A 72,089-nucleotide genomic window follows, 5' to 3' on the forward strand; every position below is an offset into this window, starting at 1 on the left:
CTTGTGTTAATTTCTGCTTTTTTAAATTTTAAAAAAAAAATGAAAGAAAAATATAAATTTTATTAAAGGTTTGCATTTTAAATTGTTCACTTGAAAATAAATGATTTGTACCTTATTTAATTTGACAATTACTCCAATGAGCAGATAAATGGAAATATTCCTTCTCTTTGTCCCCTACTCTTTCATTTCATTAGGTGACACTGATGACAAGCTTTTCACCTAGACTGCAGCTAGCAGGCTGGTGCATCACCTGCCAGAAGTGATTAATACCAATCAAAGGAGTTTGTTCAGTTGGAAAGACTGGCAGAAAACATTTATCATCTTCTCAAGGAATTAGAGTTCCCATTTGGCTCTGTGCTTGCGATAAACAGGATATAAAAGCATTTGTTCCAGTGTTCACCTTGTTATCACCTTTACTGAGCCAATTTCCCCCAAGCAATGAAAGTAACTGTGTCCACACTTTCCAATGGCCTTCATGCTTAAATTGCAAACATTTAAAATCTTTCAGTAATAATTCTAATGCCCAAATCTTAAAATCAGGGAAAAATCTAGTAACACCCAGTAGGACAAAAAATCTCCTTCAAACTCTTCCTGAGATCTTTTCTCAGATAATGAAATATAAATTAGATGCTACCAACCTCACACATTGAGTCATTCATTTATGCTTCCCTAGTGTGGCAGCTTTACTACTGTTTTTATCTGTCCCAGGGGAAGATGCTAGGAGAGTTCCTGCCAAAGCTACCACGGCTTTTGTTTCAGGGGGTGAACCTGGGTAGTGAGATAGACCCCAACAGGACAGAATGGGGGCAGTGAGAGCAGGAATGAAACACTTGGTATCTCCTAAGGCTGCCTCTTATCTCCCCAATGCCCCCTGAGGCAGGAAAGTTAGAAGGAAACAAAGGCCTCACGCTCTACCCCTCCCCTTTTCCTCCTGGCTGGAACAGTGGAGATTTGACTTTTACTGATCACTGCCCCCCCACTTCACCCTCCCCAATTTCCTGTAGTTGAGACAAATGGAAACCAGTCTCAACCATATCCAGCAGCCATATTAACCTTAAATGTGACCAATAGGACCATTATACTATCTTTATAATAAATTAGAATTGTGGCTCAGCTGGTGTGGCTCAGTGGTTGAGCATCGACCTAGGATCCAGGAGGTTGAGGTTCGATTCCTGGTCAGGGCACACACCGGGGTTGCAGGCTTGATCCGAGCAGGGGACGTGCAGGAGGCAGCTGCTCAATGACTCTCTCATCATTGATGTTTCTCTCTCTCCCTCTCCTTTCCTCTCTCTGAAGTCAATAAAGATATATATATATATATATATATATATATATATATATATATATATATATATATATATATATATATAAAATTAGAGTTGTGGTTTCAGGGCCACTCCATGCCCCCCACCCGCACTCCCAGAATTTCCCTGACATTTCTGAGACCAAAAAAGAAATTGCTATCTGGAGAAGAGGGATGAAGATGAGCCACATGTGCAGTCCCAGCAGCATCAGAAGCTGAGACCACCTTGTCCCCTTCTCTATTTTAACAAAAACCTCCACCCAGAGCCCACTGGGGGTCTCATTCTGCAAAGTTCCCTGCTCTCTCTTCTTGACTGCAGACTTTCACTCCAATAAAGTCACTGGGCTTTGCTAAATCTTTCCATCTGGGTCTCGAATCCTTTCTTGTGCAATGACAAGAAACGTGGGTCAGGGTATTGGGTTGAGGTCTCCCTTTGCCTTTCAGGGTGCCCCCTAGCCTCACCCCCACTGACCTATTCCAAGCCAGGCATTCTCAGTTTTACAGGCTACGTTTCAATTAAAATAAGCATTTCTGATGTCATGATTTTACATCCCCTCAAGGCAATGTGGTGGCTTCTCACTGACTAGGGAAATTCATAGACAAGAAAAGCACTTGGAAGAACAAAAACCATCATCCCATGGCTCCTCTGTTCCTTCGGGTTGCCAGCATTTATCCAGCATTTGCTCTACACCCGGAGGCCCTCTAGAGGCTCACTGGCTAATGGGCTGGACAGAGCAAAACTTCAATCCTCACAAAGCCTTACACCAAAATAAGCGTGTTTACACAGCGTATGTGTAAGAGGCCCATGCAGGGTATTTGGAAGGCTACTGGATCTGACAGCTAGAGAAGAACAAAAGTTAAGGACGTTCCATCTAGACTGATAACACAGTGGGAGCAAAGAAGAGGCATGCACCAGCAGGGTAAATCTGGGGAATGAAAAGGGGTCCAGTTTGCCCACCGATGGCAGAAAGCAAGGGGAAGAGAGAGTAGAGTTCAGATCTGGAAGGGTCTTATTTGTCATGAAAACCACTTTGAACATTAACCAAAGGCAATGAAGACATTACCAAATCTGGGAAAGATTTTAAACAGGGAGCGATACAATTAAATTTACATAGCACAAGGTTAATCACCGTAGGTTTAAAAAAAGATGAGAGATGACAGTATGGAAATTTCCAGAGGGAAAGGGGATGGGGGGGTAGAAGAGAGTAAAGGGGAATAAATGGTCATGGAAGGAGACTGGACTTGGGTTGGTGAAGACACAATACAATATACAGAGGATGTGTTATAGAATTGTACACCTGACACCTATATAATTGTATTAACCAATGTCATGTCAATAAATTCAATAAAAATTTTTAAAAATTAAAAAAAAAAGATGATTTGGATGGAAAGAAACAGAAGACAGGTTACTGGAATTTTCTAAGAGAAATTATAAGAGCCTTAAGGCAATGGAAGCAGACATTCTCAATTCAGGTTTTCAATACAGAAACCCAATCGAGCCTGGCCGGGCGTGGCTCAGTGGTTGGGCATCGATCTAGGATCCAGGCGATTGGGGTTCGATTCCCGGTCAGGGCACATGCCCAGGTTGCGGGCTTGATCCCCAGTTGGGGGCGTGCAGGAGGCAGCCGATCAATGGCTCTCTCATCATTGATGTTTCTCTCTCTCTCTCTCCCTCTCCTTTCCTCTCTCTGAAATCAATAAAGATATATTTGTTAAAAAAAGAAAAGAAACCCTATCGACCAATATTTACACATAATGTGGCTTCTTTTCTAACTAGCTACTGCCCAGATTTATGCAAAGTAGTCATCACCAAGTGCCGTTGGTCTTTGGTTGCAATTTTGGGGAAATACTGTCTTTCCCATGGCAGACGCGATGGTCATGTCCTGACAAGTCCCCCGGGAGCAAATGGCAATTAGTTAATAAGTTCAAGTCAAATCTTATTTTCCCCTTTCATGGCATTAAAATACAAAAATGCCTAAACATTAGTTTTGCCTAAAAATTCTGCTTTTGTCTTGATCAATATGGCTTTAAAAAATAGACTGAAAAGTAGTTTTAAAATGTAATGTAATGTAGTTCTTCAAACTAGACACAAAATAATCTTAAGACCCAGTTTATGCCCTTTCAATAAGCTTGGGATTCCTGCTTGTGACAGAAGCTATAAACACTTTCTTACTAACAAGATTTTAGAAAAAGTCACAAGAAGGAAACTGCAGGTGGAAGGTCAGAGCTAGTAGTGTAGGTACTTACTGAAAAGCAAGTGTTGCCCGAAACTGTTTACTCAAGTCAGAACCTTCATTAACCGCATTCTTTTCTTCTGGAAGATAGCATTCAACTATAAATTAGTTGAATGGGCTACAATCGCCACATTCATTTACCCAGGCTTTCATCCTCCTGCACTAAAGTGTGTTTCTTAATACAGCTCAAAACACATCAAGTACCTCATCCAACCTATTCCCCAACTCTAAGTGGGATTTGACATTACAAGGTCAGCACTGCTTTTCCTCATAGATGACTAACAAATTTACGGAGACATAAGTTCACTGTTCTCACATGGATCACTGCGCCACAGACCAGTGGTTTTTGATTGTAACATTTAGGTTTCAGTTATTAAATGAAAGTGGCAACTCAGGCTGTTACAAATTGCTTAGCCCCTAAACAGTGATCCAGAGACATACCCAGAAGGAAAGCAAACGTCTGTAGGTTTCAAGAGGGAAACTTGGCCAATAATGATGAAATTAAATCATTTTATGAAATTCAAAAATTAGAATAAATTAAAATATGATTTACAGTCTTAGCATTTCATTGGTTTATGTGAAATCCTTCTTTGAAATTACAATGCATTTCAATTTTTTTCTGAAAATTTCCACAAAGCTAATATTTATAATATAAAAGTAAATATTTATACAATTATAGTTTTTGTCATATACTAGACTCTTAGTTAAATTATACAACTTGAGAGCAAGGGAAACAAATGGCCTTATTCCTGGAGAAACCAAGCAAGTGGAGAGAAAATCCATGTGAATTGAGAAGGTGATTCATAGTTTAATGACTGTCTACATTAAGTCACATATTCTAATGAAGCTACTCATGTATCTCAATGTGCCCCAATGCAGGCACGCTTTAACTTGGGACAACGGATTTAGAAATAGCTTGCTCACAGGAAAAATCAATAGTGGCATATTGTGTCATGAGCCACAATTTCAACTTTTGCTTTCTAATTCAGAGCAACTAGCCAGTGGCTGGTCTGAATAGATGCCTTTCCTTACTTCTGAACCCACTGTAATAACTGCACTGGCTTTCTTCACTTGGACAGCAAGTTTCCCATGCCTGAAAATAGTAACCTCATCTCTGCCTCACCCCTCACTTCGGCTTTATTGCTCTGCCTTCATCGCCACAGTTGGAAACATGTGTTTCCAATATATTTGTTTATAAATTTGAAAGCATTTCGCCATTGGAATTACAGATACCCATGCCTGTAGTATGTTATAATGCTTGTTCAGTAGAGGTGGAAAGCACTAAGAAACCCCTTTCCCAGTGCATAATTCACATATCAACTTAATAAAAATGTGTTAAGAACATAGTATATTCAAGATTCTAGGAAAAAGAGAAACAAGAAACAAAACAAAACTTCCAGAAATGTCCTTTCTCATAGGGGACAAAACAACTAAATAATTACAATACAGATGATGAAACTATAGATCACTGGCCCAATATCTACTCTTCCCTTCCTCTTCTAAATACAGCTATAATTTTCTTAAACTATGCATATCTCTTCTATGAGGCCAGCAATCCAGAGTATGTCTTCATGAACCTAAGCCCAGTGATTTTCAGTGGGGTGTGGGTTTGCCCGACAGGAGACTTCTGGCAATGTCTGGGGGCATTGTTCATTGTTACAATTTGGGGGATGACATCTAGTGGGTAGAGGCCATGGATGTTGTTAATATCCTACAATGCACAGAATAAAACTTTATCTGGTCCAATATGACAATACTGTCACCACTGAGAAACCCTGGTGTAAGTGGAGGTTCATAACATTGTCCCTTCCTGACTCTGGAATTCAGGCATGACGTTCCAGTTTTCTTCGAGCAACTGCCATTGGTCCAGTTGGTCTACTGAGAATAATGGGGAAAAGGCTTTCTCTTTCCTTCTTTAGACAAGAATAAAGAGATATTTTACTCTGTTATTTCTTGCAAATACCTTGAGTTCCTTGGACACTCAAGCAGAAAACAAAATCAACACAAAGGAGCATGCAAAAACCCATTGTTTTGCCAAGAGAGAGGCAGAGCCTCAGTAATAGCATACTTCGGTGGGGGTGGAGGTGGGGGTTAATGTGAAATAATACAAAATAATACATTTCCTCATTGTTTAAGTTAGTTTGTGTAAGTTTTTCTGTTACTTAAGGGAAAAGTCTTCTAAGCAAAGGTAATATTAAGATATACTTATATCTTTGGACCTAAGGAATTATGAAGCAGAAACAACCAGTAAAGTCTAGAAAGTCTGAAGGGTCTCTCCAAGGAGGTGTCTGAGTTAATTCCCCATCAGCCAGACTGAGATGTGGTACAGGAAGGATATTACAGATAAAGTGAGCAGCCTGTACAAAATCCTTAAAATAAACGAGAACATGGTACATTGAACAAACTATTAGAAATTCAGTGTAGATGGAATGGGAACTGCGTGGGTTATGGGTGAGGGAGAGTGACAAGTGAATGACCCTGAAGATTTGGCTGGAGACTGATTCTGAAGGACCCTGTGTGCTGAGCCAACTACCTCAAACATTTTATTGAAGCCACAGGGAACCACTGCAACATTATAAGCCTTATAGTGATAGGATCATATTTGTGTTGTTGAAATATCACTGTAACTATTCTTTGAAAACTAGATTGGAGAGAGAAAAATAGCCAAAGGAATAACTCTATAAGGGGCTTTTATAGTAACCTAATAAGGTGTTGAAAGCTGGACCTAAAATGGTGACAGGAGTAGAGACAAGAGGAAATATAACATTAATATCATGAAGGAGATTAGATTTGACAGGATTTACTAGTTTACTGGAGGTAAGGAAAAGAGGGAGGGAAAGATAAACAGTGATAATGAGAATCATGATTCAAGAAACTTAATAGAAGTGTTGCAACCGTTCACTGTGGAGTTCAAGAGTACCAAGATATGGGGAAGGGGATGGGTTAAGCTGTTGATCTACTGAGGCTGAGGCTGAGGCAGAGGGAAAAGCTGTCTATGGCAAGACCCTAGAGATTTGTAGTGAAAGTCTCATAGTGAACACAGGATGACAAAGAACTGCTTTCATGTCTTAAAATCAGAAGTGTTGTGGTGGAAAGAATAATGCCCCCCACCCCCCCAACCTCAAAATGTTTATATCTTAATCCTGGGATCTGTGAAAGTTACTTATCAGTCAGAGTTTCCTACTAAAACAGAACCAGTGGGGTTTGTGTGTTTGTGTGTGGGGAGGGGGTTATGAGAGAGAGAGAGAGAGGAGAGAAAGAGAGAGATTATAAGAAATGGGCTCATACAATAGTGGAGGTTGACAAGTCCCAACATCCGCACAGTGAGTTAGCAAGCTCAATGCCTAGCAGAGCCAATGGTTTAGTTCCGGCCTGAGCTGAAGCCCTGACAACCAGAAGAACAGATGGTGTGGTGCCAGGTCAAAGGCAGGGTTGCTCGAGGACCAAGAAGAGCTCATGCTTCAGTTCAAGTCTGAAGGCAGGAGAAAAAGCTGATACTCCCGTTTGAAAACAACCAGGAGGAGTTCTCCCTTAGTCAGTGGAGGGTCAGACTTTTTCTGCTCTGTTCAGGCCTTCAACTGATTGGATGAGGCCTACTCACAACTGGGAGGGTGACTGCTTTACTCGCTCTATGAATAACTTAGTGCAAAAAAACCTCAGGGACACCCCGAGTAATGTTTGACCAGATATTTGGGCCCCCAGTGGCCCAGTCCAGTTAACCCGTAAAATGAACCATCGTAGTAGCCTTACGTGGCAAAAGGAGCTTTGCAAGCATAATTAGGTTAGAATCTTGAGATAGCAAGATTATCCCGGATTGTGATGATAAACCCAATATAATCACAGGGGTTTTCGTAAGAGGGAACCACAAGTGTCAAAGTCAGAGTAGAGATGTGACAAAAGAAGCATACTTTGGAGTTATGTGCTTTGAAGGTAGAGGTTGTGGCCATAAACCAAGGAAAGCAGCCAGGCTCTCAAAGTTAGAGAGGCAAGGACCTTCAGAACCCAGGACCCAGAGAAGGAAATAAGAAAGAGAACCCTCCTGACACCTTAATTTTATGACTTCTGACTTCCCAAACTGTAAGAAAATAAATTTGTGTTGTTTTAAATTTAGTTGTAACTTATGACACCAGCAATAAGAAATGAATATATGTAACAAACAACTTTGGATGGAGTAGTCGGCAGGAAAAATATGCACCACAATATTAATAGTTCTATAACTACAACTAATTTAATCACAGTTCCGAGTACCTGTGTTGAACTTGAGGGAAGGAGAGTTTATAAACACCTTGCCTATATTCTTTCACTTAATACAACAATCTCTTGAGTTAGGACCTGAATTTTTTCTATTTTGTGGGTGTTTGATAGAAATGAGGAGCTTAAGTTGTGGAGACAATGTCACAAGGTTGGCAGAAGTGGAATCTTTAAGAAGAGAATGGAAAACTATTTGTCTTATGGATTTTAGAGTATTGAGATGGGAATAATTTCACATATTCCTTTTAGTTTATAATCGTGGCCTTCTTCTAGCATACTATATTACAACTGTGAGATGAAGGCGAAGGCAGCACCCAAGGGATCTTAGTGCATAGTCTAGGGTTTGCAAGGCTTAAGGGCAAGTCATACAGTATTAGACAAATTGCATTCTTCCAAAGTTGCCTGACTTTTTGCTCTTGTAAAATTTGATTCCAATGTTCTATCTTTTTAAAAAATTTCTTCCTACTCATACATGCTTTACTATGAGTATAATAAAAATATGTGACTTTAAGTTACAAGTTCTAGATAATTAAATTTTAATAAATTTATGTTGCTGGATTTTTAAGTGAAATGTCAATTACTCTTGCATTTACTTACTATGTTTATACACAGAGTTCTAAAATAAACAACTTTGTGTGAGATCCTGGTTGTAATAAGGTTACTGCTGCATTTGGACTACTTACATTTATTTCTGTTATAATACATACAGCCATCAGTCACTGATGCATATCCATAAAATTTCTGAATATGGAAGAGCTCTAACCATAAAATAATGCATGCATTTTCTGTTTTACATAATCTACAGAATGCTTAAAATTTTCTGTCTTGTTCAATAAGCTCTACACATGAAATGCCTTCCACCCCAGGATCTCTGCCTTTAAAATGTGAATAATTTTTATACTTTATGCTACATATTTTTAAAATCAAGTCTGTTTAAATAATATAATTTGTGAGAATTATGTCCAAATGTGATCATCAATAACCTAACAGGAGATAGAAAACCTTTTATCTAAAAGGCTACATAGTAAATATTTTTGGCTTTGCCGGATTTAGGGTCTTTATCACAACTATTCAACTCTGCCTGAAAGCAGCCATTGTCGGACAATGTATAAACCAGTGGGTGAGTTACAATAAAATTTTATTTACAAAAATGGGCTGCAGGAAGCATTTGTTCTGCTGACCATAGTCAGTCAACCTGCGTCTCAGAAGCTCAGATAAAGGAGAAAGGGTGAATATTGTGGTTAATTCTTTGTGTGTGTGTAATAGGGGGTGGAGAGGGTAAGAATATTTTGCCCTGATAGTTGCCTAGTTGTCTCCTTAGAGGCAGTTTTGTTTCTGAGTTCTTTATCTCCATAATCCAGTAGGAGGCAATGAAAATGAATCAATGAATAGATAGAGAGAAATAATTTTAAAAATATATATGTATATATATTTGAGAACTCTCAATAATAAGTAGACTACTAAGACTTTAGAAGCTCCAAATTTAGAATAAAGAGATCACTTTTCCCCCTCCACTTTCATGCAATCTTACCTGAATGGTTCTGTTTTACATTCCAAAATGCAAATTACATTTTTACTGCAATAACAAGGACTTGAGAAAAAAACGTAAGTTTACCTTTCCTTTAGGATTGATGACTGACTACTACCGTGTGGCTTTGTGCACTGAGGAATGCGAGAGACACCCCCCCTTCACTCACTGGGACCACAGCTAACCGTCCTGCTGACTCTGCAGCAGAATCTCAGCTAAACCGAGTGAGAAAATGCTGTTGGGACTCAGGAGCAAACAATCGAAAGAAAGGTCAGAAAGTAAAGGAGCAACTGAACCACTATTACAGTGTATCATTCTTCCAGTCCTCCCAGGCTACCTTCTTGATGATGAAACATGTATGATTAAGCAGGACCAAAGAAACAATCACTAAAAGAAGATGCAAAAATATTCAGTCTCAGCATTACCACTTGCAACTGATTTCAGAAAAATAATTTTGTTCTCCATTTGTGCATTTTTTTTACTAGAAAGTTGCAGCATTAGCAGCCTTTCTAACTCTGATTGAGAAATATCATATCAAGTATAATTGTAAATATAATTGAGGCTTATAGAATTACAAAATAAAACCGTAAAGCCTATAAAAGAAAACCCAATGTAGAATGGACCTACTGATTAAAAAGAAAGAAGGGGGAAAAGGAAAGATTAATAGATATGTGCTCCCATGGAACGAGGGCTCTCATGCATTTAGCGTGAAATTGGTATTCTGCCATTAAAAAAGGGAGACATTTTAGAGACCTTTTCAGTTGTAAGAGGAGGTGCAGAAAAAAAAATTGAGGGGAGTGAAGGAGAAGATAACTGTAACAAAGAGTTATTGGATATCTTGCTATTCTCACCTGATCTAAAAAACACAATATCCGTCAATGAGTGTGTTATAGAAATTTTAATAGAGGCACCTCTCCTATGCTTACTAGTATTACCTCGGAGGGCTAGCTCTCTCTTGTTAACACAACCTTGTTAGCAACTTCCCATTAAATAAAATCTGGGGAGAAAATTGTTTATTGAATCATATTTTTATAGAGTTAAAATTAAAGGCTTCAAACATCTGTCCTTTTATATAGTAGAAAATGTTTAATGTAGTACCAAGTACTAGGTACATAGTCTAAAATCCTGAGCTTCCAGTAGCGAGACAGTCTATTTAGTGAGCATTTGTTTGGGCTGGGAGTCAGGACACATGCTACCCCCGCCATGGTGGCAACTTATTAAAATCTCTAGATCTAAGATCTTCATTTTCTCTTCAAAAACACGGTTTTCACTAGATGATCTTGTTTCTAGATATTTTCATTCTATTTCTCTGTCATCCTGGATTCCCTACACTTTTAGGATGCTATGGATTGAATCATCTCTTCCAAAAATTCATATGTTGAACCCATAACCCCCATGTGATGATATTTAGATATGGGACCTTTGGGAGGGAATTAGGTTTAGACAAAGTCATGAGAGTGGGGTCCTCATGATGGAATTAGCGCCATTATTAGAAGGCACCAAACCCCTTGTCTCTCTCCTTCCTTGCCTTCTGAGGACACAGCAAGAAGATGGCCATCTGCAAGCCAGGAAGAGGGTCCTCACCAGAAACCAAGTCAGCTGTCACCTTGATCTTAGATGTACAGCTTCTAGGACTGTGAGAAATAAATGTCTGTTGTCTCAGCCACCCATTTGTGGTATTTCGCTATAACAGCCTGAGCTGAATAGAAGGAGGGAAGTTACCCTCCCCATCCTCAGGACAGGCTGGAAATGTGGGCTTCAGCCCCAGGTCTCGGAGTGTGCACTCAGTTCTAAGCCCGTCAGTACATATATTGTTCCAGTGTAACCTCAGTGACTCTCGGGAATTCAATGACATTTCTCATGCTTTTCAACTTGGAAGAATGTAGCCTCAAAAACAGAGAAAGCCACCTGGAAGCCATGATGGGAAAGCTTGTTTAAAAACAGCATCAACGCTGCAGAAGAATTTCACAGATTTGTGGGGAGGACAGAGAGAGGCAAAGAGAAAGGGAAAGGAGGGAAGGGGGGAGGGGGGGATATCATGTGCACCCAGGTTTTAAACTAAGTCAAAAATATCCCAGAATATTTTGTTTCATTCATTTTTTTTTCAATCAGTCAGTTCATAATGTAGCATGTTATTATGCCTAAAGGACTCTTAAATATTTTAACTTCTCAAGATTGAGTTCTAAGAGTCTATCATATTAGTTTAATCCACAATGACGTTATACTTTATAACTAAATTATATATGGAACTTCGTACTGAAAGTGCTATTTAGCTGGTAAGTATGACAGAATCCCTTTCACATTATTTGAGCCCCAGTTTGCTCACATGTGAATGGTACACTCATCTCTGCCTTTAACTAATGAAGACACTCTGTCCCAGTGTGGCCACTCCAACTTTCAAATTTAATCCCTTGAGAATCCATTCCCTGTATCCCCTAACCTGTTATGTACACTCACCCCTCATATCATTGAACTTTTTTTTTCTCATGACCTACTTTCTTTTCTATATCTGACAAAGAGCATTTTATTTCTTCCAGACTTTGCTTAATTGTCAATTGTCTGTGAAACCTTGTCTGATCCCTCCTGGAAATTATTACATTACCTCTATACTAATCTATTCATGCCCCTAGTATTCCTCTCTCTCTCTTTTTTTTTTTTTTTGAAATTTGGTAGTTTCCTTTTCATGAATGTAATTGTTAGAAATACAGGGGAGTATAGTATTTTCTTGGTGTACTTATCACTTGTGAACAGGCATAAACACACACAAATGCTTTTGAACATGGTCTTTAGGGTAATTCACCCATTGCAAAAGTATTAATAGGTTGTCTATGAAATAGTAGAAATATAGAGAGAAGTTTGAAAATTATTCAGAACCTGTTGATTAAGGTTTTAATCTTGTAGCTTCAGCTTTGTGACATACAGTTAGTATTGAACAGATGTTTGTGGTTTGTAAAGAATAATTATTGAATGGGACGCTCAGTTCAGGAAACCAAGAATAATGCTGTATATCCCTGATGAAATATCTCATTTATCAATTACTGCTTAACAAACTAGCCCAAGACTTAAAACAACCACCATTTTATTGGCTTATTATTCTGTGTGCCAGCAACTTGTACTATAGTCAGGTGGATGGAATTCTGCAGTCATCTGGAATTTGACTTGGAGGCTGGTGGTCTAAGGGACCCCTACTGGAATGGTTCTTCTACTCCAGGTGATCATATATTCCAGCAGGCTAGTTGTATTAGTTTACTAGGGCTGCCATAACAAGAACAATAGACTGGGTAGTTTAAACAACAGAAATGTTTGTTCTTACAGTTCCAAAAGCTAGAAGTCCAAAATCAAGGTGCTGGCAGGTGGTGTTTCTTCTGAGGTCTCTCTCTCTGGCTTGCAGACAGCCGCCTTCCCCCTGAATCCTTACATGGCCTTTCCTCTGAGCATACGCAGCCTCGGTGTCTATTTTTACATGTCCAAATTCCTCTTCTTAGAAGGATACCAGTCAGATTGGATGAGGGCCCACCCATATGACCTCACTGAGCCTGAATTACCTTTTTTAAAGTCCTTACCTCCAAATACAGTCATTACCTGATCTGAGGTACTGTAGGCTGGGATTTCAGCATATGAAGTAGGATGGGAGGGAGTGAAGCCATTCAGCACATAGCATTTGGCAACTCTCCCTCAGTGTTGATACTACTTTTTAAGAGGGCAAGCTGTGCCTCTTCTTTAGGCCTTGTCTTAGAATCCATGCAATCCTGTCACACTCTACTGTTCAAAGCAAAACACAAGATGAGTCTAGATTCAAAGATGGAGAAATGCAAGTAATGCTAAAGGATGTACATTGGAAGGCTCATTCCAGCCATTCTGCAAATGATCATTAATGGAAATATTAATGAAAATAATTATTTTTAAAGAATTTAGGAGGAACCTCCATATAACATAGCCATGAAAAAAAAATGAGTTATAGGAGACATAATAGTTAAAACTGAGCAATAACAAGGAAAATACTTTCTCAGGAGATCTTATTCTATCTCAGGAACTATGCTAGGTCCTGAACCTGGACCACTGTACATAGTCCTGAAAAACATGCTTAGAGATACGTACTATTATTAATTTCATTTTATGAATACAGAAATTGAGCTTTGTTGTGATTAATTTGTTATTCATGATTTTAGGATTGTTAATTTATAAACTGAACTGTTTGATAATTGATGAAGATCACTATATTTGTGAGCTATTTAGGATCAATTTCAAGGGTTCTGATAATAGAAGACTTAATTTATTTCTAATATCTGTAAAGTTCGTATAAAATAGGTCAATACAGATTACACAGTGATTAATAACACCTTTCTTATTCTCCTTTGCATTTATCATCTATCTTATTTTAAAGAGATAATTTATCTTCACATATCTAGGGGCTTTTTTTAGAGACAGTCAATTTTTAGGATTAATCTCCATAGAATTTGCAATATCATATATTGTAGTTATTTCTTTTAACACATAAGTGAACTTGAAATATAACTTATTCTAAGGCATGCAGTGATTATGTCTACAAAACCAAATCCTTTTTAAGCACAATTTTAAAACTTTGAACATAAAGCTCTTGCAAGATAAATTTCATCGAAGAAATAATATTGTTATGTATTAATATGAATTTAAAGCTGAAAATTCAGTTACTTAAGGAAATGAGCATAAAGGCCATGAAACCATAGGATGATGTAGCTTAGAATGATCTTAAAAAAAAAATCACAATTAGTTGAAACAATGAGATAGCATCCTTTATGTATCAAACCAGCAGACTATTTAAAAAGAATATCACACAATGCTGATGACTGTGATATGATATTGGAAATGCAAATCAATAAGATGTTTTAGAACTAGTTTCTCAGTAGGTATCAGAGAGTATGTGACCCAATAATGACACTACTGGAACAGGTCCCTAAGGAGATAAAAATAACCAAAGCAAACAACAAATACTGAACACACACACACACACACACACACACACACACACACACACACACACACATGAATGCTTGCACCTTTCCACAAGGGTGTCTATCATTAAAATTCTTAATAGGAAAAAATATTGTTTTCAATAATAAGATATTTAAGTGAATTATGGTAAAGCCAGTATTTTTTTTAATCAAGAGTTTAAATAGCAGAACAATTGCCTTGGTCCTGATGCTAAGAGGGAAAAAAAATAGATTATACATGTCAGTCAGAACAGGCTCTGCTATGACCCCACAACAAACTATCTCCAAATCTTGTGTTCTCAACACAACTATTAAATTTTTACTTATGCTGTAGGTATAATTGTGGATCATCAAGGGAACTCAGTTTTTCATCAGAGACTCAGGCTAACAGGCCTTATTCAGGTACATTTTTCCACCCGGTCTATATGACCAGGAAGGAAACATGGTAATTGTGCAGGGGCTTTTAAAACTCCACCAGAAATTGGCACGTCATTTCCCTTCGCATGCCATTGGCCAAGTCACATGGCCTTACCACTTCAATGCAGGTAGGGTCCTGAAAACATACCATGTGTGCCCAGAGTGCAGCACAGATATAGAAATACAATGTTTAATAAACAACTCTACTAACTACGAAACACACACACACACAAGTGCAATGATCACAGGTAAGGAAATAGAACATAGACCCATTGAAAACAAAGCTATAATATAATCTTGAAAATTTATGTTAATGAATTAACTTCAAATAATGTATTTATCATCTATCTGTTCTTCTGCATTTCCTATAATAAAATATGTTTCTTCCATAATGGGAAAATAGGTAATAAATACATAATGAATTATTGGATTTTAAAAAAGAACTTCGAACCTCCACTTTGTGTTATTACTTCATATCAGTTATCTATTAAATGCACTATGTTTATTAAAACAATTATATTTTTAAAGCATAGAATTCTAGAAATATATCAGCGATTATAAATATTTTTTATTATTAATACATTAAAACCTGGGAAGTCTTATCAATTTTTTTCAGACGTATTTGTCCAGGACAAATGTCAAATTGGTTAATGTACTGAACATCTATTGTAATTTAGTGCACAGCTCTGAAGAGCAGAGCTGAGTAAGTGGACAAATTAGGACTAAAGTTTCATAAGTAGACCAATGGTATAAGTTATACTGTTACCAGTCACTGGGCATCAATGTTTTAAGAAAAAAATAGTTAAACTTTTTGGAGTAAAGTGTAAAAAAGTGTTTTATATAGTGATGGGTTGACGACTATTTCTCCTTTGAAACAGAAATATTGTATAATAACTTACTGGTATCATTAGTCAGAGCCGACTCCTATAATCCGAACTAAATAGAATATTTTACTCATATGCATCCAGTGAAGATTTGTACTTGATTTCTAAATCCTTATTAGGAACTTTCACATCCTGGTATGGTCCTTCCCAATCATGCTAACTTTGTGAGTTTGCCTAAAATATGGAGCCTTATATATGAATACACAAATAAGAAAATTACAAATTTCACCCTGAGTAACAATTCAGATTATTTTAGGGATTTGTAGAACTATAGAAAGTTCATTTTGGAGGGGAGCTTGAAGGTAATACAATTCAGGGGATTATCAATTTTTTTTTAATCCTGGAATTTCCTTGTTTAAAGGAAACCATAACAGGAAGCCCAAACTTTAAGAAACTAAAAAGTTATTATTGTAGAAGTGGAATGGGAAAGATTAAGAGTGGAGATAGCAACTCTTCTTACTTGTTCAATGACTTAACATTTTAAAATAATTTTGTCATATTCAAAACAACTCCATTTCTCTCTCCTTTTTTTTTTTTTTTTTAAAAAAAATATCATATGCTGATTTTTTAAGAATGAGAACTGTGAATCTTTGAATTCCAGATTCGGAGTCCTGATTATGTCAAGTTAAGTCTGGCCTTATTATGCTAGATCTTAACAGAATTTTATGACCTTATTGTTAAAGATTCTATATTCTGTCAGTGTGGAAAACATGGGTATTTTCCAGCTCATATGGAGTCTCTCTTTTTTTCCTACTTGCAGAAGCCCATTATTACTATTGTGTCCATCCTCTGGAAGACCATGAGCTCAGTAATGATGACCCTGTTCCCAGCCCCAGGAATGAATGATAATTGGCTCCGCCCAATCATCTTGGCCTTGTTCCTTTTGGCAGTAGATATTTTATATGTTGTCGTGTGACCAAATACTGCTCAATGCAACCAGAGAGAAGCTTCACTGGTAAACTTTTGGGGAAGAGTTTTCCAACCAACAGAGAGATGGGAAAGAGCATATGCTCTCTTCTTTTAGAAATGTATGCCAGCATGGGATTCTGGAGCTGCTGAGCTATTTTGTCACCACGAACAAAGGACACACTGTAAAACAAAAGCCTTATCTTTATTTCATGTCATTGTAAGTAACATAAACAGAGGCTTAAAAAAATGTAAAGTTTTACTTTTCTCATTCAACAAAAAAGTCTGAAAGTTGGTGTTTGCTGGCTTCAGGACAGTGGCTGTAAGATATCAAGAGCAAGATTTGTTGAATTCCCTGGCCTTTCCCTTCTACTGCAGGAGGCTGCTATAGTCCCAGTCAGCAGGTTTATGCCATTAGAGGAAGGAGAAATGAAGAGTAGGTGTGATGACTACATGAGAAGACAAAACACATTTCCAGACAGACACTTTTCATGGGAAAAGAGTCTGGGAAAGTGGTGTTTTTTCTTCCCAGCCTCTATAGTAGAGGAAAGCAAGAAAATGATGTTTGAGGTAGGTGCTGAGCGAGCCCTCTACTCTATCTCCCACTCTCTCTGGTGGGAGACATCAAGGAAAGGCAGAAAAGCCTGGATTCTTAGCAAAATTGTTGATCCACTGAATAAAAGACAGGATAGGAGTTTCCAGTCTTTGTGTTGTATGAGAAAAGGGAGATCTATATTATTTAAAATACCTGTAGTTTGGAATAGTGTTACTTTCACTTGAAGATAATAGAGCAATGTAAGCATCATGCACAATGAATCCTAAAGTCACATGTCAATAAAAGTCAAACTGATGATTTTTTTAAAATAAGAAGGAATAAATTAAATATACGTAAAAGATTTTATCTTGAAATTTATAAACATTCTTATTCTTAATTTTTAGAGGAACAGATTAATTGTCACTGTATAGACATCTCTTACAGACTTTATTTAATATCTGTCTTCTACCATTAGAATCTAGTCCTTCCGAGAGCAGCTGCTATTTCTTCTTTAATTGCTGTGTACACTATGCTTTTCATACATAGTAAATAAATGTCTCAAAAAAATAAATACATTTTTTTACTTAATTGGATTTTTTTGGCAAATGTGCTTTAAAAACAATTTAAAACTTCTTGCAATTAGCACAGACTTTAATAACATAATGTCTACTACTTCAGAGATCAGTTGTGTGGAAAAAATAAAAGAAAAAAACTTGTTTCAGATGTTGGGTAGTTGAGATGTTGGGTGAAATTTAATTTTGTTTAAGTAAGTATGCTCTGAATAACAATTTAATCTTTACATGAGGGAAAATGAGTCAGTCTTTTATATTTACCATTGATCTATGAGTTGAGAGCTTCAGATCAATGTTCTCCCTACTCATAAAAGGAGGTCATAGAATCTTAGTGTAGCTCATTTACTTCAATAACTTTCTCTTAATCAAGCTTTTATTAACACTGAGAGACTGAATATACAAGTAGACAATGAGTGGATTATATATAAAAATTTAACTTTGACCCACTACTTGAAGCAACCTACAGGAAGCCAACCCCTTATTATAAAAAACAACCCAGGAAGCCAGCCTGCCCAGATGACTATCTCTAGTGACAATCCAGGAAGCTAAATAAAAACTTCTGTAACAATTGGCCCAGAATAGGCACTACTTAATTAATAACTGATGGCTTCCCCAATATTTGTTCCTGCTTCCAATTTAGGACCATGCAGAGAGAGCCAAAATTGCAGCCCAAACCAGTCACGTGGGAGCCCCACTTCTAGTTAGGGCACCTACAGCTTCCTCAGGAAAGCAGCCTCTCTTCGTTTTTCTGACGACAAAGTTTTCCCACTTCTGTGCCTGACTTTGAGTCCCTGCCAAGTGCAAGTAATGGTGGCTGACCGCTTTGCTATGGCAAGCTCAGAATAAATAGCCTTAGCTTTTCTCATTTGGCTAGCTTTTGTTTATTTCCACAGCATATATTGTCAAGTATTTGAACAGATATACTATAGAACTATTAAATAGAGTCTATGTTGAATTTCCTTAAAAGAAATTCATAAAATGATGCAATAATCATTAGAAAGTGATGAATTGACCAGCTGGACAACCAGTAGTGTTAGTTTAATTAAAAAAATAAATTTAATCTTTTTAAGATCTCCTCACCTATTTTAAGCATACTTACCAGTTATAAAATAGATCATTTTAATTTTTTTCTAAAATAATTTATTAAATATAGGTGTAGCCAAAATAGATTCAGGGTCAATACTAATTAATCAATGTGAAGCATTCTGGATCACCTTTCAAAAACTATTTACCGTGAATTTCAACATATGAAGGAACTTATGAGACATTTTTTGATGGATTTGCTTTCCAAACATATGCAAAAAATATAGCTGTTATTCTAGATTTTTTAACTGACTTATGGAATTAAAATTTTCTAAGGAAAAAAATATGGACATCCATGTATCAAATTTTAAAAGTCTCAGATATAATCTTCTAATTGTCCTTCACATGTTTAAACATAAATACACAGAAAACCAGAAACTTAAAGTATTATGAATGATTAAAACATACTTTCCAGCAGAACATAACTAGATGAACTAAAATTGTTCATTCTTACTAATCTTTCAGTTGACTTTTTAAACATGTAAATTCCACATAAAGAGATGGCATTTATTAAGTAAATGCTAGTTTTATTTTTAATCTTCGTGGGAGCCATAATCATACAATAATAATACATTATTTTGTTTTGGTAATTTCTAAAGGTAAAATGTAATTTTCTTTTTTCTTTTGTTAATTATGGTTGACATTCAATATTTTTATTAGTGTCATGTGTATAGCATAGTGGTTAGACATTTGTATAATTTATGAAGGGATTCCTCTCTTAAGTCTAGTACCTACCTGGCACCAAAAGTAGTTATTACAATATTACTGACTATATCCTCTGTGCTGTACTTACATCCCCATTGTTTCTTGTAACTACCAATCAGTACTTCTTAATACCTTCACCTTTTTCACCCAGTGCCCCAAACCTCCTCCTATCTGGCAACCGTTAAGTTTGTTCTCTGTATCTATGAGTCTATTTCTGTTTTGTTTGTTTATGTTGTTTTTTAGATTTCACATGTAAGTGACATCATAGATATTTGTCTTTCTCTGTCTGACGTATTTCACTTAGCATATTACTCTCTAGGTATATCCATGTTGTTGCAAATGGTAAGATTTCATTCTTTTTTATGGCTGAGTAATATTCCATTGTGTATATATCCCACTACTTCTTTATCCAATTGTCTACTGATGGGCACTTGGGTTGCTTCCATATCTTTGCTATTGTAAATAATGCTCCAGTAAACATAGGCATATCTTTTTGAATTAGCGTTTTGAATTTCTTTTGAATAAATACCCAGCAGTGGAATTGCTGGGTCATAAGGTACTTCCACTGTTAATATTTTGAGGAACTTCTATACTGTTTTCCATAATGGCTGAACCAATTTGCAATCCCACCAACAACCAACAATGCACAGTCTATTCAATAAATGGTGTTGCAAAAACTGGATAAATACATGCAAAAAAAAAAAAAAAAAGACATTAGACCATCTTCTTACACCACATACAAGCACAAACTCAAAATGGATTCAAGACGAATGTAAGACACAAAGCCCTAAAACTCTTAGAGGAAAACATAGGCCTCATCTCTCTGACATTGTTCTTAATAATGTTTTTCTGATATATCTCCTTGGACAAGGGAAACAAACAAACAAACAAACAAACAAAACCAAAAAGGGCTGCATCAAACTAAAAAAAAAAAAAAAAAATTGCACAGCAATGCAAACCATCAACAAAATGCAAAGACGACCTACCTATTGGGAGAAGATATTCACCAGTGATATATCCGATAAGGAGTTAACATGCAAAATTTATAAAATACAATTTTCAAAAATAAATACAATCATGGGGACTTTATTTCTCCAAAGATATTCTGCTTGATTTTTTTCCTGCTCCTTAGATCATAGACATTCCTTATTCGTAACAGAAGAGCTTGGTCTGATCCTTGATCTATACAAGAATCCAAGATGTAGAAATTAAGGGAGGGCCTTTTAATTATGGGAGGAAAAGAAGTCCAGTCACTGCAAGGAGAGCAGGACAGATAAACACCTTGCCGCAACCTGATCGCACAAGTCCTAGGAATCTCCTCTACAGCACTATGCTTTGAGTTAAGAATAATGCACTGTACATTTTAAAATATATTACGAGAGTGGACTCATGTTATCTGTTCTTACCACAATGAAAACAAACAAACAAAAACAAACAAACAAACAAACCCTTATAACAAGATGTAGTCAGGGGGAGTCTTTCTGAGTCTGATTTTCATTTATCCCAACAGGCATAATATATAAGGCCACATAATATTTAGCAGCACAGTAAGACAGGGATCCACAAGGCACTGATTTTCAAACATGAATTTTGCTTTCTGTCATTTTCCCCCACATAGTTCTTAAAGTATGCTCCCAACAGCTTTGAAAATACTGGAATGAAATGTTTGGCATTGGGCAAAGGGAGAGTGCATAAAAATAGAAAAGGAGAGCCATTTAACTACTACATGATTTGGCCTGAGTTGGTTTTCACGTTGCCTGTGATGCCTTTACATCCATAACATATTAACATATAACTGGACATTGTTCATTTCAGTGCCTTAGAAATCCAGCATTGTTCTATAAGGAAAGTCATACTGTTGTGAATAAGAAATATCCACTTTTGCTTTAAGAAAACTACATAAAATTTCAGGGGAAAAGTTCAGGCCAATAAAATAAACATATGCTTAAATAATGTAATAGACAGTGGTTAGAATATCATTTCTTTACCCAGATCCTAGATGTTCTGATACAGTGATATCTCTGAACAAATAAAATTCAAACATAAAATAGAAAATGTATTGCTGCTTTTCTTTTAAGTTTAAATTTATGGGACTGTCTAGAGATAAAATATAAATTAGGAATATATGGAAGTACTAAAAATAAGACCATGTTAAATATATTGTCAGATACTAGCATTTTATCATAAAACTACACTTATGCTATTTGTCCTTTTGAAAAATGCCCATATTCAAATCTTCTTACTGAAATGCCTAGTTCATTCCTCTCTAGAAGTTCAGATACATATACTTAACATAATTTTTTAAATTACCAATAATAACAATGCTAGAAACATGATTATAATTCTTCAATTTTATTTCAATAAATAAATATAATCAATTGATTCCCTTGCAAAAGCAAATTAATTTTTTTTGCTATTTGTATTTTTCCTTTCCCACCTAAAATATTAATAAGGTATTATCATACAAGATATAAAAATAAGCACTTAGGAAGAAAAATTCCAAACAAAGAGCCTGAGTTTCCATTCAATAGTCTAGTATAGGTTAGTAATGAAGGAGGTAGAGAAAGAAAGAACGAACAGCAGAGGTGCTGGAGGAGATGCCTAAGAAATTGGAAATGATGTTGGTAATGTAATGGTCTGTGTAACCTCATGAGCTGTCAAATCCTAGACTGCACAAGACTAATAGCTCTCTTATAAAGAGTTTCTTTTAGCACTGCTCCCCAAACTCAAAGCACAGAACAGTAGCTATTTAAGGGCAAAGTGATAAAGACTCACTTACTTAGGTTGATAAGCTTTCTTAGGAGTAGCATTTTGATTTTGCAACAAGTCACAGAACTCAGGAGCAGAACCAATGGCAATGATAATAGACTATGGCTACCTTTAATTGCCCTTCTGTTGTATTAAGTATGCATTTAAAGACTATATTTGAAATGAAAGCTTTGTTGGTGATTTAATGGCAGGATCTGGGTTTTAAAGCAAGATAATTTCACACCTGCAACAAGATCAGTTCTGCATTAGACACATGCCCTGGGTCACCTTCGGAAATCTTTGTTGACCACATAAAATGCAAACATTTTAGGCTACTGATTTTTCAAAATAATAAAGTCTACCTATCATTTAATATTCAAAGATATTAACTCTATGTTTTATGAAATATGATATAAAATGCTAGTTACAAACCTGGCACATACTTCAAATGGCATTCTAGACTTTAAAGCATCAAAAGATTTTACATACGTAGTACCGTTGTATATTGCATTGTATATATAGCATTCAGCATTCTTGGAAGGGTGTATAAAGTTTAAATAAGCATATCCAATATTACAACATAATTTTATATTTAAAAATATTAAAAAGTTACTATTGTTTTTAATACAAATTCCAGAAAGTAAGCTCATAAAGAAAGCTCTACTACTTTGTACAATATTGATTCTCGAGGCAGAAAGGGTTATCTTGGATATGATATATGTTTGTGAGATATTAGTTTTTAGTGGAGCAGAGTTTAGATTTTATAATTTTGAGAACTTCTAGTAGAATGAAAACATGCAATAGAGTCTAAGCTGGGGCCTAGAGACCTCGATTCTAGCCAGGGCCCTGTACATGGCCCCAGGGGCTTTAACCTGGCTAACTTGGACTAGGTAGCTTAGCTGCAGCCTGTGGGTCTAACCCTTACTTGCAGAATACTATAGTTCATATTATAGATCCTGTTTGGGTTTTAGTTTCTCTGTTGTCAAATAAGGGTTTTGAATTAATTATCAAATTGTTTCAAATATGCACTTATTTAAAATATGTTTTTGATAATGTACTGAATTAAATATCCCTAAATTTTGTTTATATGTTTGTTCTTGATGCTGTAAATTATGTATAATAAAACACTAAAATATTGAAAATTAATGAAAAGGTGGTTACAATTCATCAAGTCTGTGTAAAGGAATGTGATTAGAAATGAAAGGGTTGCAAAGATTCAGCAAGTTTTATAAACCAGCCTTCTGTTATTCTTTCCCTTTCTTCTCATACATAAAAAGGAGAAATCAAATAAAACAAAATAAACCTTGGTAATAATACAATGGATAAAGGGTCAGACCATTAGGATGTTTGTTGCTTTCATTTTCTATTATTTCTTTTTTTTTCTTTTTTCTTTAACCACTGTATTGAGGTATGATTGACATACACAAAGCAGTTCATATTTAGTGTATACAATTTGATGGGTCTGGAGGTAAATGTACATTAGTGAAACCATCACCACAGTCTATGTCATAAGAATATTCATCACCTCCAAATACTACATGATGCCACTGTATGAGAAATCTACAACTGTCTACTTTTTTTCTCTCTTAACATTACTTCCATTCTTTTCTTTTGAGGGGATATTTTTGGAAGTGAATCAGAACAACTCTTATGAGAGTGATAACAAAACTACTTGACCATGTCTACTCTTCCAAACTGTAGGTTACAAAATCCCGGGAGAAGTTTAAGGTGATTATAGAAACCTATGTAATCAGGATACATGAATATAGTATAACAAAGGTTGCAGAGCCAAAGGGGCCACAGGGATATAAAACACTTTGGTTTAAATGATATTACTAATCCATAAACATTTACCGAACCCCCATTATTGCATTAAGCATATTAAAAATGCAAAGATAAGAACGCATGATCTTTAGTCTAAAATATTTACTGTCTACTTGTAAGGAAATAGATAATAAAGAGATAATTAAAAAGAAGTGTAATCAATGCTGTGAGGGAAGTAGACACAAGGAACATATAAGGTTTTGTGGGAACAAATAAAATGTGGGATTGAATGCAGTGTCCAGGTTAGGAAGAAATTGTTGAAAAAAATGGTGCTAATTCCTAAGGCATCAGGAAGAGTTAAGGAGTCACTGAAGGGCAATCTACGCAGTATAACAAGCACACGTGAAGATAGCGGAGAAAGCCTTATTTTCCTGCACAATCCAAACCTATAATGAGTAAGAGGGTAGAGAGCAAGGATTTAATCAGAGTTCACATTATGAAGGGTCTGTTACAGCATGCTAAGAAGGTTGCACAGTTGCCTGAAAAATATCGGAGGACATTGAAGAATTTTAATGAAGGAGTGGGTTTTCAATTGCATTTTTAATTTGGAAAGATTTCTGCCATCAGAGAGGATACTACTTGAGCTGTCACAGTGAGCTTGGAGAGGTATGATAAAGGTTTGGATCAAGGTAAAGACAGTGACCAATGAAGATTAAAAAATGTGAGTCGGTTCAAGAGATATTAATTAGTTCAATAAAGAGGGCTAAGTGATTGATTAGAAGTAGGGTGCAAGTGATGCCCAGTGGCACCCCGGGAGGTCAAGGTGATACTGTTGTAATGAACCTGGTTATTAATTTACAGAAAAGGAGCTGCAATTTAGATGAATGCCCAGTAAAGTCTGGGTGAAATAGGGAAAGTACTTGTCTGTCAGTCACACCTGGAAATAGGCCATTGGCCAGAATAGGCAATGGAGGGAAGATTTGAGATACATACGCTCCTAAACAAAGGAGTTCTCTTTTCCACCCATTTGACTCCTGGCAGGAAGGACTCTCACGCTCCTGCTCTCTTCCATTTGCCCACATGGCCCAAGGCCATGCTGACCATACACAATGGCCTGATGGACTGTAACTACCCTCCTGCTCTCTTGCATTTGCCCACATGGCCCAAGGCCATCTTGACCATACACAATGGCCTGAAGGACTGTAACTACCCTGATGTTATACCCGACCCAGCTCCACCATGGCATGGAAACTTCTAGCTCTGCTGAACCCCCAGCTGCACATCATTTAGGACTGGATTAGGGGGAATGGGAGCCTGGAAACACAGGGATGTAATTCCACCCATATAAAAGTCACTCATCCTGCCCTTCGAGTCTTAGAAAATTATTTTTCTGGAGATATCATAAGAACTCTTTCTCCGATAACAAAGGGAGGCATCAACCCAATCCAGATTCTTATCATGGTCCCTCCCAAAGTTTGAGAGTGTGACAGAAAGATTTAGCAAAGCACAGTGAATTTATTAAAGTGATAGTAAGCACTCAAGAAGTGAGAGTGGGTCACCTCAGACAGTGCAATTTGGTTTGGGTGGAAGGTTTTTATTAAATGTGAGTGGGGGGGCCCTGCCGGGCGTGGCTCAGCGGTTGAGCATCGACCTAGGATCCAGGTGATCAGGGTTCGATTCCCTGTCAGGGCACATGCCCGGGTTGTGGGCTGTAGCAGATCAATGACTCTCTCATCATTGATGTTTCTATCTCTCTCTCTCCCTCTCCCTTCTTCTGTCTGAAATCAATAAAGATATGTTTAAAAAAATAAAATAAAATAAATGTGAGCGGGGGGATAGGGATGTCCTCAGCTTCTGATGCTAGCGAGGTGACCGCTGATGTGCTCCTCCTTGCCCCTCCCCTCCAGATACTGATTTCTTTTTTGGTTCTCTCAGTTACAGGAAATTGAGGAGGGGGACGCCATGGAACAGGTGGTCAGTGAAGGTCCCGTCTGTGATGTTCCAGCCAAGACAGAGAAGGGGAGGGGTAAAGCTTGAAATCTTTGTTCCTTATTTTAACTTTCCTGCCTCAAAAGGAAGAAAAAAGTTAATAACTCCCAGATTTCTTGTTTGGGCAGCTAGATAAATGATGAATCTATGAAGGAAGCACTTTGCATTAAGCTCGCCATGTTCTTTTCTGGGCACATAAATACATTTTTTTCAGCCTCTCTTGCAGTTAAATAATATATCATGTGACTGACTTCTACCCACTCATATGGGTGGTAGGAATAAAAGCCCCTTCGCCGCCTAGCTTTTAGAAATTTTCCACACAGTCCACAAGCCTTTCTATCTCTCCCAAGATTCTTTCTTATGACAGCATATCTAATCTTATTCTGTTGAAGAGAGAAATCACTTAATCAATAAAAACCTTTGGAGAAGAACAGGTTTGGGAAAGAGAAATGGGTGGGGAAAACACGAGTTCAGTTACAACATACCAAATTTGTGATCCTGTGTAACATTCAAATGCATATAGTAGGAAGCAGCGGATTATACAAATCTGGACCCAAGAAAAGAGAGCTGGACTGGAGATAGAGGTGTAGGAGTCTTTGAGTTATAAATTAGTGTTGATGCCATGAGACTGGATAATATAACTCCATTCCATCATCTTATTCTCTGCATACAACATTAATATAAAAAATGGTATTTTTAAATCCCCATCTATCATCTCTAAATACTTAAAAGGCCATATCAGGTTAAACAAATTTAGTATAATTTTGCAATGTGTGTTACACCTTGACTCAGAGAAAACAGCATAGTTGGCATTGTTGGTAATCTATATTTTAGTAAATTAGGAAAATGTATTAAACTCAAACATATTCTTTAAAGATAACTTCTGTTGTAGACACTGGTGTTTTTTTTATCATTCAGGATTAACTTATCCAAGTTCTGGCACCAATTCCTGCCTTATTTTCTTTGGGTGCAAATAGTCTCTACAGATGGTAAGTGAAAGTTTCCTGATGATCCTGAATGTTCCCTGCTTTCATTAACCAAGGAGTGGGCTGATGATCTACGATAAACCAATCCTGCTAAGTTTTCTAGGTCAAGACACATGGGTGGGATGAGGTAATGGTAGAAGAAAGTTTAGACCTAATTCACTTCAGTAGTGGTTTCTGATGCAAAGTTTCATTGGCTAATAATGTCCAGACACTCAGAGACTCCTCAGCTTCTCTTGCTTTTGTCACAGGTTTTTTTCGTTTGTTTTTTTAAGTCTTCCATTTGATTCTCTGAGCTAGTAATTAGCATCTCAATAAGTTCCCATTATGTACAAGAGAGCTGCTTGAAGGCAAAAACACTTCAATGCTGAACAAACCAGTGCAAATAATCAAAGGGAGTTAAAAGTAAAAATAATCCTCAATACTTTGGTAGAAATTTACGTGTGAAAACAAAATTTATGCCTTTAAAATGAAATATGAAGATACTAGGCATTCAGTTAAGTGTTTTATAATGAATGTAAATAATTGCTTCAATTTTTTCTAAGTTCAGAAATAACAAAATTTTAAAATAAATGAACACTTTTAAGAGAAGCCATAAAAGAAAGGTTTTTAACAGAGTTTACTTGGAAAAATTGTTGGCATTTTTTAAATCTAACTGGATCAGTTATTTACTACATAACTGAAATGTAAACTTGTCTTTTAGTTAATCATTAAATATGGAGAAACTAGACAAAATGAGTGACTTAGGGCAGAAAAGTAAAGTGGTCCTTCCATGGAGTTTAAACCCCAAATAAAAATTAATGGTTTCAAATATTAAAACTGTCTTTGAGAGGCTGAAGAAGCAACATTTGAACAAAGCAACCCTGTGAAACAGAGTATTTTACATGGAAAGATGGACACAAAAACATCTCCGAAGGCGTTACTACCACTAGAACAACAAAACCAGTGAGAAGGATAGTGTAAAAAAAGACACATCTAAAAAATGTGGGGATTTATTATTAAAAAGCATTAATTAGAAGAAACATTGTCTTATTAGATTTGAGGCTCCTTGAGAGCAAGGGCTATGAAAGGTTAACTTGGGGGTGGGTGGGCCGGCTAAAGAGCCATCTCAGACGGGAGAATAAAGAAAAATTAAATTTACTAAAAGGGGGTGGGGATATCCAAAGGGAAGGGCTCCACATTACTGAGCCAAAGGGTATGGGGTCCTTAATGGCAGCAAAAATATACTTGGGACAGTGAAACAAGGAACGTGCATAAAAGAAGTAACAGGAGAGCCCGGGCTGGGCTGCTCTGGCTCACTGAGAAGTCAGAGAGAAGGGGCCTTGGAGACAGGTTCAGGGGGTAAGCTTGGGACAAGCTGCCTCTGCCCATTGCTGCCCTGGTTGCAAGTCTCCTGGGGCCTCCCTCAGAGGGATGGAGATGGTGCTGGCATGCTCCCCTGGGGGGAGCTCAGCCAGGTCCTCTGTCCTGAGGATATTTATCTCTTTCTTGCAGGTGGAAATCTCAGGGGAGGGTCTCAATACAATATTCATAAGCTTTGCGGGTGCACTCTTTCAGGTCTTCATTGATGGGTCGGTGCCAGGGCAGGGGCTCATTAGTCAATGTATCTGGTCCTGAGGCAGTTTCTGAGCCACTGGTCTGGTTTTGCTTGTTCTCTGGGCCTGGAGCTAAAATACAACTGAGGCCTAGATGTTATCTTGAGGGAGGACGCTCAGGGGATTTGCTAGGGGAGGAAAGGTTACCCTGGGGGCAAGGTTCCGGTTTTCCCAGTTTCCCCCCTTGCTAGGCATCTGGGGCTTCCTGTCCTGGTGAGTCTCCCTACCTGGGGTTCTGTACCTGCCCATCTAACAGGCTATATCCTGAATGAACCAACTAACAAATCAGTAGTAGTCACTAGGTAGCACTGTCCTGCACACTTTGAGGCTTTGAGGAAGTCAGGGGTACGGGTGCAAAATAAATATGATATGGTTCCTGTCCACAAGGAAGAACTGGTCATAGGACAAGTCATTTCACTAAATGTGACCAATGCCATTACAAGAGCTAGGGCCACAGAAGGAGTAGAACAGCCATTTTATGTATGGAGAGTAAAGGAAGACTTTATGGAATAGATTCCTTCTAAAGTGTGACTTAAGAATTGCATAGAGTATATGTGTTTTCCAGATATTTGGTAAGAGAGTAATAAATGATTCTTTTATGTAGCTAAACATGAGCATCAGTAAAATGAGATAAGTGGAGTAGAGGGAGATAAAAGTGGAGAACCTTGGAGATAGCTTGTAAAAGGTCTTTCTTAATATGCTAAGTAATCTGAATTATTTGACAACATGAAGTCACTAAAGGTCATTGGGAAAGAAAGTAATCATGATTACTTGTGTTTGAATGATTATATTGCCTATAAGGCAGAAGTCAATTGTTGGGAAGAGAAGCCAAGGCACACAACAGTGCTGAGGAAAAATAACACATGAGCAATATGGCATTGATAGAAAGGAAGAGATATATTTTTAAATGTAGTAATCAATTAGATTTGAAGATTAAGGAAGTTGAAAATGACTCCAAGTTTTCCAGCAATAATAACTCTTTATGTGGGTAAATAATTGAGAACTGAAGGAAAATGGAAACTTGAAGAAAATACTAAGAAGTCATGTTAGCGTTAAATTACGTGGTGGATACCCTAGTGGAGATATTTGGTCAGTAGACAAAATGCTAGAAAAACAATCTCTAAATATGTAAATTTGATGTTTGGAAAAACTGGAGAATGGTAATCTTCAAGATCATACTTAAGCAACCAGCTGGCATGCTCAAATAACATCCTCTATCTTGGACTCTTAATGGTGCCATATGGAAAGATTATTTTGTTTTCAGTGACACTACTGCACAAAATTACCCATATTTGAGTGAGGTGGGGATGCACTACAGGATCTAATTCTATAACCCACTGCTCATCTGGGAGATGATTTAAGTAATTTGAAATTACGTTTTATATCTTTAAAATAAATATAATAGTATTTAAATAATAGTGTTTTGAGGATTCAAGGCAATGCAAATTGTCTATTTTAAAACTATGTGGTGCTGAAACTGAGTCAATTCTCAGCCTTCAACTTTCCAGCACTGTCGTTTCTTCTTGGATTCACTGTTTTATTTGGCTTATAGGACACTACATTAAAAAAATCTAACTGGTGTCTAATCTGTTTTCTTTAGTGGCTCCTTATTTATTGCCCATTTCTTCACATGGATGTTGCTTGGGTTTAGGTTTCTGACCCTCTTCTAAATTTGTATATACTTCCTTGGTGATTTTATTCACCAAGTTATGTCGCTTGATATTAAATACTACTTATATATTGAGGACCCTTAGGTTTATATCTACACCCCAGATCAACTTTCATGAACTAGAGATGTATACCTAGCCAACTACTCTCAAGTTGGGTGTTTATTAGAAATCTCAAAACTTACATATTCAATGTGTTATGTGTGATCTTTCCCCCAAATCCTGCTCCATCTGCCTGTAGCCTTTTCCATATCAGTTGATTTTTTTTCACACCACATATCCAGTCTTTCAGGAAATTCTGTGGCTCTCAGTTCTGACCACAAACGCTATTACTCTGGCCCTACTAAATATGTCCTTGAAAAGCTGTCTAATTTAGTCTCTTAAACCTTGCTGACTGGCAGTTTCAAGCCAGAACTCCCCCGTGCGTTTGGCTACTTTGGTCAGCAAGGTGTTTAAAATTACTTAAATTAACGTAAGTGCAGACACGAGCTAACTCGTGACCAGTCAGCAGGGTGATATATTAATAGGTTTCATTGTTTTCACTGTTGCCCTCCACAGGGTGTTTTCTACAAAAAAGGGTTTTACCTGTTAGCAGTCTGATTGTGTTACGATCTGCTTAAAATCCTGCAGTAACACACAATTTCACTCAAAGTCAAAGACAAGACCTTGCAATGGCCCACAAGACCTAACATGATATAGTCCTCATTACTTTTTTCTTTTTTTAAATATGTCTTTATTGATTTCAGAGAGAGAAAGGGAGAGAGATAGAAACATCAATGATGAGAGAGTCATTGGTTGTTGCCTCCTGCAAACCCCACACTGGGGATGGAGCCCGCAACCCAGGCATGTGCCCTGACCGGGAATCTAACGACGATCTCCTGGATCCTAGGTCGATGCTCAATCACTGAGTGACGCCGGCTGGGCCTCATTACTTTTTTGATGTCACCTTCTTCTACTTTTCCCATTTACATACCATTATGGCCACGCTGGCCTTGTTCTTTCTTTAACCTAATGGGCACATTTCTATCACAGGACCTTTGGAAAGACTTTTTTTTCTGTCAAAAATTCTCTTCCCCGAGATAAGAAAAGTTTATGACTAATTCCAATACCTTACTCAAATTTTGCTTAAAAGTTATCTTTTCATCGATTTCTACCTTTGCCACCTATTTATAATTACAGGCTGCCTTACACATTTCCACTCACTCTTATCTTTGTTTTTACCCATTACCTTTATTATCTTCTAGTAGATTATATGTTTACTTTTTCTTGTATTATATCAAAGGTTTATGAGCTATTGGGTCAATGGTAACACCTCAGGCAGGCAAGGATTTGTATCTGTTGTCTTCATTGATACAATCCAAATGCCTAGACTGATGCCTAACCCTCAGTAGACATTCAATAGATTACTGTGCCTGGAAAAGAATAGTAACTATTATTATTGTATATCCAACCCACAGTATATCACCAATTATCAGATATTACCCATAGGTCAACATATTCCTATTCACAATATTTGATTAATAGTTAATGCCATTGCACACAGATAATCCTTAACTAAACAGTAGCATACAATTTTAATGCTATATAAAATAGAAATGCAGAAGTAATTTTGGAAAAGAAATCCTAGGACTGGGTATCGGTGAATAATGAGGTTGAGACACCCATGAGGAGGAGAGAAAATAGTAGTAGTGGAGGCTGTGGTGAGCCAACCAGACTCTCTCTTCAGACCTGAACATTTATCCCCCCAGCTGCAAGGAATGTTGGCTGCTGACAGCCCACAGCTGAGTTCTTCTCTAGGCTGGAGAGCAGTTATTTGCCAAGGACATGCCTCATTGGTACCGGCAGCTGTTACCCATTGACTGGTCAGTGCAGGCTATAAAACCCCAGCCCCCTTGCTCGAGTTGGGACTATTCTAAGGAGATATCCGAGCAACACAGTTGCCCACCGATGGACTTGCCAGGGGCTATGCTGCAAAGGTACTAAATTTAAAATTATACCTTATCTATTCTTGTTTCCCTTACTCTCTCTGAGGTTTTTGCAACCAGAAATCCTCCCCAGTAAATTCCCAACACCTAAACCCCTACCTCAGAGGTTGCTTCCTTGGGGAAGCTTACCTGAGACAGTTTAGGTCAGAAATGATCCTAGAAATCACATACTAAAGTTGGATTTTGAATTGCATTACCGCCTGTCTGGCTGAGAATGAAGACAACATCACTGAAAGTAAGTAGAGTACTAACACCGGGAGTACTATCTCGGAGAAATTTTAAATTTCCACTAGTGTTAAACTGGGATGAAATAATGGTGGAAGCAAATGACTGGCTGTTGCAATATCTCAGGCTTCTGAGAGTTCAGAGAAAGTAGTATTACAAGAACCCTGAAATTAGTTTTTGTTCGATACGACTGATGCATTGGGGAAAGAATATAAAGGCTGGAGATGATTAATCACCAATTTACGTAAAGTGTTAAAGCCAGATGACCTTCTAGGCAGCATAGTTATTTTCATCCCTGAAGGGCAAAGACAGCTATGCGTGAGGCCCATGATTTAATTCTAAGAGCAGGGGAGCTTCAGGAAAGTTCAAATTCCCAGCTCTAAATGGGTTTATCCTGAGGTTAAGGCCCTAGTTGGAAAGGCATGGGAACTATGTAAAGGCAGCTGGGTCGATGCACTTAAAGATTTTGAATTTTCAGATCCCTTGGACATAGTAGGGCCGTCGGAGGTGGCCCCCTGCTCTCTTAAAAGGCTGGTGTTCTATCCTTACATGAAATTGTGGCAGACACTGTTCAGTTCAAACTTGTTTTGTTTAAGGGTCAAGTCTGTGGTTGGCAATCTGCTTATGCTATGAGCTGACGGTAGTTAAACGTAGATTTTTTTGCCTGTGTGGGAGGTCTGCACCCCTAACTGCACTGTTGTTCAAGGGTCAAATGTATATAAATTCTGAGGGGGCTGGATTAAGAGGAATCAAAGGGAGAGATTCTGTTTTAATATGTTAGCAGTGTGATAGGCAGAATAATGTCCCCACCCACCCCCTAGATGTTCACTTCTTAATTTTTGGAACCAGTGTTTCGTTGGTGGTAGTTTTTTGTTTTGTTTTGTTTTGTTTTACATGGAAGAAGAATTAAAGTAGAAAAATAGAATTAGGGTTGCTAATAAGCTAACCTCAAAACAGGGAGGCTATTCTATATGGTCTAGGTTGTTGAATATAATTATAGGATTCTTAACATTAGAAGAATGGAGTAAAATGTGAGTGAGAAAAAAGATGTGACCGTAGCATCAGTCAGTGATGCCATGTAGGTAGGACTCAACCTGCTACTGCTCACTTTAAAGATGGAAGGAGGAGGCCAGAAGCCAAGGAATTTTTGCAGTCTCTAGAACTAGAAAAGCAAGAAAAAAGCCTTTAATCCAGAACTAACTCTGCTCCGGTGACACCTTGATTTTTAGTCCAATGAAAACCATTGCAGACTTCTGTCCTCCATGACTGTAGGATAATACATATGCATTTTTAAACCACTTGGGTTTTGAAGATTTGTTATTGAAGGAATAGAAAATTAATGAAACACTCCTTCATGATACAGGATTTATCACGTGGGCGAGGGCCCCATGGGATGATGCTAACGTGGCAGTGGAAACATAAATAAAACAATGACCAGCACTAAGTAAAATACCTGTGCCCAAGTTGCCATAGCTTATGGCACCTGGAAGGAGGGACGTGGGCAGTCATCTCAGTACCTACTAGAGTCTGTCCATGCCTCTCAGAGAATTTGCTTCATGGAGTATGTTTGCTCCACCTAGAAGAATTCCCAGCATGATGCTTGACAGTTTTAGCTGCTGATGACATGCTGATAATTTCTATTGCAGAATTGCCCTTAGCATATGAATGCTGCCTCTCCCAGAGTTATCATCTTACTCAGGGGAAGTCTGAAAGCGTGGCTGGTTGATGAGGGGCTACAGAAACCTGGCCCCTTTTCCTCAACTTGAGGCCATTAGGCAGGATCCTCCCAGCTCCAGAGCTCCCTATGGAGATCAGCTGAGACTGTCTATTGCAACTACACGGTATTTCTCCCTCTCCCTCTGCCCTGTACTGTTTGCCTTACTGTCTTCCAGGGGCTGGGTTCTCTAGAGCACTGCCCAATAAACTTCCTGCATGCAGCTCTCCATCTCAAAGTTTGTTTCCCAAAGAATTCATCTAAAATAACTTCCTGAAAAAAAGAAAATAACTTTTCCCTCCTATTGAAATACGCAGTGACTTAGTACTTTCAGGCTGTGTACTCCAACATGCCCTCAGATTTCCAGAAAGTCAAAAGTTGAGCTGATCTCAATATTAGCTTTTAAGCGTAGAGCTTTTATAGTGACATAAAGAAAGATGTTTTGCTGGAAAGAATTTGTCATCCACCTCTGTTATTTGATGTGATCCAGATGTGAAGACGTATCCTAGGAATGAAATAATGTACTTGGCTTAAGATGCAGCCAGCGTGAGTCTTGGGATGGCCAGATGGGAGTGTAATCAATGGCATCTGGGAAGGCTGAGAGGGTCTGAGGCCTTACAAAAGAGGCAGTCACCTCATTCTGTAATTAATTCATTTAAGAAATGTTTTTCCAGAACTTTCTAAATGTTTGGCACTGCACTAGGCATAGTGCTAGAGGGGAAAAAAGTTCTCATCTTCTCAGGTGGGGTACAGACTCATAAACAAGCACTTTTTAATATTGAGTGATGAGCGCTGTAATACACACATAGAGCATGCCGAGGTAAGAATAGAGGTAGAATCATACAGACAAAGCAAACGGCAGACTCGAAGGCCCAAATTTCAGAAAGGGGATAACCTAGTATTGTTGAGTGACTTGAAAGCACTTATGTGCATATGTAGTCTTGAATGGAAGGCAGGTGGAAGGTGAGAGCAAGGGTGAACAGTAGCCAAATTGTGAAATGTCTTGTAGGTAGGTCACCTTAAGATGCTAGATTTTATCCTGAAGGCTATCGGGAGAATCGGAAGATATAAATAGGGATATGATCAGGTGTGCCTGTTGGAAATGTCAGTGTGAAACTCGTACCGAGCACGGTTCAGAGGGCACAGTCTATGGCCGCTGTTGTTGCTGACACACATGATAACATCAGTGCTCGGTCAGCCTTGATCTCTCAGTGCCCTGCAGAGATTTAATAGACAGTTCTGGCTCGGACGCATTTTATTTGTAGGATGCAAATAGATAAGGAACATCAGGAATCTCTAACGAAGAAAACACAACACACAGAATGCCATGGAAATGCCTGGGGTAGTCACCATAGTTCCTAAATTATACCAGTGATATTATTTGTGGCATACTAAATATGACCTCTCAGATCATGGAATTATTTTTTGACTAGATTTTCAAAACTCAGCTGCTCAGGTCATAGGCAGTACATTAGTGAACAATGAATCTATCCTAATTTCCATCAGTATTTTCAAATTATTTTACTCAAAGACTCCAAAGATAAGTAACTATGGGTAATATTAACACAATAAGATGCCATTTCTTTTAGACACCAGAAGGAAAACCTATATCCTTGACTAGAGCTTTATTCCCTTAAGCTTCAATAAAAATCCTAACATAGTATATGTTTTGGGAACAATTTTTAACTCGGATGGTTAATTTAACTCTAGGCAGTAGGAAATCTAACTTCTGATATCAGAAGTAATCAGAAATGTTGTCTTACCCACAGCTGAATGTTGCAGGACTAAATTCAGGCTTACCTGTTAAGATCAGGTAGTAATAGTCTTATCCCAAACATTTTCATTCTCAGATCTTTGATCTCCTAGAGTTTTATCCTTCTGATTGGTTGCTTTTCATAAAAAAAAAATCGGGGGTTCTGTCTGCCCTGATAATGCCAAGTGAGCAGGTGAAGCCTGGATAAGAGAAAGATATGAGAAAATATTTGCTCTATGAATCTAAATCAAGTGATATAGGCTTCCCACAAAGCAGACTCCTAAGGAACATCAGTTGATCAAAAAAATCTTATTGAGCTAGAGAAATATAACTTGCTAAAAACCCCAGAAAAAAATCTTTCTTTGGTATGGGTAATGTAATGCCTAATTATCTGTCTCTATATTAATACATATAGCAATTTATATAATGCATATGTATTCATAAGCACTCATGGAAGAAAAAAATAAACTTTAACATCACTAATGCAAAATTATATAATAAAATGTTCTGTACTGGGAAAATAGCATATTTTCCAGGTTGAGCAGATTGAGTCATTAAAGTTAAATGTTGAATGACAAATAAGTTTTATTGAATTTCCAAGTTTTGAAACAAACTATGAATATGGTTATAATTGCCATTAGATCCCATGAACTTATTATTCCTTTTTAAATAGTTAGGAAATAGTTGCAAATTATTTAAAAAAATTAGAACCTATTTATAATACCACTCTGATACAACATCGATTCTCATAAAATCATTATTTCCATGTATGATTAGCAATGCATTTAGGTTTTATTATAGGCCTTTTTATTAATTGCACATGCCCCTCTGGGGTAATTAATACCATTTAATTTGGGTTTGCCTTCTATTCTGTTATCTCTGACATTTATTCTATATGTCATGTATTCTAGATCTATATCTCTGACCTCATTCATCATCCTGCACTTTAGATTTGCCCATTCAACTGCTGCCCAGGTATTTGCATTCTCATATGCTGAGGAATCCCAAAATGAATATTTAAAACTTAATAATTCCCCCATAAATGTGCATTTACTCTTGTAAACTTCTTTTACTCACGGAAGCATATCTTCTCATATATCTGATAATAAAGGAAACATTTGGATAAAGAAATAACTGTACTTATATTACCAAGTAATATATCTGTGCTTCATCCCATCCTTTAAAAAAGCACCTGGAGTTTTAGAGACTTTTGTATTTTACTTTTTATGTTTGAATTTTTACCATAATGTATTATTTCATATATTATTAAAAAATAGTGTGTTCGAAGAAGTTACTATATTATATACCAGTAATGTCTGTCTGCATAGCACTGATATCACTAACATCACTGTTATTAATGTAATTCATTACTTCCTGCGCAGCCTGGGATGGAGATGAAATAATCATGTGGAGACAAAAATATTCTCTTTATCTCTCCCTTCCTGCAGCCAAACTATCAGAATGAGCAGACATTTAATAAGCTTATTGGCCCCTTCTGAAAAGAGGAAGAATGATAAACAGAACAAAGTCAACAATAAAAACTTCAGTATGAATAAATAGCATTTACTTCAAGTGTATTCTGTGCACTGGCCTAAACCCTTTACATATATTTAATCCCTAAAGAGCTAAGGCGGTAGTTATACTAATTATCCTCATTTTATAGATGTCAAAAAGGAAACATATGGGGGAGAGAAACTTACTAAAGATACAGTGATGTAGGTGGAGGAAATGGACTTGGAGCTTTGTCCATAGGCCCAAGACTCTTAAACACTAAACTGTATTTCTTCCTACCTGTAATTGTTTTTTTGCACATGGTGTCACTCTAGAATGTCTCTCATGACACTGGAATCACACCTCAGTTTCCCATTTTAGAAACTGCACTTAACTTTAAGAAGAGGGATATCAGGGGGAATAAAGATCTTGTAACTAGATGGAAAGGGTATAAGTGATTTCAGTTACTTGGCTTAATAATTCCCCCATAAATGGAGATTTTTAGAGTTGCTTAGTAAAGAATTATTTTCAGCTCACACCAAAATACCTAATGCTTTTCTTCCCCTTTCTGCAAGTTAGCCTTATTTACTTCATTGAGAATGGCACTGGGAACCAAGGTCTGAGTGCTAGGTGTGCTCGTTGTTACGATGACGTCATTGCTTCTAGTCCATCTGATTGAACAGAGATACAAAATATATACCCTGAAACTTACTGTACATGTAAAGTAGTCTCAGAATTGCCAACCTACCTCCTGTGAGCAAAAAAGTTACTGATTTGTATTCTCATATGCTGAGGCATCCCAAAATGAATATTCGAAACTTAATAATTTTAGGATATGACGTTTGTCTACAAGTCTTTTTGCCTTTAACCTTACAGATCAAGTCAAGTTACTGTCTCCCAAAGATAGTTAGGCTAGTTATTTTCTTCCCTATTTCCTTCATTGTGATGCAGGAAATATAGTTAGGTTCGTCTGTCACAGCTTGTATTTCATGTACATCTTCACATCTTGCTTTGTTTTTATTTACATACAGTAAAACATACTCTTTGACATATCAAATGCTACAAATTTTGACAAGAGCGTAGAATTGTGTTTTACCAACAATATTGTGAAGCAAAAGCAGTTTTTATCTTTCCCAAAGTTATCCTGAATAGCCCACTTTTTAATATTCTACCCTATCTTCAGTGCTAGAAAGCACTGGCCAATTTTCAATATTGTAGTTTTGTCTTTTCTAGAAGATCATATATATGGAATCGTACAGTTTATGATTCTTTAGGTTTGACCAAAGCTTCCAAAATGTATCCTATTTTTCCATATTGTTGCATGAATGGTGTCTTCTGTTTTATCACTGAGAAGTACTTACTTGGGGGTTGTACCACAGTTTATCCACTCATCTGTTAAATGACATCTGGGTTGTTCCCAGTTTGGGGTGATTATGAATAAAGCTGTTATAAACATTCATGTACAGGTTTTTATGTGAACATAGTATTTTTTATTTCTCTTCGATAAATAGCTAGGGAGAACTGTGTGGCAATATGGTGTCTATGGAACTTCATGTAAAGAGCCGCCTGTGATCTTTGATGGCCGTTCTCGTGCTTTGTGTGGGCCCCGCAGTGCATGAGGCTTCCTGCTCACACCCTTGCCTGGCTTTGGTAGAGCTGCTATGTTTCTGTTTTAACCACTGAGCATGTGAATAGTCACAGCTCCACGTGGCTTAGATTTGCATTCTCTAGGGACTAATGCTATTGGCATCATCTGTTCCTGTGCTTTTTTCATTCATGTTTCTTCTTGGGTGAAGTGCTTCTTTACACCTTTTGCCTAATTTTTTCGATCGTCTTTTGTGGTGGTGGTGGTTCAGCTTTCAGAGTTTCTTTATATGTTCTGGAAACATGCACTTTGTCAGATATCTGACTTGCAAATATTTTCTCCCAGTCTTTGGCTTGTTTTTTCATTAGCTTCAGATTGTCTTTCTTAAAGCAAAATGTTTTAATTTTAATAAAATTTGATTTTCATTTTTTTATTGTAGAGGTTTTGGTATTCTATGTTGAGAAAGAAAAAACATGTTGAACTGATCATCACAAATAACTCTTCCTATGTTTTCTGGATTATTTACAGTTTTAGATCTTATGTTAAAGTCTGTTTCATTTTGAACTAATTTTTGGTATAAGATGTAAGATATACGTTAAAGTTACTAATATTTTTGCATGTGTTAAATGCTCGAGTGTCATTTGTTGAAAAGACTATTCTTTCTGCATTGAATTGCCTCTGAATATTTTCAAAATAAGTAGACAGCATTTGTGTGGGTCCATTTGTTGATTGTTTGTTCATTTTTTCTTAAATAAGAAATGTTTTTCTTTTTTATTGCTGGAAGTATTACAGATGTTCCCCTTTCCCCCATCGATCTCCTTCCCCCAGCATCCCCCCCTTCCCTGCCCACCAGGTCTTCTCCATACTATGGTCTGTGTCCACAGGTCATGTATATGTGCATCTAAGTTCTTGATTACTCCCCACCCCCCCACAAGTGAACCTTCCCTCAGAAATCCATTTGACTGCTCCATGCTTCTATGTCTCTGCATCTATCTTGTTCGTCAGTTTATTTTGTTCATTAGGTTCTACATATGAGTGAGATCGTGTGGTACTTGTCTTTCTCTGGCTTATTTCACTCAGCATAATATTCTCCAGGTCTATCCATGCCAAAAGGTGAGAAATCCTTCTTTACAGCTGCATAGTATTCCATGGTGTGAATGTCCCACAGCTTTCTTACCCACTCATCTACTGATGGGCCCTTGGGTTGTTTCTAGATCTTAGCTGTTGTAAACTGTGTTGCTAGGAACATAGGGATGCATAAGCAACCTATTCATTGATTTATTTTATATTCCATTCTCTTGTTCATATATTTATCCACATGCCTTGACTAGTCGTGGAATCTTAGGGTGCGTCCTCAAACTTTGTTCTTCCATTTCCAAATTGTTCGGCTGTTCCAGTTTTTTGAGTTTCTGTGAAAGTTTTAGACTTCCGGAAACTTGATTGGGATTGTGTTAAACCTACATATCAATTTGGAGAAAATTACCATTTTAAACTATTGAATCTTTTGAGTCACAGACATAGTATATTTCTACACTTACTCAGTTCTTTGATTTCTTTCATCAATGTTTTATATTCTTCAGCATGCAGATCCTGAACATTCTTTGTTATATTTATATTTAAACATTTCATTTTGTGGTGCTATTATAAATGATGCTTTACATTTTCCCCCCAATTGTTAATTAGTAGTTAATAGAGATATAATTGATTTATGCATGTTGTTGACCTTTTATCCCCAGACCTCCCCAAATTCACTTATCAATTTTAGGAGCAGCTTTTTGTGTAGATTGTTTGAGACTTTTTACACAGACAATTCTTTTATCTGTGAATAGAGGCAGTTTCATTTCTTCCTTTCTGATCTCAATACCCTTTATTTCTTGTTTTATTACACTAAGACTTTTAGTGCAATGTTAAATAAAAGTTCTAAGAGCAGACTTATTCCAAATTAAGGGTAAAGGTTTTTATCACTAAATATTAAATATAATGTTATCTGTAGGTTCTTTATAACCTTTCATCAGGTTAACATTTTTTTTCTATTAGTTTCTAGAAAATTTTGATAAGGAATAGAAATGGAATTTTAAATGCCTTTTCATCTGTTACAATGATCATATAAAGTTTAATTCTGTTTACAGTAATTTCCCCTTGTCTGTGGTTTCAGTTATTTTTAGTCAGCCACAGTCTGAAAATATTAAATGAAAGATTTCAGAAATAAACAATTCATAAGTTTTAAATGAGATGCTATTCTGAGTACCATGATGAAATCTCTCCCTCCTGCCCTGGATGTGAATCATGCCTTTTCCCAATGTATCCACACTGTATACACCACCTGCCCAGTAGTTACTTAATAGACTTCACAGTTATCAGATCAACTACTGTGGTATCACAGTGCTCGTGTTCAAGTAACCCTTATTTTACTTAACAATGCCACATTTGCATAACTTTTATTACAGTGTATTGTTATACTTATTCTATTTTATTATTAGCTATTGTTGTTAATCTCATACTGTGCCTAATTTATGAATTAAACTTTGATAGGTAGATATGTATTGGAAAGAAAAAAAATATAGGGTTCAGTACCATTCATGGCTTCAGGCATCCCCTGAAGGTCTTGAAAAATATCCCCTGTGTATAAGGAGGCACTTCTGTATATGATGAATTAACACAGTGGAAAAGGGGTTTTCACTAATTAAGCCTCAGCCTTAGGTAAACAACATGTACCTGTGTATGAAGCGTGTGACCTTCTCGATTCTGACTTTCCCTTAGTTTTTGGTTCTGGGTCTAGCACATATTCCCGCCCCTCTTCCAAGGGTAGAACAGTTTTGTTTATTTCTTTCCCCTAGTTACACTGAATTTTCAGCTGTGCCCAATGATGTCTGTTCTTGAAGCCATTCCTCCCAGAGGATAAGGTATTTTTCCGTAGGGTAGATAGAGAAGATCCAGGCAGGTTTTCATGTTCCTCATTCAGCAGCTGCTCTTCCCCCTCTCCCCGGTGTGCACTAATTCATAAGCTTTCTCAGTATTCTCAGGCTTTTTTTGTGAGCATTTGTGGGGGTTGATGGAGAAAAATATCTGCAGAAAGTGCCAAGAACACTTCTATCCATGGTTCCAGCCGCTGCACACTGCTGCACACACTCGGTCTTTACCAATTCGTTAAATACAGCAGATCCTCAAATAACACTGTTTCATTCGTTCAACATAGTTTTGTCCAACAACATTGATGAACTGCCTTAGGAACGTTATTCTTCCTCATGTCAGTTAGCTTACAGTGAAATTGGTTTTGTTATACAGCCTTATGCTTAATGTCACCTATGAACAATGCTGAGTGAGGCCTTAGTGTATTCTAATTGAATTCTAATTTTTACATGAATCTGCTCTAGATAAACGAGAGCTTGAGTCCTGTCTCTCCCTGCAGATGCCTTTCCTTAGCTTTCATGCTAGCTGATTACTTTGTGGCCACCCTGATGGATACAAAAAATGTCATGAATATTCCATTTGTCCAAATGTTTGCTGTTGCCCGGCTGGCATGACTCAGTGGTTGAGCATTGACCTAGGATCCAGGAGGTCATGGTTTGATTCCCGGTCAGGGCACGGGCCCGGGTTTCAGGCTTGATCCCCAGCAGGGGGCGTGCAGGAGGCAGCCGATCAATGACGACTCTCTCATCATTGATGTTTCTATCTCTCTCCCTCTCCCTTCCTCTCTGAAATCAATAAAGACATATTTAAAAAACAAACAAAAAAAGTTTGTTTATCAGAGGAAGAATGATGTTCTTTCTAGCTCTCTACTCTTGAGTGAAATCTGGAAGTCCTGTCTGGCTTTAAGCATGTTCTTCCCACTTGTAGAACATTCTCTCATGTTCCCCACCTGTACCCTGCTATCAACCTTTTCATAGATTTCCTAAATTATATATTCTCTTATCTTTTAAGTGCTCTTTTAGAAAACTTCCTCCAAAAGGTTCTCTCTCTCTGTCTCTCTCTCTGTCTCTCTCTCTGTCTCTCTCTCTGTCTCTCTCTGTCTCTGTCTCTCTCTGTCTCTGTCTCTCTCTGTCTCTCTGTGTCTCTCTGTGTCTCTCTGTGTCTCTCTGTGTCTCTCTCTCTCTGTCTCTCTCTGTCTCTCTGTGTCTCTCTGTGTCTCTCTGTGTCTCTCTGTGTCTCTCTGTGTCTGTGTCTCTCTCTGTGTCTCTCTCTCTGTCTCTCTCTCTCTCTCTCTCTGTCTCTCTCTCTCTCTCTCTCTCCAGAAAGAGTAGAGGCTGTTCTATGTACTCCACATGTTCTACTCTCTTTATTACACTTATTTAATTCCATTGCAATTTCATATTCCCCAGACATCTGTATTCATTTTGCAAGATTCTCCAAGGCAGGAGCCTGTTATACAGACAGTGCCTGTCACACATGGTAGACATTCAATAATCATTTTTGTTGAAGGCTTTCTACTGTAGATACCACAAATAGTTTAGACAAGTATGGTATTATATAAAATTCCTCAGGATCAACCTACAACCTGGTAAATAACAAGTGTTAAATTAAATGTATCTTGTCAAACGGGAGATCCATTCCCCAGGAACATGGGGTATTGTGGATATTAGACAATATAACATAGAATAGTGGAAGTAGGATTGCATCCTTTCATCACCAGACCCTTCTCCCCAGTAGTCCTTATTATAAAGTTCATTGAAAACCTATAGATAGGAAACAACAGAGGGAAGTAAAGAAAGAATAACCCAGAAATATACTCTTGTTTTGGGAAAGCAGTTAACACTATGAGGAACTTTAAAATGTTTTCTAAAATTATTGTCATTAATATCAGTAGGGAACTCTTCTCTAAATCCTTACATAAATCAAAAACAACTTTTATATGTTCAGTTTCCCCTGTCTTTTTTGAAGTTTATAAAATTTTAAAGTACCAAAAAATGTTTAGGGAAGGAAAGTAGAGATGAACTTGAAAGAGAACAGGAAAATGCAGGTCCTCTCATCCATAGGTAGTAATGGTGGGGGCAGTGAGCGATCACAGAGCTAAGGACCAGGGAGCGGCTCACCTGGACCAAGATGCACACACAATAGGCAGTTTCCTACCACAGTGAAATATATTTCCGTAGGGAATATATTTAATTATGTACTAGTAAAATCAATGGATATTCAAGTTATTTCCCTAGAGAATTCGGCATTTATTCAGCATTTACACAAGAAAAACCAAGAAATCCTTCACTGCCACATGCTCGGAGCCACAGTTAATTGCAGTTGAAACTTCTTAATTTTTTAATGTATTTTTAATTATAGTCATGAAAGTGGACCTAAACATTTTAACATAACAATAAAGCTGCATCCTATTTTCAGCATTTAATTGTTGCTAAATTCTCATTTGGCTACAGAGAAGAGATTCAATAAATCTACAAATATTCCATAAACATAAAATTTAACCTTGCCCTCTTTTTGCAGTCTATCGCATTCCCTCCAAAAGTATCAATATAATTTTCACCTTATAAAATATAGGGGGTGGGGAACAAAGGAACAATATCAGTTTACATCTAAGAACTTGGCAGTTACCAATAACGTCCAAATATCTAAAATTATTACAAAAGAGTACACCTGCAATCTTTGGTTACCTGTCAAACTAAAACTAGATCTCTGGAAGTAGACTTGTCAGAGTACAATCACCTTAATGTTGTACAAGGGCCCTTAGCTGGGTTTGTCAATGAAAGCAGCCTGAGTAACTGAGTACTCTTATCCTATCTCTGCCCCTTCTGTACAGTCTTCTGTTTGCATCTGGAATACACACAACTGCAGAGCAGGGAGGCGGCATGTCCTGGTGCAGGGCCAGGGATTTGGAATCGGACTGCCTAGGAGGGGACGCCCTGCTCTACTTCTCAGCAGATTTGTGACTTCAAGTAGCTTCCAACACCTCTTTAAGACTCAGTTTGTCCATTCATAGACAAGACTGTAAACCTGGCATGCACTAGAAGGGTTTATTCTCAAAATTAAATGAGACCATTCATATAAAGCAATAGGCATGTGGCCTAGTGAACAGACATAGTGAACACTCAGTAAATGTTAGCGGCAGCAATAATGGGAGCATATATCATCGAAAGTCAGAATCACAGTATTTGAAACATAACAGCAATAAACAAGTTATTTTTCTTCCTATAAGGGAAGGACTTCTGTTTTGCCCATTGCATTAAGATGTAAAGATACTCCTTTTGTAAGGGGCATATCATCTTTAAAATAATCCACGTAGAGCTGCTCTTTAGTGTTTATTATTTTTGCTTTGCGTTCCAAAATGCCACATGCTTGTGAGTCACCATAGGTCCGGATCAATGGCCCCCAGTACCCAATGGTAACCCACAGTTTTCACTTACTTAAATCTTGGTCTTGCTGGTATTTTACCAGTGGTGAGGACACTTGGCTTATGAGGAAGGTGCAAAAACTTTGGGACCTGATGAACCTTTATTTGAACACTGGAACTGTCACTTTTTTCTTGTATAAATCTGAAAAAAATAATTATCCTCTGCCTAAGTGTTTTTTCCTTTTATAAAGCTAGGTTAATAACATCTAACTCACAGGATTATTATAAGGATTAATGATTAATAAGAACAAGGCCTGGTTCATAATAAGACCTTAATAAATGGCAGCTATTATCATTTTCATTTATCGTAGGTCATTCTGCTTTACTTAGAAATAAACATAAACCCTGAAAAAGTAGTGAGGATTGTTTCATTATCTTATTTCTAATGCAAATTAACATCCTTATGTAAAAGAAGCATTAGAATTTCCTTAAAAATATAGCTAGAGAGGTTATATAATTTTTTCAAGTGGTTTATTAAAAGAGAAAGAAAATCAAGTGTTTTTACTGTCTTCAGTTATAACTGTTGAAGTTGCTTCTATTTAGTTATTTTTAACAACCTCAATTCCAAGGCTAAATACATCTTATATTTGATGGACTATATGGTCAATTAAAAATGTTTTTCATAAATTATGAAACATTTCAAGCCTGCACAAAAAAGTAGATAATAAAATGAATGTCTCTATACCCAGCAACCCAGCTGAAAAAAAAAGTCCTCCATATGCAATTGAGGGCCCAGGACACTTCTCACAGGTGTCATTGCCTTCTTTGTTCTTCTACCAACCATAAATGCTCTCAACATTACTACCATTCTGGACCTGAGGAATCGTTCAGAGTTTCAAACAAAAACAGGATGAGTCTAATGACTCATGCAAAGTGCTCATTTTTATTTCTGCACTTACATTTTAGAACAAAGCTATAATTATTTTTAAACTTAATTTTCTACACTGCTTTCTGGGCTTTGAATTTCTCATTTTAAAGTAAATAACATGAATTTCTCTTACTGCTACAGTACCGTGGCACCAGAGAGCATCAAGGTCATCTCTGAATCATTAAGATAAATTAATACACCTATTCTTTAATTTTAATAAAACTGAATGACATAAAAACCTTTTCAAATAAAAAGAAAACATTATATGCAAGGCACTGTGCTGAGAATACTGACAGAAAAATAAGATTTGATCTTTGTTATATTTTGGGATAGATTCCAAAATAACTATTCTTCTTCCTTCCTTTTGTTAAATATTTTACGTAAAGATCTTGGTTTATATTCATCTAGAGCTGTTTTAAATTTTTGCCACTGCGAGCAAATTAGTAGTGACCTTGCATAGATCTATACCAACTCTTGAAATCTTAATGTCTTTTCTAACCTTCAAAGAATATTCTCAGAGCGTTTTAAAAAATAATTGTTAAAATACGCTTTCTAAAGTGAAAGGCTTTTTAAATAGCCACTAGGGAAAATATTATTAAAACTGACTTTTTTTACAAGACGCATTTTATTCTATTCATAAGTCAAAATACTCTGCTGTAGTTTAACTTCAATAGAGTGTGTTTAAATGCTTTGGTTTTATCCAGATGTTGTCATGTTAGCAGAAAGCAGATATAAAGGCAGGTGATGAGACGTACCCAGAATGGAGTCGGTCCTCTCCGAGTGGCTAGAAACCTTCTGTAGCCGATTTCGTGACACTTGAGAATGAACAAGAACAATTATAAGACTAAACTGGCTACTGTTATTTAGCAATTCCTCATGAATTCAGACCATTTGCAGTACACACATGCACGCACATGCACACACGCACACACATGCACGCACACACGCACACAGGTGTGCACACATACACACGTGCGCATGCGCACACATACATGTGCATACATGCGCATACATGTGCATGCATGCACATACATGCACACACACCTGCACACATAAAACACACACATACACACACACACATACACACACAGATACATAGTCAAATAAAATGAACACAGTGTCAAGGAAACTCATAGTGGAAACTTCTGCATTTCATTGACAGGTAAATGAGCATTTACATTTATTTTATTAACTTACCACATGCTCCTTCATGGCTTCTCACTCAGCATTGCCTCCCCCGCTTCCCACTCTATCTCACCGCTGAGCCAAGCGCCGCAACAAGTCTGAGGTTCATCTGAGCTAAATGATCTCAGAATCAAAGATTTTATTCCAGTGTGTGCCTGACAGATATAATCCACTTCACATGTGACATAGAGTTGAGATAAGAAGCAAAATTGGTTCTAGATCTTCTGTTTTACTAATTTACAAATGTATTTGATGATTTTTTAGTTAGGGGTAGAAGTGTTCATCATAATCACATGGGCAAGTTCTTTCTTCAAAATCCCAGCTCTGGGAATAGACACTACAGATTTTTACTAAATGCCCAGAAGCAGGGATGCATCACATATGTGTACTCTGACAAAGAACTATGCCTGGGGATGCTTGATACCAAGTTGGAGTGTTTTCCAAGATTCTGATAAGCTACCTAACCGCCGATCCCCTGACCTCAGGTACAGCTCTAAGTCCTCAGCTACTGCTGACTCTGACCCCAAGGCCATGGTTTATTTGACTGGACCCAGGAGGCTCAGTCAGTTTTCTCCCCAGGAAAGAGTTTGAGGACTGTAGGAAGGAAGGTAAGTAAAACGTTGGAAATGGTGCAGTGGCTTCTATTTGCTTCCTCTGTGGACTACACAAGCAGAAAAAGCCAATGCGTAGAGATGGAAAAGAGTGAAACAAGCACAAGGAGGAAACATGATAGACAACAGCAGCTTTTTGGTTCCCCTACTGTCCTGAGGTCCAGCTGATGTCCTGTCATTGGCTTTCATGCCCTGTGTGTTTCATCATAACAGATTCCCCCTTTCTGCCTAAGGTTTTTCAAGTTATTTTCTTCCATTTCCAAATAATAAGTCCTAATCTACATATGTAAATTACCCTAATCTTTGGAATAATAGGTATGTACCAAATGATAGCTCATACACTGGTACCTCGGTTTTCGAACGTCTCTGTTGACGACCATTTCTTACGAACGCCGTAAACCCGGCAGTAAGTGCTTCGGTTCTCGAACCCGCCTCGGAAGTGGAACATGCCCCACAGTGTCCGCTGAGGGCAAGATCCTGAGGCCCAGCTGTTGGCTGCTGATCCCTTGGTTTTCAAACATTTCAGAACTTGAACGGTCTCCCAGGACAGATTATATTCAAAAACCAAGGGACCACTGTATACGGTTAGCACTGTTCTTTGGAGATAGAAAATTGCCATTCTTTGCAGCATCTGAGAAGGGACTATTTGCCCACTTCTGATTCATGATTGAATTAACAACCGTAAGCTAATAATCCATTTTAAGACTTGGGTGAAGATCACTTTTCTCCAAGAAATTGACAGTCACAGAACATATATCAAGTTAAATTCCCAAGCCAATATCTAAGGAATTTCCTCTATACTATCCTCTGACAGGTAGCCCTCTTCTGAATGCTTCTATTAACTAGATCTTTCTAATCTATGAAGCAGTCAGTTGTATTACTGTTAGACAGTTGTGATGTTAGAATTTTTCTCCTATGTTAAAATAAGATCTTTCTTTAGAAAGTGACAGACTAAAAGTTCTGGGGAAGTTTGCCAATGCCTTTTCAAAAAGAAAGGTTTACACTGTTGTTGTTATCAAGGTACTGGTTTTAGAATTGTAGTTGAAAATATCTCAAGGGATTGAAGAATAGTTAACATGTGCAATGTGACATGGATGGTCTGGTGGTAGATGAGACAGTAAACTAAGCTGGGAAATGCTATAAATTAAAATGTAAGTGAAAACAATGGGAGACCATGACATTGACAACTGTGCTTAAGTGATCTGCTTGTCCACTTGGCCCTAGCTTGGCATTAATATTGGATAAGAAATTTAACTTCCTACATATACATTTCCTTACTTTTAAACAAAATATCTGAAAATAAAATCTCCAAGGGCCCCCTGACTGTGACATTCTGTGGATAAATAAAGTATCACACATACCTAATGCATGCACTGTACTAATCAATGGGTCATGCATTGCTCATGGAACTAGTAGAGCTGAGCACTTCAGCATAGTACTTCATCAAATGTTGAGCCTTGACTGTCTGTTCTTTTGTGACCCAGGACACATGGCTAAAGTTTCACTGTGCCATCTGTCACATCGGCATCTGTAGCTTGAGGACCGAGTTATAGCCCCGAATCTGTCAATTGATGTACCCGTCTTTCCATTCAGCTTTAAAAGTAATGTCTTTGCCTTTATCTACATCTTACTTTTGATAAGTTATAACTCAGTGCTTGGCAATGAACTAGAAAAGTAAATGGACAGTAAATCACTGGTACTGTGCCTTTCATCATTCAGGTGAAGAAGGCCTCTCAGTTGGGCCTGAGAGATTGTGAGGGAGGAGAGGCACATTGAGTGTCTCATCAGCACCACTCCACCCAATTCTGTACCCTCTCTCCCCCTTGTTCTGTCTGTTGTACTGAGCTCTGAATGCCAGAACCCTTCACAGTTGTACTTCCCTTCTATTCTGGTCTATCCTTTCACGTTCAAGACCCTTTCTCCTTCATTCAAACCACCCTGCAGTGTATCTCATGTCCTTTCATCCCTGCTAAGTAACTGTCCAGTTCCTGAAAGAGCTATTTTGGGCTAGGATATTAATGACTAACAAAGAATGTAATATGTTAGCCCTTCATTTAAAACTAAAATATTTATTTGGTACCTTCATATTTACCTATAACTATGTAAACACCTTTGAGTAAATATAAATATCAAACTTGTAAATGATCAGGAAAAAGAGAAGCTTTGCAAAATATCACAGATAGTTTTCTTATCCTTATTAGGACAAAAGAACAAGGAGCTGCTAACTCAGTTCTTATATTGCCAGAAGAGAGAATACAACAGTTTGATTAGTCACATACTTAGCTACTTTTCAGTTCTTCAACATTAAATAGTTTAAACAATTATGTTGGCCTCAAAGATCAAAGTGTTCCTCTAGTTCCCTAAGTGGTGTGAATGAATCACTCTTCTGTAGGAACTTCACTGTATCTAACCTTCAGTGGCGTAAATTAAGTGCTTAGTTGCATCTGGAGAGCCCACATGACTGATTTTAGGCCCTAAGTAACCTTTGGCTGAATAAAAATAACTAAACATAATACAGATTTTTGTTAAAAGAGAAATTGTTAAACCATCAAGTCGACATTGACTTTATAAATGGTTCACAAATTGATATTCCTAATGCGGTATATCAAAGAGGAAATAAAAACTATTTCTTGTGTCAACTTAGTCTGTCAACCCACTTCCCCTGAGACCTTGCCAAAAGCCTAATTTAACTATTACATTTTCATTCTACATTCCGCACTAAAAAACTAGTTTAAGAGAACTACTGCAGACTTTATAATAAAACGTAAACAGTACCAAATATTATTTAGGTATAATTCCTAAAAATTTGATCGTATCAAAATAAAATCTTGAGCTTGGTAACAAATAAAAAATATTTCTAACACCAAAAACAAAAGAAACCATTTCTATCACCTAATGAATATCACTCATGATGAAAAAAAAAAAAAAAGTGTTTTTATTAGCAATGTCCTTTTGGACACTCCTGACCTACTGATTGCTAGTTTCAACATTCATCAATGAATAGTCTTTAAAGGAAAGAACTCTAATGTCATGAAGATATGATCCACATTAATGTTTGATCTTTCCAGGAATGTCTCTATGTACAATGAATTTCTTTTCATTCATCAAGCACTTCAAAATAAAGCCATTGCCACATTGCCATCAATTTGTGTCAGATATTGTCACCACTGTGACAATGTAATAGACTCTCAACATTCAGGTGGCCAGAGAAAACCAGCAAAGCTGTGCCAGATAACTGCATGGAAGGAAATAGGGAAGTAGAAGAGGCATTTTCCCCATTGCCTGAGGCTTCCACTCCCCTCCAATCCCTTGGCCATATGTTCCTTGCTCAAGGAGAAAGGTCAGGACTTCTACCACAAGGCACAAGGCTTCTTACTACTACTTGCTCCCTATAAGAAAAGGAAATGAGCACAGCTAAGAATATGGCATACGCTCAATCTGTCTTTACAGTTTGGTGAGTCTGGCATTAATGTCTTAACAGCTAGAGCATAAAAGTTATGATAGATGACGAATATTGATATTGTAGTGTATTCTCTAACTTATTAGCACCATTCTAATCATGATTCTTAAGTGCATTTAAGGCTTGACCATGACCTTTTAGTATTTTTTTAAATATAGTTTTATTGATTTTTTAAAGACAGGAAGGGAGAGGGAGGGAGAGAGAACATTGACAAGAAAAGAGCATGTGTAGGCTGCCTCGGGCACACCCCCTACTGGGGACCGAGCTCGCAACCTGTGTCTGTGTCCTGACCAGGAATCAAACAGGAGGCCTCTCCGTGCACAGGATGACGCTCAGTCCAATGAGCTGCACAGGCTGGGAATTGAGGATATTTTTAAAATTGATTTTTATAGAGCAAGAGGAAGAGAGAGAGAGAAACATCAATTGGAATCAGTTGCCTCCTGACTGTACCCTGACCAGAGATCAAACCCACATCCTAGGCATGTGTCCTGACCGGAACTGAACCAACAACCCTTTTGGTGTATGGGACAATGCTCCAACCAACGGAGCCACCGGGCCAGGGCACCTTTTAGTATTTCTAATGCCTTTCCCACTTCTCACAGTAGCAGCTGGCACCAAGAGAGATACGATTTGGATTACAATAATACTACCTGCTCAGTCCTTAAAAATAGTAGTTAAGATGTGTCTCCAGAAATTCAATTGAATTTTTTCATGAATAAGTCCTAAATATTTCTTTCATGAACATGTCCTAAATATCAGTTTCTCAAGTATTTTGCAAAGGTTTTAGTTGTAATAAATTGCATTACTTTACTGTAGCCACACCTTAAATACAGGATATCCCCCCCAAAAAATATATATACACACACTTTAACAGCTGATAGCTCAATTTTGAAAATGAAATGTATTTTAATAAACACTGCCTTTATAATCAAAGTGTGTGTATACATTTTTTGGACACTCTATGCATGTATCATCAAATTAAAAGGAATCAACTTTAGAAAGAAGAAAATCAAGTATTTTCTTAATAATTTGACATCATTTTTTCAATGTACAACTTCTATTTCCTGAAATAAAGAAACTCTAAGTATTTAACAATGAAAAATATGGGAAATAGTGGCACCATAAAAATATTTACATATTTTTCATTTTAATTAGTTGTTTAAAAAGAAATATAAAATAAACAAGATAGATATTGAATGCTTTCTACCCAGTTCTAGGAATATATATTGAAGTCAACACTAGCCAGTTGCATGTGGTTAAATATTAAATAAACTGGAAGCTAGTCACTAAGTTTTTGTTCATTCCTACAATTACCACATTTTGTCTTAAAGCATTCAGGTCTTTCAATGTCTTCTACCTATTCTAAAATATATCTTAAAATATTTTTAGCACATTCACACTACAAATGATGTAAGGAATTAACAGAATTAATTTTTTTATTTTCCCATCAATGTGACTACTTAAGTAGAAGGAATATTACTTAACTGTGAGGACAATTTGAGAGCTTAGGGTACCTTTTTGGGGAAACCTATTTGAAATTGTTTAATCACTCCATGCATAGAACTTGAACTCCACTCTCAAGAGGATTACAGTGGAACTAAAGAGAAAGGCCTTGATTTGAAATAATTAAGATAAAAATAAAACAAATACATGCTGATATTAAATATGTTGATATTGAATTAAAATTTATTTACTGTAAGGTAATCAGAGAAAAAAGTTGCAGAGAAAAAAAAATTGGCCTTAACAGATAAGGCATAGGGAAGCAAGGTGAAATGAAGAGAAGAGTTTGGGGCTGGAGATAATTTAAAATAAAGTGATTATATATTAAACAACAAAACAACAAAACAAAAACCTTATCATTTAAGAGTAAATTTGTTTTATTATTTCCTTTTAATAATTAGAGAACACTCCAGAACCAAGATGATTGAAATTCTCCCTCTCTGTGTTTTTTCAGTGAGAATGCATGTGTTTGTTATTAAGGAAACTTACAAGAATTTGTAGAAAATTAGACTATCAGAGATCTAAATAGTAATTAACTCACTTCATCATTGGAATGATATTTTTGCTCAAATCTTATATTTTGCTCTTAGGAACTCAAAAGCTGGAGTAGTGTAAATGTAAAGAATGTCATCCACAATTAGAAGCCACCAGATTAGGGAGTAAAAGATAGGCTTCCAATTTCTTTGACTATAATACATTTTTTTCATCAAATGGCTCCTGAGAGAACAATGTTTCTTGTTGACCTAGAAAATATGAAACAGGATCTAGTGGAATAATTTTGTAGACCCTGAGACACAGAAGTATTTATAGGGAACAAGGGAGGCAAAGTAAAAAATAATACAAATCTGTGTTCCTTGCCCTATCCTTTTGCACTTAGCAGTTCATTCTTTATGCAACACAAATGGATTTCCCTGTGCCTTTTTCCCTAATTAACCTTAGCATTAAAATTATTTAACAAAGATGCCCTTTCACAAGGCTAGAGATAAGAACATTCATACTATTCCTTTCAAAATTTAATTCCTAAAACAGTTCACAAACCCTGAAGAGCAAAATCCCTAACAGCCATTTCTATTTTAGCAGAGGCATTTTTCTCCCTGGGACTTCTGAATTCTCAGACCTTTCTTCCTTTTTGGTTTTCTGCTTTTTCTAACAGGTCACAACTACAGTCCCCGAGAGAGAGAGAAATGTGGTCACTCTAATTCAGAGTGAGTCTGCTCATTTTTCACCTTCACAGTCTGCATTTTTTTCAGACCGAATCTAAAAGCAAATCATTATTGGCAAGACCATGTCCACACAGAAGGGCAAGTTAGGTGTGTCCAAGTAGGATCATAATTCTGCTCAGCTCCAGGAGTTTACATGGCTACATGAAATATCCCCAACCTCTGTAAGCTCATGTTCGCCATGAGCTTACAGAGGTTGGTCCCACCATTGATGTCTAAAACCAGATCAATTCCTATCCATAAAGAAACAAAAGAAAATGGTCAACAAAGTATTTTTAGAATTGTCCAATGAATTATGAAATGCTTTAGAGGGAAACACTTATAGGACCAACATTATATTTTCTTGTATCACTTAGATTAATTTAGATCCTCATGTAAGCAAGTCTAACCAACATGCAATACTAGAGTCTATATATATTTAATTATTGATGATTTCTATAAAAGAATTGGTTAGTAATATGAGTTTTCCAAAATGCAGCCAAAGACCTTCTCAGAGATACTATATAGAACTTCAAAGTTCTCCTCAGTCTACTAAGACATATTGTATGTAGGTACATAAGTAAACCATTCCACAAACACAACATGATAAATCCTGCCTGCCTTTAGTCACACTTACAAACCGTTATCAAAGCCCTTTCTGTAACCAGAGACACAGGGGTGTGTTTTAACAAAATCCTGTAAACGTGACCCTAATATGAACAAACGACTAATTCTACAAATGCAACCCAACCATGAAGTTACAGGAAACAAAGATAAGTATTTAGAATAATTTTGCCTTTAAATTATTCCTCTCCTCTTCTGCCCGCTACCCTCAATGAGAGCGTGTCCTTTTGTATTTTCTTTATGGCAGATGCATTGATTTTTGATGAGGTTGTTGCCAAAATTTCACTTCCCGTGTGAATGAAAGCCTCTTTATGGACTAGAGAATACATCGGTACTGTTTTTAGTATGAAGATAAAACTGAAATATCCAGCTACTGATGAGACCCGCTCTGTTTCTCGGGGCCCTCTGGGGGCAAGCGGGCACATGGCTGTACACCCAGGGTTCTCGCGACGCCCTCTGTGCGGGTGTATTCTCCCCGGCGGGCTGGGCTCCGACAGCGTCCCCTTTGCCTGTGCTGCCGCGGCCTGCAGTTGATTCTCGCATAGTGTCAGTCCCAGCCGTTAGCTCCCCTACTCCTGTCTTTCTGTTTTCCATGGGGTTAAATACCAATAAACCTCTCCCCCTCCTAAGCAAACAGGAAAACTGCCACAGTAAACTTACCACTAACAAGTCAGCAAAAGGCAGAGGTATGTTCAAATGACAGCCTGAAATTTTTAAAACTTGTTTTGCCAGTGCTTCCACCAGCGTCCCTGGACAAATAATTTTGGCTTTGGTTTATAACATATACCATTATCAGAAACACCATTTACTATATCGGAAACAAAGGCTCGAGTCCTAGGAGGAATTATGCGGCAGAGTTTTTATCATTTACGCAGCCAAGAAACCTCAGACTAGAGACATATCTGCAGCTCATTTAAAAAATGAGAGCAAATAAAACTTGATTTCTGTGTCAGACTACCCTGTGATACACTCTTGGCTCCTGTTTGGGAAACGTAGGCTGGAAGAGTTCCAGCTGGAGACTCATCTGATTGGGGGAAAGGACATAATTCAGCAACAGTAGAACATAGTCTCCTGGTGACCATGATCCACAGAAGGAAAGCTAGTAACTCTTAGAGTCTCTATACCTTTTATAAAGGGGGTCACATTTAGGTCAGCCCTCTGAAGCCAAAATGAGGCAAGTTCTTCCATATTACTATGTGGGATAATTTAAAATAGGGTAAACATAGATCAAAGGCTTCCTGACTGGCTTTCTAAGATTTCTTGAGAGTATAATTGGCATATAATATCATATTTCAGGTGTACAATGTGATTTGGCCACAATACCTCTAGTTAACATTCATCACCACACATAGTGCCAGTTTTTTGTCTTGCAATGAGAATTGAGATCTACTGTCTTAGTGACTATGATATAGAACACAGTATTATTAACTATAGTCACCACGCTGCACATTGTACCCCCAGGACTTATTCACTGTATAACTGAAAGTTCGTACCTTTTGACCAGCTTTATTGCTTTCATCTACCTCCCACCCCCTGCTTCTGGAAACCACCAATCTGTATCTGTAGGTTTGATTTTCTTAGCTGTTGTTTCTGTTTTGTTTTGTTAGATTCCACACATAAAAGATCACATGGTATCTGATTTCTTTCCAACTTATATCACTTAGCATAATGCCCACATCCATGTTGTCAGAAATGGTAACATTTCCTTGTTATGGCAGAATAATACTCCATTGTATATATGCCGTATTTTCTTTATGACTTCATCTACCCAGACGCTTAGGTTGCTTTCCATGTCTTGGCTATTGTAAATAATGCTACAAGGAACATGAGTTTTCATATATCTTTTTGAATTACCATTTTTGTTTCCTTTGTATAAATATTCAGAAGTAGAATTGCTGTATCATGTGGTAGCTTTATTTTTAATTTTTTGAGGTATCTCCATACTGTTTTCCACAGTGGCTGCACTAATTTACGTTTCCTCCCACAGTGCACCAAGGTTTCTTTTTCTCCCAGTTCTCGTCAACACTAGTTGTGTCTTTTCAATAATAGCCATTCTAACAGGTGTGATGTGATACCTCATTACGCTTTTTATTTGCATTTCCCTGATGATTAGTGATACTGAGCACATTTACATGTACCTGTTAACTTTCTGTATGTCCTTTTTTAATTTTAAATGTCTGTCCAGATCCTGTTCAGATCCTCTGCCAAGTTTTTAATTGGATTGTTTGTTTTCTTGCTATTGAGTTGTGTGACTTCTTTAAATATTTTGGATATTAGCCCCTTATCAGACATATAATTTTCAAATATTTTTCCCATTTCATAGTTTACATTTTAATTTTGTTGTTGGTTTCTGTTGCTGTGCAGAAGCTTTTTAGTTTGATGTGGTCCTACTTGTTCATATTGTTGTATTTGGTTTGGTGTCAAATCCAAAATCATTTCCAAGATTTATGCCAAAGAATTTACTGTCTATTTTTCTTAAAGTTTTATGGTTTCATGTCTTACGTTCAAGTCTTTTATCCATTTTGAGTTACTATACTATAGTAATTGCTATAATATAGTTTGAAATCAGAAAGTGTGAAACCTCCAGCTTTATTCTACTTTCTAAGGATTCTTTTGGCTATTTAGGGTCTTTTGTAGTTCCATACACATCTTAAGACTATTCGTTGTATTTCTCTAATTTTTTTAAATGTATAAATTGGTTTTGTCAAAACTGTAACCTCTGGATTATAATCAGAAAGAAAAGCTCTATTACTTTTTTTGTGGGTGTATATTAAACATCTCGGTGCATAGGTTAATCACATTTTACCATGTGCATCCAGGTAACCACTTTATGTTTCTCCCACTTCCTTAATCCCCACTGTAGAGTCTTCGGTATGCCACATCTTATGACTTGTTAGTTGATATTGGTTTTAGTAGCATTTGAATTTAGTAGGGCACTTATAAAGCCTAAAAGATGTTTCAAGATTCAGGTAAAAAACAACAAAAAAACCCCACCACTAAGATACTGAAAAATGCCTTTTTAGATTTTCCTGTTATTTCAATTTTGCTTATAAGTTTTTTCCAGTTATATTTCAACTAATTCTCTTGGTCAGAGGGACTTTGAAGAAGATGAAAACATACTCAGGTTTTCTAAGGTTATTTTTAATTTTGTATGTTATAGTGTATGTAGAAGAAAGTGATAAGCCTTTTGTCTCATATTTATATATAATTTCATAAAATATTTTATATCTTCAATATTTTTATTGTCCTATTGTTCTTGAGAAACACAGAAGACATATTTTGTATTTACCATGATTATGCATATTACACACTAATAATTTAAAAATTATATACTATATAGCTTTATTTATTTATTTTAAATTTATCTTTATTATTTAAAGTATTACAGATGTCCTCCTTCATTTCTCCCACTGACCCGTTCCACCCCACTCCCATCCCAGGCCTTCACCACACTACGGTCTGTGTCCACGGGTTATGCATATATGCATATAAATTCTTTGGCTAATCTCCTCCCGCCCTCACCCTCCCCATTTTCCCTCCCCCTTCCCTCCGAGATCCCTCAGTCTCTTCCATGCCTCTATGTCTCTGGATATATTTTGTTCATCAGTTAATTTTGTTCATTAGATTTCACATATAGGTGAGGTCATGTGACACTCGTCTTTCACTGGCTTATACAATTTTAAAAATTTCTAATTTCATACAGCATATTGCTGAATTATTGCTGATTTTTTACCTTAACTATTTGTAGCAAAATATCCCTTAACTTTTTGTCAAATAGCAATATGATAGTAAAAAGTGTTCAAATTTCAGTGAGTTCCAGTACTTTAATTAATGAGGAGCTAAAAGTGAAAGTCAAGGATATTTGAGACTTTTCATAGTCTGCAATCTATAATATAAAATAATATATATATATATATTTAGCTAAGGTGAGGAAACTCAGTATTAATGAGAAAATTTTCATAATTCCACAAATACCTCAAAATTTGGTTCAAGTATTATCATCTTATACATTAAAAGTAGATGAGGAGAAGTTGGCCTTTGGTATTGTTAAGGGCTCTTGGATGCAAATGGAACTGTGACCTGTTTTAGGGCAGAAAAGAATTTCACATTTTCTGGCCTAAACAAGTCAAGGCAGTAAGCTCTCAGGAATGCATTGATCTATTTCTTGCTCACACTTTTTTCTGTGTTTAACTCATCTTTGCTTTTTCTACATTAAAAAAAAAAAAAGGTGCTCTTACTGCACCTCCCCCCCCCTTGATAAAAAGTGTGGTCACCAACATGTCCTGAGTATCACAACTGCCTCTATTCTATTCCTTATGTCTAGTTTTAAAAATATGAGGAATTACTGTGCTTGGTTCAGCTCAGTTTAGGCGCCCACTCCAGACAAATCAAATAGTAGCCAGAAGATAATGGCAGCTTCAAATGGAACAAAAAATGGTGGTGTTGGAGCAGGAGAAATTCTCAAATCTGCATGAAGCACTATATTCTAATCAAGGGGAGGAACGACTGTGGCACATAAATCAGCTGCACAAAGTACAGACTGTAACTTAAAGCCTCCTGACTTCAGTTATATATTCTGCTTGAACCACACTCCCTAAACTTTTTGAGTTATGTGGCAAGAGAAAAAAAGAAAAGAAAATTTAAAGCCCACAAACAAAAGTTTCTATAACAAGATTGGAAAAAGGTGACTTTTTTCCTGTAGGTTTCATGTACAAACAATAGTTTTCATGTAAATTTCTGTACTTTAATTATTTGCATGACTGAACCTCAATATATTTTATTCACATATTTTTGCAAGATACATTAATAAGGTGCAAATAAAAATCCAGTAAATATGAAGCAACATAGTTCCTAACAAACAGAAAATTTAAAAAATAATACGGAAATTATGACAATGCATAAGACCTAAATTTAACAGTTGAACAGCATGTAAAATACCTATGGTGTGTCTTTATTTCAGTCTAGTAATTTAGTTTCAGTGTTTGGAGGAAGGGGGGGATGGACATGTAAATTTATAGATTTTATCATAAGGATTTTATAATTGCTTTCAGAAGGGGATTTTTGGCTAAGATTCTATTTTTTCACAGTTGTATGAATAACTAATTTAAAACATAGACAGGGGAAAAATAGTGATTCCAACTGAAAAATGTCTCACTTTCCCGAATACAAATTGGGAATTTTATTGTGCACAACTTTGCATTACTTAGGCTGTTTACTACAGGAAATATTAAATAATAGACGATGAACGTGACAAAATAGATTTGTGATAAGCACACTGTTTTTAAGAAGTATGTTCTGATAAATTGATGTGAAGCCTAAAACATCTTGAAAATGAACTACATCGTTTCAAGTAGCTAAGAGCAAAAGTAAGACGCCTGGCCCAGAGTCAGCAGAAGAGAGTGGCGGGATCGGCAGAAGCCCAGGGCCTGCACGCTGGAAAGCATTTTATGGCAAGATCTAGATGCTGTTTTTTCTTTTTCTTTCCAGTGAAAAATTGAAGGTGATTCTAGCGCAGTAAGGTATTTCTGGCAGGTAGAGAATTTTTCTGTTTTGACCAGCAGAGTGAGAGATTGCATATCTGTGATGGGATCTTCAAAAAGCGAATGAGCCTCTTTTTTTGTTTGTTTTTAATCAAACCTTCATGAATCGAGAATGTAGAACAACAAATTTGGGACAGAGAAAGGAGTCTAGCAAGTAATACACAATGTGAAGGTGCAAAGGAGAAACATCAAGCTAAGTTTTAGACGTTCTCACTTTATTCAATATCCCTTAACCTGTTCTTTGTAATACCAATCATATGCCTAAAAAGCTTAGATTTCTCACTGCGGTCAGCTTTTAGATCCCAGAGAAGCAACCACAGTCAAGTTACTCTGAACAAATGGGGGGCAGATAACTATAACCTCCCTAGATTCCCCAAACCCAAAAATTACTCCTGGATACTGGAATAAAGAGAAAATAAAACTACAGAATTGTCTTCTGGTTCATTCCTCAGCAAAATGACACCAGCACTTAAAAATCACAACTGCTATTTCTAATAAAATAAAAAAAAATAGAGATCATGGGAACTGAAGTCTGAATACCATTGACTGATAACAGATTTCTGCCCAAACTCACTTTGTCTCCAAATGCTGCTTTGTAAAGACTTGGCACCTTATCTTGCTGCCAAAAACCCACTGAAGCTGAGCCTACTCAGCTACCTCCTTCTAGCTCTTCTGGTTTATATCTAGACATTGTGTGTATGTGTGGGGGTGGGGGGTTGAACCTCCTAATGGTTGTAGTCCAATTTTCTAGATTAGCCTGTCTCAAAATCCTGCGTTTACAGATTCTAAGCCCTTTCCATAAACATTAGCTGAGCTAGGATACTGCGCTATGTGCTTGCCTTCCTGAAAGGCCAGCTCTTAAATTGAGCCTTGGTTGTGGACACATAACCCAACAGCAAGCTGGGTCATTGTAGACCTGGGCCCTTAGCATGCTTTGTAGAAGACAGGTAATGTCATCTCTGCTTCCTAAGACTTTCTCAAGCAGCTTATACTTACTCTCCCCACCACCAATGCATTGCTTAAGTCAAGGGTGGGGAGTCGAGATGTTTGCAGTCCTAGACTTTTGTTTTAAGGGGCAGAAGTATTTGGTATTCTGTATTCCTCAGAGTGCCCTACAATGAATTAATTTATGTTGGTTGATTATAAATTACTGCATCTCTTAAGAGTAGAACCGATAAATATTTTGCATTCATAAGCTACGCAGCAAGCTACCAACATAAACTTAATTCTAAATATGGATGACAAAAGGTGTCCAAAGTTAAAGAGAGTTAAAAAGAAATCCTTGAGTTTTCACAGTATTACCTGTATTTTATAGTCTAGCACATGTTTTCAGTGAAAGTTGAATAAATGTTGAATAAAATCTTGTCATGGAGCAACTCAGTATGTTAATTCAAGCAATAGTTGGACAGATAAAACGATAATGTTGAACAGAAGGTATCTAAGTTTGGGTCCCTCATAGTCATGTTCTGAGACCAGAATATGGACATAGGAGTTTATTTGAGCAATGACCCCAGAGAGTTTAATAAGAATGTGCGAGTGTAAAACAAAAGGAGGAACGCCCATTATGGTGTGTTACTGAACTATTAATCCCTGCAGGGTATGGAGCCTAAATCTATATGTGGGACATACCTTTAAACTTCCCCCATGAGGCAAGAAAATGGGTATTTACTATTTCCATTTGGTTAAGATTAGCTTCTAGATCAGAGGTCAATAAGCTTTCTCAGTAAAGGGCCAGGTAGTAAATATCTCAGGCTTTGCAGGCCATATGACCTCTGTCAGACTATGCAACACTGCCATTGAGACATGAAAGCAGCTACAGAAAACCTTTCAGCAAATGGCTGTGGTTGCATTTCTGTTATTTATAAAAACAGGTGGTGAGCTGAATTTGGCCTGACAGCCACAATTTGCCAATTCCTATGCTAGACCATTAGGTTGCCTGCCCAGCAGAGCTGAAGGTGATCTTGTACTTAGAGAACACCCTCAGGCAGAGAGATGCAGAAAGCCATGGGCTGCTCTGGAAATATCTGTAAGTGACCACTTGGGAAGGTCAGGGAGTGTAAGAGGTAAACAGATAAAATTGTAAAACTTGAAGTCAGTAAAAGTTTTTTAAAGAATTCTACAAAACTACATTGCATTTTAAAAAGGATGACATCTAAAGTATTATATCAGAAGTATCTCAAAATTATTTTTAAGCAATAAATTTAAATTGTAAGGAAAGAAAGGATAGACTTTAGATCTTTTTTTATCCCTGGTGATTCAATTATTCAGATCCCAAATTAGATTAGTTGTGTTTGATATATAATTGTATGAGTACAAGGCAGGAAAATGTTTCCAAAAACAATAAAACACAAAGCAAAACAGCTATTGCCTGCCTATCTGTTCTGTATCTATACCACAGGTAATTAGAAAGATCACATGCGGTAGTTAGTTCTTAATATCAGTGATAACACATTCTTCCTTGCAAGCAACAAATCTTCAATAAATGTGGTTTTTCTTAAAATTTAGTTTGAGATAAAATTGACATTAGAGATAGAGGAAAGAAGCTTGAGATCCAACTACATTGACTTATCAGCCCTCAAATTTAAACACCCAGGACCATCTAGGATGTTGAAAGCACCAAACAATGATTCAAGAAACAGAATTGTCACTTTAATAATATTGGCTAAATAAATTATGGATGCTTTACTATTTTAAACTTAGTATTCATGTTCCAGATATTTCACAAAATATCACTTAAAAACGAGGAGGCACACATATATTGTAGGTCAACCAAATAAAGATAAGTTTAAAAGATAGGATTTAGGAGAAGTTCATGACATAAATCAGCAGGTATTTTCATTTTGTGATTTTCTAATTTGATTTTCAGTTAGACTGCACCTGAAGAACTTTGACTCTAACTATATCTGTACTGGATATAATTTAAAAGTAAATGAAAGATCAACCAAAAGTGTTTGTAAGGTAATAGCATTTCTACTGTGGTTTTATAAGTCTGTAATCGAGTTCACTCATAAGCAACAAGATTATTGCCTCATAAAACAGCCCAGTAGAGCTACAGTGTTATCCCAATTGTGGAGCTACAGGACTTGCTAAAAAATGTGTGCAATAACAATGAACATAAACATGTAAGTGTATTGGATTTTTCTTTTTTTTGCCACATTCAGGGATAATAGAAACAATATAAGAGTAAGGTTTAAAACCTGTAACAAAGTAAGGAATCAGACCAACCATAAAAATATAGCCTAATACCTTAAATTATAATATTGTTGAGAGTAGATAGCTCAATAGAGAAAAATATCTGTGCTCAAAATGCGCTTACAAATTAACGGTTCAAAAGAGTCAACTGAGTTTGGTAGGGGACAGAGAGGTTAGCATAGTCGGTGTGTTATGCAAGTCTAGTCGGAAAGGAAAAGAATTGTACCAGGTTTTGAAGATCTTGTCTCTGTACATCTCTATCTTTGACTTTTATTTACCAGTAAATGGAGAGGTCAAGAGAAATTATGAAGGAGATGGTATGTCTGAAATAAATAGGCTTTGTAAGATAAACTCAACTTAGAGAAATAGGAATGGGGGTTCAGGAAGTTATGTAGAACATATTCACTGTATTTGGGGGCTGGGAACACACAAGAATTTATTTGGTTTTCTTTGATCATTGCCTATAAATTTTGTGGGTTTTTTTCTTTGTTCTAAGAAAAAAAGATGCCATGTCAGGCAAAAATGGGTTCCTGCATCTGTAATTTGCCATGTTATTTATATATACGTCTTAAAAGATGCAGAAGAAAGAAAGGCTAATGTGGAAGGTTAGGATAATCAACTTAGCAGCTATTTTTTCTTCCAAAGATACCTAACTGTGGTAGACACAATTCTAGAGTAACCCCAATAAACCCTCTCTTTGAGTATGAATACAGCCATTGAATGAGATGTGCTCTCACTCTCATGATTTACAAACCAGCTGACTTCGAGTTAGTGAAAAGAGAGGTTATCCTGGGTGGGCCTCACCTAATCAAATGAGTCCTTAAAGGGAGGTGAAGCAATCAGAAAAATTAGCCTTCTGGCCTGAAAGGAGTACACTGTGATGTTGTGGGATGGGGGGCTCTGAGGGAAAGTCCTCTAGGAGCTGAGGTTGTCCCCTTGCTAACAGCCAGCCAGCAAAACAGGGATCTCAGTGTTATAACCTCAAAGAACTGAATTCTTCCAACTACCTAAAACATCTAAGGAGAGAACCCCAAACTCCAGATGACAATGGCACTTGGCCAACACTTTGATTTCCACCAAGAGAGACCTGAGTATATAACAAGTAACACATTCATTCTGAGACTCGTGACCCAAGAAACAGAGATAATAAGTTTGCATCATTTTAAGTCACTAAGTTCATAGTTATTTGTTAAGCTATAACAGAAAAGGGCTACATAAACCAAGAGCTGAACCATTAGAAACCATTTCTCTAGAACACCTTGTTTGGAGTAATTTTTAGCTATAAAAGTTTATATCTATATATCTATCTATATCTATATCTATATCTCTCTATATATATTTCTGTGTGTGTGTATATATATGTATTTATATCTATATATAAAATATCTTATTACTACAGTGACATATTCACTGAAAAAAAGTTAAAAGATGCAGAATAATTAAAAAACAAATGTACTTTGAAATAGGCTCATTTCTCTTCCTTTTCTCTTGCTCCAGTATTTCCCAGCAAATGGTTGTTAGCCACTGCTTACTGTTTTTATTAGGCTAACATTTTTTTAAAAAGCCATTAGTAGCACAATAGTATATATCCTGTTTAACTCATTTTGTTTTTCTATAAACAGTTATATGCATTCTTTCATTTCTGTTCATCTAGAGTATGTTATTTTTAGTAGCTTATTATTGCATGAAAATGCTGCTTCTCTCACTATGGGTACAATATTCAGGAGGCCCCAACTGAGCCACCCTCAAAAAATATGATTTGGATCATTTGAAACATGCAGTCTTTAAAAAAAGGTGAGAAACCCAGCATTGGTTTTGTAAACTCTCACACTCAGTAGTTATTACAGATTTTCATTTATTTAATCCACACTCTATGCTTTTGTAAAGGCACACTGATTTTCAATTAGATCCCAGATAATGCAATAACCCTTGACCACAGGCGAAATATATGGTTTCACAATTATAAACTTGGTTCTATGGATGCTTAACTATCTATAAAATGGTCAGAAGTTGCAAGGGAAAGAGTCCTATATAATGGGTCAATCAGAGACTAGATAAATAAAAGTAAGCTGATACAAACCTTGCCCTTTCTTATTTTATTTTTGACTTGCCAAAAATATGACAGTGAAAAAATGCTGACTCTAAAATGAATACTGATAGTCACAGCATGCCACATACAAAGGTGACTTATAACTAGTGATTGAGAAAATGCTTTAAAAAGTCCACCTTGATATTAGATCAGTTTAAGTTGACTTCTCAGTTTTGAAACATAAAAAGATAAAAATAGTACCCGTCTAGACCAATGAAGGGTTTGAATGGACTATAGAAGTTAACTCTCAGCACTATGCTACTTCTCCCAGGAGATGTTTTACGTGAAGCAAGGTGAGGTCCTACCGAACTTTCTGTTGCACTGAAGACAACTAGGCAGATTAGAGCCTGGTTCCTTGGTTCTGACTCCATCATGGACAATCACCAGTAGTGTAGTGTGACTTGGGGAAATTTACTAACACTGTCTCTCAACTCAAATTTATCATTTTTAAATTGGGGATAATAATAGTACCAGTTATGCCAAGAATTTGTGAGAATTAAATGAAAGGCTAGACAGGTCAAGCACTTATTGAAATGTGTCCATTACTATTGCATTTCTAGCATTGATGTGGGTTTGAGTAGAGTGAGGAAACTTCTATCTTCCAAAATACACCTTAATATATACTTCCTATATGGAAAGGCTTTCCTAAACAATAGTACCTCTTTCTTAATCAAATTATTTTTCTCTCTCCCTTCTACCCTCTCTGTTTTCTAGATCTGAAAAAATGAATAAGAAATTTCGCTACACTGATGCCCTTCAAGTTAATTTCTCAGATATTTTTGCTTTCAGTAGATCATTAAAAGTTCTATTTGTTCCTTCTTTTAAATCAAATTTATAGGGACAACATTGATTAATGACGTGTGTCAAGCGCACAGTTCTGTGATACATCATCTGCATATTGCAGTGTGTGCTCACCACCCAGTCTCGTCTCCTGTCACCATGCACTTGACCCCCTTTACCCTCTTCGGCCCCCACCCCCACGGCCCTTCCCCTCCGGTCATCACCATATTGTTGTCTGTGTCTATGAGCTCACTTGTTTTGTTTGTTCATTTGTTGCCTTTTGTTTTAAATCCCACATATGAGGGAAATCATACGGTTCTTGTCCTATTCTGCCTGACTTTCTTCACTTAGAATAGTCTCGAAATCCACCCACGTGGTTGCAAATAGAGTATTTCATTCCGTCTCATGGCTGAGTAGTGTTCCATTGTGTACATGTACCACAGCTGCTTTCTCCAGTCTTCCATCAGAGGGCACTTCTGCGGTTTCTTTGTCTTGGCTGCTGTGAATCATACTGCAGTGAACACAGGGGTGCAGATATCTCTAGGAATAAGTGTTTTCAAATTTACTCTTTCTGTTTAAGATTTGAAACCAACTTTATTGTGTCTTTGGGGACACTATTGGATCTGCAAATAAAATGAAATGAACTTGTAAAGATCTTAATGCTATTTATTTAATTCCGACTAGTGCAGTAGTCTTTCTATTATAATTATAATAAAATCAAAAGAGAGGATCGAGGTAACAGTGATATAACATATAGTCCAAAGATAAAATTTTATATTCTGAACCCTTAATCCAAATAACCAAGCTGACAATTGACCTTCACAGACATGTCCATTTCTGAAAGGTCTTGATACAGCTACTACATCATATTTTCTAAAATAAAATATTATAATTTTTATGATAAAATAGCTTCTGAGAATGATCTCCATTCAGTAGTTACAAATAGGAATTGTACTAATATTTACTCTTGCTAATTTAGAAGAGGCTGTTAGTAGCTCTATAGTGTTGCTATTCACACAGGTGACACATCACAGGAGTGACCTACCTCAGAAATAGGTTTTGAAAAGTGACAAGTGATGAGATATGTAATAATCTATAGTCAACTTTCTTCTTTTGTGAATCCTCAGCTTTTTAGAGAGAGTGGAAAGGAGTGAGGGAGGGGGAGAAAGAGGGAGAACATCAATGTGAGAGGCACATCAATCAGTTGCCTCCTGCATGTACCCTGACTGGGGTAAGGACTGAACCTGCAACCACATGCCCTTGACTGGGAATCAAACCCAAGACTCTCCTGTGCATGGGCTGATGCTCTAACCACTGAGTAACACTGGCCAGGGCTATAGTCAACTTTCTTTTTTTTATAGTCAACTTTCTAACAGCCTAAAATTAAAATAATTTTAATATATTAATAAAATTTAGTATTATACACTGAAAATAAGAATGTGTATTTCTGGGAAAAATCTAAGTTTTTTAGAAGCTAGTAAGGCAGTCCATATATACTGATTTCATTTCTCAGAGTTTAAATAATACCAATCCTCTAAAAATACGGTTAATATTTCACTTACCAATGTGTTTTAATTATAATTATTTGTATAAATTGCAAACCTAGCTCTTCAGTTCACAAATCACTTATAGATACACACCATGCTTACTTCCTTGGTGACCAACCATATCACTTCTTTCAAAGTCTTGTGGTGACTGGTGACTGCGCACCTGATAGATCACCCACAGATAGCAAAGTATGTAGTTGTGTTGCCTTTTTATGTCCCAGGGATAAACTGTGACATTTTCCAAAAAGGGGAGATGGATAGAGAAAATGAGGCAGCAATGATGAAGGTGCAGCAAAGAAAGTGATAATGCTGAAAGTGAAATTTAAATGAAATATAAATGGAGTTACAAAAGAAAAGGCTGACAGTGGGAATGTTGAACTGACTCTTATCAACATATTTTAGATTCACGGCCAGAGGAAGTTAGTGACGGCAAACTTTACAACATAAATGAGAAAAATGGCTGTGACCAAAAAACAAAAAAAGGGAAGAGATCCCAGAGAAAGTGACACTGACAAAAGACTTCATGTTAAAATATTGGGCCCACAACGTATAAAATGTTTGAAGCTGACTCAAACATAGATAGGACTATGACAATCTGCCGAAGTATAGAGAAGTGACAGAGTCCACATCAAAAGCAATGTGATAAAAAGACAGGCACAAACTATTTTGGTAATTTTTTTTTTTTTTTTTACAAAAAAACACTTTAATTCTCAACATTTCCAGTGGTTTAAATTACAGCGCAATAATAAATGTTAATCTTACTACTTTTTGCCTTATACATTTATGTTTTTAATATTTTGACAAATTTTAAAGATCATTGAACAATTTTAGTTTTCCCATTGATTATTAAAATCACACTGCACAGTGATTTTCATTGTTTGGTTTTAGCTATTTGATTATGACATGGCTGTCACTGTGTGTGTGTGTCTGTGTGCCAGAGAGAGGGATTATATTTTTTGGATTTTATCGAGTCTCAAATCTAGAGGTTTAAAATTTTCATCAAATTTCAAGAATTCTATCATAATTTCTTCAACTATTTTTATCTGCGTGAATATCTTTCTTTTCTTATTCTGATGCTCCAATCGCTCATATCTTACACTGCTGTTTCCCACAAATCACTGAGGATCTGCTCATTTTTTTTCAGCATTTTTTCCTTTGTGCTTCAGTTTGAACAACTTATATTTTACTATTTTTAAAACCCTAATTTGGTGGGAATTTCAAGGTCCTATCTTCTGTCATGCTATTCAGTGAGATTTTTGTTTCTCATATTGCTTTTGACATTTATGGAATGTTCATTTGTGTTTTCTTGTTGTTCATTCTAATAGTAAATCTGAGATTTCCTATTTTCGCTTTCATTGTGTTAAGGTTTTCTTTTAAATCTTTGAGATAAATCTAATAGACTTTAAAATATATATTTTTACTAAGTCCATTATTTTTGTTTGTGGTTTAATTTTGAGAGTTTATTTTTATCCCTGGCAATGGATCACATTTTTCTGCTTCTCTACAGTCTTCGTAAAATGTTATTACGTATTATAAGTTGGACATTATGAATGCTACCTTGTTGAGAGTCTGGATTTGTTTTCTTTAACACAGTATTTTTGTTTTGTTCAGACTGATAATTGCTTTACTGGAGGACAACCTTCGTCTTTTTGGGCCCTTTACTTTAGCTTTCTTGATGTGTATCTAGAGTAGCCTCTATTTTGAGATTTAATGAGACCCAAATATACAGCCTTTATAGGTTGTCTCCTAAATGTCTGAGGTTTTCAACGATTTCTTTTCAATCTGACAGGTTAGAACTCATAAATTTTCTAGTATTGTATGTGCTTCAGTATCTGTTCAGCTTACAGAAACCCAGTAGTTATTTTTTCTCCAGTAGATGTATTTTACCAGGCCTTGTAGAATCTCAGCCTTTGAATGTAGACCTTAGTTTTTGGTAAAAAAACAAAGAAACAAAGCCCTCGAGTGAACCGCCATGAAGACTCTGGAATCCTTTCTCTGCATAGGTCCCATCACTGAGGTCTCCTGCCCCCATTCCCACCACCCTAGTGACCCCCAACTCCAGGTTCTATCTCTTCAGCTCGGGGAGACCTCCACACCCTTTTCAGCCTTCACTGCAGTGAAAAGGGTGCATTCAGGCAGACAGGCACCTGGTACAATTTGGATCTGAACTCTCATTGCTCCCATCTCTCAAGGGCCACAGTCTTGACATACCACATCTAAAGAGTCATTTCCTACATTCACTTTTAAACTTGTTTTCAGGGGAAGAGCTAGTCCAGTGCAAGTTATTCCATCATAACCAAAGACAGCAATTTCTATTTTAAAATTGATAATTTCCTAATATCCATGTGAAACATTTCATCATACTCCAGTCTCTCCCTTTGAGATAGTAACCAGCTCGGCTACCATCCTCCTTATGCACTGACCACGCCCTAAGTCACCATCTGCTTAGCCCAACACTCATTAGTGAAAGTGAGGTTTTTGTTGTTTTTCCAAGGAATGCTTTTCAAACTGGTTTGCTTGCAACAGGGGAGTTATGGTCACTTTGTTCAGAAGTTTAACTATTTCTATGTATCTCTTAGAAATATTTTTTTAATGAAAACTTTGATTTCTAAAACACTTTGGAGATACACACACACACACACACAGGACATGTAAACCTTTTGTGGATACTTTACAGCCTACAGAGAATAACATTTTGACACTAAATCTTCAGATTCTAATAATCTGGAAAACATTTAATAATTTAAAAACTCAATTTGTGTATTATATATTGCATGTAAATATATAGTATAGATAAAATATAGGGTGTCCAAAAATGTATACACACACTTTGAATAATTACAAAGGCAGTGTTTATTAAAATACATTTCATTTTCAAAATTGAGCTATCAGCTGTTAAAATGTGTATACTCTTTGAGAAACCCTGTATATGCTATATATTTAGATGTATAGATACACATACATATACATAAAATATATACTATATGCTATTATATATGCTGTTTTCTTTAAAAATTTTAATAAAAATTAAAAAACACTGAATTCTGTTTTAAGAGGAAGACAATCAGAAGTATAATAGAACTGTATTTTCCTTTTTGCTTAAGCGAGATAAAAGTAATGAGGCTGCTATTTGAACTGTGTTTTATCTAAAGCTTGTAGAGCATAGAAGAACAAATGATAGGTGTGGGAATAAGAGAATAGTTTACGAACTGGAGCAGAGAGGAACAGATTAGATAGTCCCCAGTTTAAAAAACCGATGCCTTTCGTGGTACTTTTCTTAAAAAGTAAACTTTTACCAAAAGTTGCAATATAATACCAAAATGTGATTTCTTATAGGTTAAGACATTATAGAAATCTGATTTGCCATATGCTATAACATTTGTTGTTGTTGTTAATTCTCACCTGAGGATACTTTTTTCCATTTTTTCTGATTTTTAGAAAGAATGGAAGGAAGGGAGGGAAGAAGGAGGGGGGAGAGAGAGGGAGACAGAGAAAAAAACGTCAATGTGAGAGAGACACATTGATTGGTTGCCTCTTGTACGCCCCCGACCTGGGCTGGGGACCGAATCTGCAACCCAGGTATGTGCCCGTGACCTTTCAGTGTGCAGGCTGACACTCTAAACACTGAGCAACACCACCCAGGGTGGTTAAAACATTTAAAAAAATTATTGGATAATAACAGTTAATAGGTCCCCACTGCTTTCGACAGCAGAAACATATTAGAACTACTGTCAAATATCCCTTTGTGGGTATTTTATAGGTTGATCGGCTGCCAGCTACCGCACAGGACATGACCAGTCTGAAACCTCCTGAACAGGGTTTGGTGGCAGGGTCAGGGAGGTAGGTGTCCACCAGGACAGAGTGCAGTGCCATCATGTGCTGCTTGATGACAGGGATACGTTCAGAGAAATGAGTCCTTAAGTGATTTTGGCATTGTGTGAACACAAACCTAGATGGTATAGCCAGTAGGCACCTAGGCTACATGGTATAGCCTGTCGCTCCATGGCTGCAAGCCTGTACAGCCTCTTACTGTAAAAAAGAACGCGGGATTAAATCAAACACAAGAGAACATGATGCAATTAAGAGACTCGGTAAACATGAGATGTCCTCCGAGGTTGCTGCCAGCATAACATGGCACATTGTTTTATAGCTAACATTTTTTTTTTTATTATTTAATAATATGTCTTTATTGATTTCAGAGAGAGGAAGGGAGAGGGAGAGAGAGAGAGAAACATCCAATGATGAGAGAGTCATTGATCGACTGCCTCCTGCA

The sequence above is a fragment of the Miniopterus schreibersii genome (assembly GCF_964146895.1).
Source record: "Miniopterus schreibersii genome assembly, chromosome: 5".
Lineage (NCBI taxonomy): Eukaryota > Metazoa > Chordata > Mammalia > Chiroptera > Miniopteridae > Miniopterus > Miniopterus schreibersii.